Genomic DNA, 72089 nt, shown 5'->3' on the forward strand with positions numbered 1-72089 from the left:
ACCTGAGGACAAAAAAAAAAAAAAAAAAAATCGCTTGTTTTTTCCTTTTTTTTCCTTTTTTTTTTTCTCTTTCTTTCTGTTCCCTCTCTCATTGTTGCTGTTGTTGTTTTGGTTTGGAGAGTGCTTTTTGGAAATCTTAAAGGGGCAGGACAGGTCACTTAGACCAGAAGCAGGGAATCTGGGGATCTCCGGGCACTCTAACCCCCTGGGCAGCAGGGAGCACAGAGGCCCCTTACGGAGATAAATAGTCTCCTGGCTGCTCCCCCTCCAACGGGGCTCCACCATTTTGGAGGAACAGCCCCAGCCAGGCCAAGCCCACAGCAACAGCGGAGATAAACCCCAAAGCAACTGGGCAGGAAGCAGAAGCCCTGTCTGCGCACAGCTGCCCAGCACAAGCCACTAGAGGTCGCTATTCTCCCAGGAAAAGGCTACAAACCAACAAGAAGGGAAGCTCTCCCAGCTGTCACTTGTACCAGCTCTGCAAACTATCTCTATCACCATGAAAAGGCAAAACTACAGGCAGACAAAGATCACAGAGACAACACCTGAGAAGGAGACAGACCTAACTAGTTCTCCTGAAAAAGAATTCAAAATAAAAATCATGAACATGCTGACAGAGATGCAGAAAAAAATGCAAGAGCAATGGGATGAGATGCAGAGAAAAATGCAAGAGCAGTGGGATGAAGTCCGGAAGGAGATCACAGATGTCAGGAAAGAGATCACAGAAGTGAAACAATCCCTGGAAGGATTTATAAGCAGAATGGATAAGATGCAAGAGGCCATTGAAGGAATAGAAGCCAGAGAACAGGAACGTATAGAAGCTGACATAGAGAGAGATAAAAGGATCTCCAGGAATGAAACAACACTAAGAGAAATATGTGACCAATACAAAAGGAAAAACATTCGTATTATAGGGATACCAGAAGAGGAAGAAAGAGGAAAAGGGATAGAAAGTGTCTTTGAAGAAATAATTGCTGAAAACTTCCCCAAACTGGGGGAGGAAATAATCGAACAGACCATGGAATTATACAGAACCCCCAACAGAAAGGATCCAAGGAGGACAACACCAAGACACATAATAATTAAAATGGCAAGGATCAAGGACAAGGAAAGAGTTTTAAAGGCAGCTAGAGAGAAAAAGGTCACCTATAAAGGAAAACCAACCAGGCTAACATCAGACTTCTCAACAGAAACCCTACAGGCCAGAAGAGAATGGCATGATATTCTTAATGCAATGAAACAGAAGGGCCTTGAACCAAGGATACTGTATCCAGCACGACTATCATTTAAATATGATGGTGGGATCAAACAATTCCCAGACAAGCAAAAGCTGAGGGAATTTGCTTCCCACAAACCACCTCTACAGGGCATCCTACGGGGACTGCTCTAGATGGGAGCACCCTTAAAAAGAGCACAGAACAAAACACACAACATATGAAGAATGGAGGAGGAGGAATAAGAAGGGAGAGAAGAAAAGACTCTCCAGACAGTGTATATAACAGCTCAATAAGCGAGCTAAGTTAGGCAGTAAGATACTAAAGAAGCTAACCTTGAACCTTTGGTAACCACGAATCTAAAGCCTGCAATGGCAATAAGTACATATCTTTCAATAGTCACCCTAAATGTAAATGGACTTAATGCACCAATCAAAAGACATAGAGTAATAGAATGGATAAAAAAGCAAGACCCATCTATATGCTGCTTACAAGAAACTCACCTTAAACCCAAAGATAAGCATAGACTAAAAGTCAAGGGATGGAAAAACATATTTCAGGCAAACAACAGTGAGAAGAAAGCAGGGGTTGCAGTACTAATATCAGACAAAATAGACTTCAAAACAAAGAAAGTAACAAGAGATAAAGAAGGCCACTACATAATGATAAAGGGCTTAGTCCAACAAGAGGATATAACCATTCTAAATATATATGCACCCAATACAGGAGCACCAGCATATGTGAAGCAAATACTAACAGAACTAAAGAGGGAAATAGACTGCAATGCATTCATTGTAGGAGACTTCAACACACCACTCACCCCAAAGGATAGATCCACCGGGCAGAAAATAAGTAAAGACACACAGGCACTGAACAACACACTAGAACAGATGGACCTAATAGACATCTATAGAACTTTACATCCAAAAGCAACAGGATATACATTCTTCTCAAGTGCACATGGAACATTCTCCAGAATAGACCACATACTAGCTCACAAAAAGAGCCTCAGTAAATTCCACAATATTGAAATTCTACCAACCAATTTTTCAGACCACAAAGGTATGAAAATAGAAATAAATTCTACAAAGAAAACAAAAAGGCTCACAAACACATGGAGGCTTAACAACATGCTACTAAATAATCAATGGATCAATGAACAAATCAAAATAGAGATCAAGGAATATATAGAAACAAATGACAACAACAACACTAAGCCCCAACTTCTGTGGGATGCAGCGAAAGCAGTCTTAAGAGGAAAGTATATAGCAATCCAGGCACACTTGAAGAAGGAAGAACAATCCCAAATGAATAGTCTAACATCACAATTATTAAAACTGGAAAAAGAAGAACAAATGAGGCCTAAAGTCAGCAGAAGGAGGGACATAATAAAGATCAGAGAAGAAATAAACAAAATTGAGAAGAATAAAACAATAGCAAAAATCAACGAAACCAAGAGCTGGTTCTTTGAGAAAATAAACAAAATAGATAAGCCTCTAGCCCAACTTATTAAGAGAAAAAGAGAGTCAACACAAATCAACATAATCAGAAATGAGAATGGAAAAATCACGACAGACTCCACAGAAATACAAAGAATTATTAAAGACTACTATGAAAACCTATATGCCAACAAGCTGGAAAACCTAGAAGAAATGGACAACTTCCTAGAAAAATACAACCTCCCAAGACTGACCAAGGAAGAAACACAAAAGTTAAACAAACCAATTACAAGCAAAGAAATTGAAACGGTAATCAAAAAACTACCCAAGAACAAAACCCCGGGGCCGGACGGATTTACCTCGGAATTTTATCAGACACACAGAGAAGACATAATACCCATTCTCCTTAAAGTGTTCCACAAAATAGAAGAAGAGGGAATACTCCCAAACTCATTCTATGAAGCCAACATCACCCTAATACCAAAACCAGGAAAAGACCCCACCAAAAAAGAAAATTACAGACCAATATCCCTGATGAATGTAGATGCAAAAATACTCAATAAAATATTAGCAAACAGAATTCAACAGTATATCAAAAGGATCATACACCATGACCAAGTGGGGTTCATCCCAGGGATGCAAGGATGGTACAACATTCGAAAATCCATCAACATCATCCACCACATCAACAAAAAGAAAGACAAAAACCACATGATCATCTCCATAGATGCTGAAAAAGCATTTGACAAAATTCAACATCCATTCATGATAAAAACTCTCAGCAAAATGGGAATAGAGGGCAAGTACCTCAACATAATAAAGGCCATATATGATAAACCCACAGCCAGCATTATACTGAACAGCGAGAAGCTGAAAGCATTTCCACTGAGATCGGGAACCAGACAGGGATGCCCACTCTCCCCACTGTTATTTAACATAGTACTGGAGGTCCTAGCCACGGCAATCAGACAAAACAAAGAAATACAAGGAATCCAGATTGGTAAAGAAGAAGTTAAACTGTCACTATTTGCAGATGATATGATACTGTACATAAAAAACCCTAAAGACTCCACTCCAAAACTACTAGAACTGATATCGGAATACAGCAAAGTTGCAGGATACAAAATCAACACACAGAAATCTGTAGCTTTCCTATACACTAACAACGAATCAATAGAAAGAGAAATCAGGAAAACAATTCCATTCACCATTGCATCAAAAAGAATAAAATACCTAGGAATAAACCTAACCAAGGAAGTGAAAGACTTATACTCTGAAAACTACAAGTCACTCTTAAGAGAAATTAAAGGGGACACTAATAAATGGAAACTCATCCCATGCTCATGGCTAGGAAGAATTAATATCGTCAAAATGGCCATCCTGCCAAAAGCAATATACAAATTTGATGCAATCCCTATCAAATTACCAGCAACATTCTTCAATGAATTCGAACAAATAATTCAAAAATTCATATGGAAACACCAAAGACCCCGAATAGCCAAAGCAATCCTGAAAAAGAAGAGTAAAGTAGGGGGGATCTCACTCCCCAACTTCAAGCTCTACTACAAAGCCATAGTAATCAAGACAATTTGGTACTGGCACAAGAACAGAGCCACAGACCAGTGGAACAGATTAGAGACCCCAGAAATTAACCCAAACATATATAGTCAATTAATATTTGATAAAGGAGCCATGGACATACAATGGCAAAATGACAGTCTCTTCAACAGATGGTGCTGGCAAAACTGGACAGCTACATGTAGGAGAATGAAACTGGACCATTGTCTAACCCCATATACAAAGGTAAACTCAAAATGGATCAAAGACCTGAATGTAAGTCACGAAACCATTAAACTCTTGGAAAAAAACATAGGCAAAAACCTCTTAGACATAAACATGAGTGATCTCTTCTTGAACATATCTCCCCGGGCAAGGAAAACAACAGCAAAAATGAGCAAGTGGGACTACATTAAGCTGAAAAGCTTCTGTACAGCGAAAGACACCATCAATAGAACAAAAAGGAACCCTACAGTATGGGAGAATATATTTGAAAATGACAGATCTGATAAAGGCTTGACGTCCAGAATATATAAAGAGCTCACACGCCTCAACAAACAAAAAACAAATAACCCAATTAAAAAATGGGCAGAGGAACTGAACAGACAGTTCTCCAAAAAAGAAATACAGATGGCCAAGAGACACATGAAAAGATGCTCCACATCGCTAATTATCAGAGAAATGCAAATTAAAACTACAATGAGGTATCACCTCATACCAGTAAGGATAGCTGCCATCCAAAAGACAAACAACAACAAATGTTGGCGAGGCTGTGGAGAAAGGGGAACCCTCCTACACTGCTGGTGGGAATGTAAATTAGTTCAACCATTGTGGAAAGCAGTATGGAGGTGCATCAAAATGCTCAAAACAGACCTACCATTTGACCCAGGAATTCCACTCCTAGGAATTTACCCTAAGAACGCAGCAATCAAGTTTGAGAAAGACAGATGCACTCCTATGTTTATCGCAGCACTATTTACAATAGCCAAGAATTGGAAGCAACCTAAATGTCCATCTGTAGATGAATGGATAAAGAAGATGTGGTACATATACACAATGGAATACTACTCAGCCATAAGAAGTGGAAAAATCCAACCATTTGCAGCAACATGGATGGAGCTGGAGAGTATTATGCTCAGTGAAATAAGCCAAGCGGAGAAAGAGAAATACCAAATGATTTCACTCATCTGAGGAGTATAGGAACAAAGGAAAAACTGAAGGAACAAAACAGCAGCAGAATTACAGAACCCAAAAAGGGACTAACAGGTACCAAAGGGAAAGGAACTGGGGAGGATGGGTGGGCAGGGAGGGATAAGGAGGGGGAAGAAGAAGGGGGATATTAAGATTAGCATGCATGGGGGGGAGGGAGAAAGGGGAGGGTGGGCTGCACAACACAGAGAGGACAAGTAGTGACTCTACCACATTTTGCTAAGCTGATGGACAGTAACCGTAATGTGGTTGTTAGGGGGGACCTGATATAGGGGAGAGCATAGTAAACATAGTATTCTTCATGTAAGTGTAGATTAAAAATTTAAAAAAAAAAAGAAAGAAAGAAAGAAAAGGGGGATTACTCCTTAACAGGATAAAACTATTGGTAAATCAAAGATCAACGCATGCTTTAAATATCCTTAATGTTGATCATTTAAAGGGTGTCAGATGATCAGCTATGGAGGTACTCTTTTCTGATAATATTCCTTTCTCTTAATTAAAAAAAAAAAAAAAAAGCAGTTACTGTGTGCTGACCTCCAATGAGTTCTGCACAGTGGTATAGAGGGCATGTCAAAGTGTGGGCAAAGGGTCTGTTTGTTTCTACGCAGAAGATCAAGGCCTAGCTTGGATACCCAGAAAATGAACTAAGATACGATATGAGGAGGAGCTTCCGGCATCAGCACTCTCTGGAGGACTCGTGCCGGGGGATGATCATCAAAAAGCCTCCACAGGGATCCGGACGATGCTGCGGTTGTGGCTGCATCCAGCCCACCATCTCCTGGACTTGCCATAAGAAGGAGGAGGAAGATGTCTAGGCTGGCATGTGCATACAGTGAGACAACGAATTTGACTGGATCTGTACTGTTGGAACTCAACCAGGAGTTGGGAGGGGTGCAAGTTGTAGCACCCCAAAATCTCATGACTATAGACTATCTATGGTTAAAAGAACATATGGGATGTGAACAGATCCCAGAAATGGGCTGCTTTAATTTGTCTGATGGTTCAAGTACAGTTGGAAAATATCCATCATATCATAGATAAATTTTCACAAATGCCTAGGGTGCCTAAATGGTTTTCTTGGCTTCACTGGAGATGGCTGGTAATTATAGATTTGCTTTGTTTATGTCACTGTATTCCTATTATGTTAATATGTGTGTGCAAATTAGTTAGTAGTTTAAAACCTATACATACTTAAGGTACTATACAAGAAGATATGTCAAAGAAATAATCAATCCTCCCAAGTTTCCTTCATATGTACATCTATAGCTTTTCTTCTTCCTTCCTAATTACAAACCTTAAATAGAATTCGTGCCTCATATCGAATTTACCGAGTATCATAATTCCTCCAGGTGGTAAAGATACCTCGAGACAAGTGCTGGGCATAGAAGCCACAGGGCATAAATCTGCAAAGAAGTAAAAAGCTAACCTTTTCAAACAATATGGCTTCTCTCTCACTTACCAACTTTACATTTCCCTGTATGGCCCCGGAAGATGACTGGTTAGCCAGAGACGGGTAAGATTCCTCAAGGGAGGAACAACCTAAGACAGGCACAGTCGCAGGGGGGCCATCAGGTGAGAATTTGGGGATCAACAGAGGTGAGGCTCAGAACCTCATCCCCCCTGCTTTGAGAGAAATCTTCTGCATCCGTGGATGTCTTGCTGCCCTTGTCTAGCCTGGATTAATACTTAGTCCATAGGCACACACCTGATCATCTGATCATCTACATTTGCCTTCTTACAGCACTAAACTATGTTTTCTACCTTTATCTTGCATCTACCTACCACTTCAGCATTTTATTAAAAATAAAAATAATAATAATAATAGGAGAAATGTGGGATCAACATATAAATCAAGTACAAAAATCAAATGAATATTCATATTTGACCTGATGGTTTATAGGTCATATTGCATGATCAAAACCGAAAGTTTCTGTGATGAATGCCCTTGTACTGTTCACCATGTAAGAATTTATTCACTCTGTAAGAATTCGTTCACCATTTAAGAACTTGTTCGTTATGCTTCAGAAGATTGGAGACTGACGAGAATTAGGCTTGAGATGGATTAATGATTGTACATTGAGCATTGACCCCCCTATACTGAATTTTATTGTTGTTTACAACCATTTGATCAATAAATATGAGAGATGCCCTCTCAAAAAAAAAAAAAAAAAAGAAGTATCAGGAAACAGTCTACCAAGAAATTCATGAAATATTGACTGTGCTGTGCCCAGCAAGACCCAGTCTATCAAGGGGCCACCCCTACGGACATTTTGCCTTACAATATACTCTTCCTGCTTCTTCCAAACTTGTCCCTGGGCAAGAAAACTGGAGCATTGTAACCAGACTAAAGACATAACAATAGCAACAGCAATAAAATCATGACAATCCTCAAGCCAGAGGATTTAGCTAGGTTCAAAGTCTTATGCAGATTAAGTCCATAGCTCATCCATTCCAAAGGCAGGCAGTAACTGAAGGTTCACAGAAATCATCATGTGGCAGCTGCGCCCAGGGGGTGCATCAGGCCACAAGGACTATATGAGAAAATAACCTTAAGGGTGATAAGATACATGTTTTAGTCACACTAGCACAGGCAAATCTTGGATACATGCAAAGAGAGTGGTCTTGTGATAAAAAAAATAGCAGGAATGTGATCTTGTTCTGGTCTGGTATACCAGACTTTCACCTCCCTCCCTGTGGGCAATGGGAGGTACATGCACTTGCCATTAAGATAAAACAAAACTTCCCTGCAAGATGCCCTTATCTCTTGGACGTTTTGAGTACACTACCATGACCTTTGGGGGCCATTCAGCTGTATTTCCAGGAATACACAGGAGGCCAGCTTCCAGGCCTTTCTCCCAAAGTGCCAGAAGGGCCAGCCATTGCTTGTCCATGTGTTAAAATGTCCAGGTCCAGGTCCATTAACAGTGTCTCCAGGGCTTGATGCAGTAGGGGCTGGCAGCAGGATGTTGGTCTGCTGTCCATATCCTGGCTTCAATAGGTTTTCTTTGGTTTGGAGGTACAATTGTATAGGAGAGGAAGCAAGGTGTGTGAGCATATACACAGAGCTCAAAGATCCATTATATGGCTTCTCATTCACAAGCCACAGCACAATTCATATGCAAACTGACCAACTCCGTAGACTACTGGTGTCCAACTTCAGGCCAGATTTCAACAAACCATTGTACCCCTCTATCATTTCTTCCCCGATAAGATTATATGCTACATGAATTTTCCACTTTATTCCTAATTGCTACTCCCATTCTTGTAAAGCATGTTCAGTAAAATGGGTGCCTTGATCACTCTCAATCACCTGTGGCTGGCCATAGGCTGCAAAGAGACACTCCAGGTACTCCTTGGTGGTTTTCTGATCTGCACGATGTGCAGGAAAGCAACCAACAGTCCAGTAGCTGTGTCCACACAAGCCATGGCATACCGATAACTTTCTGTTATGGGCAGAGGCCCAATATAGTCTATCTGCCACCTGACAAGGGGTGTCGGCCCCCTTACTATTGTCCCAAGCTGCTGTGGGACTCGGTGTAAGTCCCTCTTAGAGCACAAAAGGCACTCCTTCCAGGCTCTGCTGACTTCTTCAAAGATAAATGGCAAACCCCACCGACGGGCTACAGCCCACATAGTCTTTTGCTCCACGTGCAACAAATGCTGGCAACTCTGTGGCCTTTGGGTTCAGTCTCGCATCCACCCTGTGATGGGATAGGTGGTTATTATCTCGGTCAGAGCTGATCCAGTGATGGGCTCCATAGTCAGCAAGGTGTGGTACACAACAGCCAGTTGCTTGTCTATCAAGGTGTACTGGACTTCTGCTCCTTTCCATAGTTCTGACCAGAATCCAATATGTTGGCATGTCCTTTCAAGCCAATGCCAAAGACCTCTATCCATAACCATCTTCGGTTACATGAACATCTAGTTCACAGGGCCTTGATGAGTCCATTGCATTCAAGGCCTATATGGCATTGACTGTCCACTTGGCAGCAGTAAAAGCAGCTGCACTTGTCTTATCCCAGTCCCACCTTATGCCCTTTCATACAAACCAATATAAGGGCTTCAGAATTTGTGCCAAGTGTGAGATAAACACTCTCCAGTAGCCCAAAGACCCAAAAACTATGGAAATACTGTAACAGTGGTAGGGGTGGGAAAGCCTGGACCTTGTCTATAACTGCTTCAGGAGCAACTTTAGTTTTACCCAACCAGACATCCCTCAAGAATTTCACAGACAAACCAGGTCCCTGAACTTTGGTGCCACTCATGGCCCATCCTTTTCCTATAGATGTTGCAACAGTCTAGAAAATGCCTCTTCTAAATCTGAAAGAGAATCAGATGTGAGCATAATATCATCAATGTAGTGATATGACCGCACTGTTTGTGGTTTCCTCCATGGGGCCAAGTCCTGTGCTGCAAGTCCATGACAGATGGTGGGACTGTGGAGATATCCCTGGGAACATACAGTGAATGTCCACTGTTGGCCTTCCCACAAGAAGGCAAGCTGATCCTGGCTTTCCTGTACTATGTCAGTAGGGAAGAAAGCACTAGCAAGGTCAACTACATAATGATATGTTCCCAGTTAATGGCTGAGGGTGCCCAGAATGTCTGCTATAGAGGGGACAGCAGCACACAAAAGGGGTATGACTCTATTCAATTCTCTTTAGTCTATAGTAATAGGCCAGGAGCCATCTGGCTTTCTCACTGGCCACACTGAGGAATTGAAATGACTATGAGTGGGCTTTATGATACCACACTGTCCAACTTCTGTAGAATTTCTTCAATTTCCTTGTGCCCCCCAGGCAATTTATAGTGTTTAATATTTGTCACCCGCTGAGGTACAGGCAGAGCTACAGGTGGGTGCTTAGCATGTCCCCTCAGGACTGCCTTTACCACATGTACCTTCAGTCTGAACTCACCTGCAGTGGTCTGTAACCACAGGCCCTGCAGGATATCTTCCCCCAAAATGTATTCAGGGATGGGAGAATATATACACTATACTCCTTTGGGGGGGGGGAAACACCCTATCCCCAATGAGATTTGGGCTTTCTTCACTCTAATTGCTTTACCCCGCTAGCCATCTATCACAACAGGGGTCCTGGGAAAATGCTCAGGGTTGCCATGAATGAGAACACTCAGCTCCTGTGTCAACCAGCACCAGGGCATGTTGTACATTCACAGGGGACTAATGAATTGCTAATTGTACATGTGGCCTCTGGTCCCCACCATGTTTGCCAAGGTGGGGACTTTGACCACCTGGGGGGGTGAGGGCTCAGACAAACTCCTGAGTACTGTCTCCCATGAAGTTTTGCAGGTACACAGGCCGGGCATGAGGCCTTGACTCTGGTTTCCGTGTCCTGGACCTCAGTGGCTGGAACTCCTGCTCTAGCTTTAATTTGTGCCACAGTTCTAATAATGTTCTATTGGGCCCATCGAGTTTTTCTGTCACTAACTCAGCCTTTATCAAATCAACCCACATTTGGGTCCTCAAGACCTTCACAGGGCCTTTTCTACTTCTCCTTTCAGTGGTAGCCCATACTTCCTTCCATGCTCTTATTGTTTCAAGCTCCCCCAGATCTGCTAAAGTACAAATAGCCTCACTTATGGGTTGCTCTAGGGCAAGAGTATTCACTAGGGTCCCAAAGAGGGATGTGGGAGCTGTATGCCGCACGAGGTTTCTCATTCCTACAGTGAACATCTCCTCATCAGGACCCTGGGGATCCATATTATAGATGAAATTTTTCATACTCTATTCGCACAGAACCTGTTGGAGCTGTGCATACATTTTCCAACTACTGGGAAAATATGGTAAATCACCCTGATTAGGCCAAACTACTCTGATGCAGCTGCCAGCCATTCCAGGAATGTTTGATTCCCTGAGGCATGACAGGTGTTTTGCAACCACTGCCAGAAGGAAGGGTGAGTCATCAGGGAGGCCATTCTACTCATCACAGTACCCGACACAACAATGCGTTGCACCCCCATATCCCAGAACGTAAAAGCCATGTAGGCAGAGATTCCGACGGCCTCTGCCTATACTGGACGCTCATGTCCACCAGCTCGTACTGGGTATAGGGGTGGAGCATACAGTGCTCCACAAACTAGGGAGGGGGCTGCTCCTCCCCCTGAGGGGCCTGTGGTTGTTTCATTTTATTTTCTTAATTGCAGCTGGGCGTGGCTTTAAAACAGAAGAAAATAGTCCCTCTGGCGGTGGCCTGGGTAGCAGATCCACCAATGGCCCCACTTCCTTCTCTTCTTGCTTGGGTTGAAAACACCACTCTTTCCTCCCCCTCCTTGTTGGATTGACCCTTTTATCATTACGCAATGTCCTTCATTGTCTCTTGTGACTCTCTTTGTTTTGAACTCTATTTTGTCTGATACAAGTACTGGAACACATGGTTTTTTCTCCCTATTAGTTGCATGAAATATCTTTTTCCATCCCTTCACTTTTATTCTCTGTATGTCTTTGGGTTTAAAGTGAGTCTCTTGTAAGCAGCATATAGATGGGTCTTGTTTTTTTATCCATTCAGTGACTCTATATCTTTTGATTGGTGCATTCAGTCCATTTACATTTAAGGTGATTATCAGTAGGTATGTACTTATTGCCATTGCAGGCTTTAGATTCATGGTTACCAAAGGTTCAAGGGTAACTTTCTTACTATCTAAGAGTCTAACTTAACTCACTTAATATGCTATTACAAACACAGTCTAAAGGTTCTTCTTTCCCCTTCTTTTTTCCCTCCTCCATTCCTTATATATTAGGTATCATATTCTGTACTCTTTGTCTATTCCCTTTTATTACTTCTGGTGACAGCTATTTGACCTCAGGAACACTTCCATATATAGCAGTCCCCACAAAATAGACTGTAGAGATGGTTTATGGGAGATAAATTCTCTCAGCTTTTGCTTATTTGGAAACTGTTTAATTCCTCCTTCAAATTTAATTGATAATCTTGCCGGATAAAACAATCTTGGTTCCAGGCCTTTCTGCTGCATTGCATTAAATACATTATGCCACTCCCTTCTGGCCTATAGGTTTCTGCCAAGAAGTCTGATGATAGCCTGATGGGTTTTCCTTTGTATGTGATCTTATTTCTGTCTCTGACTACTTTTAGCAGTCTCTCCTTATCCTTGATCTTTGTCATTTTAATTATTATATGTCTTGATGTTGTCCTCCTTGCGTTCCTTGTGTTGGGAATCTGTGCACCTCCATGGCCTGAGAGACTATCTTCTTCCCCAAACAGGGGAAGTTTTCAGAAATTACTTCCTCAAAGACATTTTCTATCTATTTTTCTCTCTCTTCTTCTTCTGGTACCTCTATAGTACAAATGTTGTTCTGTTTTGATTGGTCACACAGTTCTCTCAGTGTTATTTCATTCCTGGAGATACTTTTTACTCTCTCTGCCTCAGCTTCATTGTATTCCTCTTCCCTAGTTTCTATTTCATTTATCACCTCCTCCACTGTATTTAATCTGCTTTTAATACCCTCCATTGTGCTCTTCAGTGATTGGTTCTACATCCTAAATTCGTTCCTGATTTCTTGAATATTTTTCTGTACCTCCATGAGCATGTTAATGATTTTTATTTTGAAATATCTTTCATGAAGATTTATTAATTCAGTCTCCATTGTTCCTTTCTCTGGTGTAGAAATTTTGCTTTGAAACATGTTCATTTGATGTTTCATATTTACATGTGGCACCCTCTAGTGCCCAGTAGCTATGCTCTTTGGAGCTGCTCAGCCCATGGAGTGATGTTGGGGGATGCAGGGGAGTAGTGCTGGTGCCTGGTGGGAGGAAAGATCTGTTTCCTGATTCCTGGCTGCTATGCCTGTCTCTGCTGCAAGAACCAGTGGGTTGAACACACAGGTGTAAGCCTCTATGCTTTGTGTTTGTAGGTTTTGTAAGCGGGCTTCCCTCTGGCTGGCCTGACACCAGGGTAGGGGCATCTGGTTTGTGAGCCAGGTGCAGGTTAGCCAGGAGGAAGACACAGCAGGCTGCTTATCATGGTGGGGGTTCTTGAAGGTGCATAGCCAGCCAGGGGGATGGAGTGCCTGAAGATCATTTAAGTTTGCAACCTGCTGGGAAGAGTGCACCCATACAATTTTGTCTACCTGTCCTTTCTCCTTTTCAGTAATCTCTGTGCAATCATTGCCCCTTTAGGCAGCCCTCTTGCTGTTAGGAAGTCTCTCAGACTGCCTGCCCAGATCAGCCGAATATGAATTCCTGTTTTCCACAAGCAGCTGAAATCTCTGTATCTCCAGGTATTCCACTTGTCTTAGGTTTCCAACCCCACTTATCACCAGAGCACCATGCAATGTAGGTTCCTGTTCCCAGAGCAGATCTCCAGGGCTGATGTTCAGTATCCCAGGCCTCCACTTCCTCCCCATTCTGTTTCTCTTCCCCCTGCCATTGAGCTGGGGTGGGGGAAGGACTTAGGTCTCACCAGGTCACAGCTTTGGTATGTTACCCTGTTTCATGAGGTCTGCTCTTTTCTCCAGGTGTATGCAGTCTGGTGCAGCCTTCTTTCTTGTTGCTCTTTCAGGATTAGTTGTGTTAATTATATTTTCATATTATATGTGGTTTTAGTAGGAGGTCTCTGTTTCACCTCTCATGCCACCATCTTTAATCCAATCCTCACCAGTATTTCTTGTTGTTGTCTTTTACAGCTGGCCATCCTAACTGGTGCAAGGTGATATCTCACAGTTTTAATTCACACTTCTCTGATGATGGGTGATGTGGACCATCCTTCCATGTGCCTGTTGGTGATCTGAATTTCTTCTTTGGAGAACTGTCTGTTCAGCTCCTCTGCCCATATTTTAATAGGTTTATTTGATTTTTGGTTGTTGAGGTGCACGAGCACTTTATATATTTTTTATGTCAACCCCTTATCAGATATGTCATTTATGAATATATTCTCTCATACTATCCAATGCATTTTTGTTCTACTGATGGTGTCCTTTGATGTACAGAAGTTTTTAGTTTGATACAGTCCCATTTGTTCATTTTGTCTTTTGCTTCCCTTGCCTGGGGAGATATGCTCAGGAAAAAGTTGCTTGTGTTATATTCAAGAGATTTTTGCTTGTGTTTTTTTCTAAGAGTTTTATGGTTTCATGACTTACATTCAGGTCTTTGATCCATTTTAAGTTTACTTTTCTGTATGGAGTTAGGCAGTAATCCAGTTTCATTCTCTTACATGTAGCTATCCAGTTATGCCAACACAAGTTGTTGAAGAGGCTGTCATTTCTCCATTGTATATCCATGGCTCCTTTATCATATATTAATTGACCACATATTCTTGGTTTATTATCTGGACTCTCTAATATGCTCTATTTGTCTATGGGTCTGTTCTTGTGTCAGCACCAAATTGTTTTGATTACCGTGGCTTTGTAGTAGAGCTTGAAATTAGGGAGCATTATCCCCCTGTTTTATTCTTTCTTTTCATGATTGCTTTGGCTATTTGAGGTCTTTTGTCTTTCCATATGAATTTTAGAACTATTTGTTGCAGCTTGTTGAAGAATGCTGTTGGTATTTTGATAGGGATTGCATGGAATCTGTAGATTGCTTTAGGCAAGATGACTATTTTGACAATATTAGTTCTTCCTACCCAGGAGCATAGGGTGAATTTCCATTTATTAGTGTCCTCTTTAATTTCTCACAAGAGTGTCTTGCAGTTTTCAGGGTATAAATCTTTCACTTCCTTGGTTAGGCTTATTCCTAGGTGTTTTATTCTTTTTGATGCAATTGTGAATGGAATTGTTTTCCTGATTTCTCTTTCTGCTAGTTCATCATTAGTGTATAGGAATGCAACAGATTTCTGTGTACCCACAACCAATTTTAATCAATATTTTTAACATAAAATACTTGACCTTGCTCTTACTGTATACATTTGGGCAGTTAATTATGTTTATGCATGTAACACTTCATCCTTCATTCCTAATTGTAGTGGGTTAAATAGTGTGCCCCCCCACCAAAAAAATTGTTTCTGACCAGAACCTCCAAATGTGACCTTATTTGGAAAAAGGATTTTGCAGATGTAATTCATTAAAGTACAGTGAGATCACATTGGGTTAGGGTGGGGCCTGAAATCCAGTGATTAGCATCCCTGTAAGAGACGACACACAAAAGACAGACAAATGGAAGAAGCTCATGCAACAGTAGAGGAAGAGATTGAAATAATACAGTTAAAAGCCAAGGTGTGCTAAGGATTGCCAGGAGCCACCAGGAGCTAGGAAGAGGCAAGCAAGTCTTTCTTAGAGCCTTCACAGAGAGCACAGCCCTGCTGACATCTTGATATCAGACTCCTATTCTTCAGAATTGAGATAATAAATGTCTGTTGTTTTAAGCCAACCCAGACTGTAGCAATGTTTTGGCAGTCCTAGTAAAGTTACTGCTTTTCTCTCATCACAAACATTCATTTTAGTAATGGACATCTAGGTTGTCTTCAATTCTGCTACCTTGAATTGCTATAATTACTATCCTCGATAATGCCACCTATGAAACTGAGCCAGAATTTCAATGAGGAATGTTCCTAGTTGTGGAATTTATACTACTAAAAGGATATACAAAAACAAACAAACAAACAAACCCACTAATTTTCTGCCAACACTGCAAAATCTAAGCTCTAGCTTTCTTTATTCCATTTAGAAATTTATGTATGTTTTCTTAATGACAAATGAAAACAGAGAAAGGACACCTAACTCACATTTGTTTGAGAAAAATTCCAGGGTAAAGGGACCCTTGAGGTAAATAAAAAATAGATTCCTTGCTATTAATGAACATTTCTTTGCTGTTAGTGATAAAACTACTTACAGAAATGCCATAATCTTTCCTGGGGCTGTCGTTTTTAGGTTTTCAAAATGACATGGGAAATCCGGTTTATAAAATCTTATAACAAATTGTTCTTGCAAAAATCAGTACATTTCGCAGACATCTTCTGCCCAGAAAAAAAGTTCAGGACTCGAGGTATGAAGCCATCTTCAATTAAGACTATTTTTTAGAATACTACCAATCTTCCTTGTTGGTATAGTCGTGAGTGTCGCACCCTGTCTGTCACCCGGGAGATCAGGGTTCAATTAACTGTACGTTTTGTTTTGTTTTTCTATTTCAGGTCTTAACTGTAGCAATCTTTCTGGAGGACATCTCTCTGCTGTTTGTATCTCTTTTTGTTGTTATTGTTTTAAGTCGAAAGCCACGTGGTGTTATATCAATAAGTTTGCAAACCACCGCTGTCTGATGGAAAATCACTGCCACTGCCTCTCTGGTAGGAGAAGTCACCGACCGCGCCATGATTCAAAGTGTGGCCATTTGGACCTGGAACTGCTTTAGGATTATGAACTGTGCATTTTCATTTGTCGACTGAGGTGCGGGACATTTGTCTTTCATTGCTGTAGTGTGTTCAGGCCGTCCAGGTCAGGTCAGGGTGAGAGTTGATTGGGACCGTGTTTCAGGAGCAGGTGTCTTGGGGACAAAAAGGAAGAACTGCCAGCAGGGGTAGATCACGTGACAGAGGGTGATGCTCTACTGCCAAGATGTTGCGATGTGGCAATGCAGGGCGAGCAGCTATGGATGCAAGAGCCATAGGAGATCTTAAGGGGTAAAAGTGAGAAGAAACCTTAGGTGGAAAAGATGAGCTTCAGTGGATCTGGCAAAAAAGAAATTGAACGAAATAACCCAAGGTATTATTTTTAAGCCATTGTAGGGTAGCAGAAAACATAAGCAACTTGAATCAAGTACATATGTGTCTGAATTCATATATATTTGGTGATGTCTTACTTTGCCCACTCCTTCCCCTCCCTTCACCTGGATATTTATCATAACAATTCCTACCTTGTGATTCTAGAGGACATTAATGACTGAGAGATTAGTGGGAAACTGGCTAATAATCTATAGGGCAAAAAAATGTAATATTTGAGACTTTCTTTTCTGTTGGACAAAATTTATTTGAATTGTTATGGGCAAATATCATTTGCATTACCATCAATTAGCTACAAGTTAACTTTTCCCATACGAAGCTCTAGAATAATTTAGTAAATAGAAATTTAATTAAATTGCACACTCAGAATCAAATAATTTCCAGAAGTCCATTAGACGATGCCCATTACTCCTCTCTCAATGTGCCTCAGAGTTTGGTAGCCACTGGTCATTTCTCTGTCATTAGTTACTCTCATTATGTTATAGCTTAAAACAAAAACCCAAGCCCAGTAGTTATCTAGCATGCATCATATTCTTACTATCAATCATACTGTTTTAACAAGAACAGAATTAACTTTGTGTTTCTCCTCCAAATCGTGCAGTCACTATTGAATCCCAAGGTGTGCAGGTGGGGATAGTACATCTTAATTCATGTAAAAATATGGACATTCACAATAACACCTTCCACAGTTTGATTTGTTAAAGTATTTTAATTTTTCTATGTAAAAATGAAAACCTATGGTGTTGGTAAAAAAAAATGCCTAATAATTATTAGGTACTAGCTAACATACCTTATAGTGTACATCTAAATATACACAATGAGCTGGGTTTTTTTATACTTGGAGTTTTTGAAATTTGAACAAATATAAACCTATAAAAATTGTCCTGTTGAACTTCTGAGTAAATTTGTCAAAATCGATGATTCTTGATGTTTATGCAGTTACATTTATTAACATACTTAATTGACTTTTAAACTTTTTATTTGGAAATAATTTCAATCTTCAAAAAATTGCAAAAATAAAAACAGAGAACACACTTTAACCAGACACACCCTTTCTTTTTTATAAATTCATTTTACTATCATTAATCTACAATTACATGAAGAACATTATGGTTACTAGACTCCCCCCTTCACCAAGTCCCCCCACACAAACCCCATTACAGTCACTGTCCATCAGCATAGTAAGATGCTGTAGACTCACTACTTGTCTTCTCTGTGTTGCACATCCCGTCCTGTGCCCCCCAAAATTATACATGCTAATCGTAAGGCCCCCTTTCCTTTTCCCCCACCCTTATCCCTCCTTTCCCACCCCTCCTGCCCAGTCCCTTTCCCTTTGGTAACCATTAGTCCATTCTTGGGTTCTGTGATTCTGCTGCTGTTTTGTTCCTTCAGTTTTTCTTTGTTCTTATACTCCACATGTGAGTGAAATCATTTGGTACTTGTCTTTCTCCACCTGGCTTATTTCACTGAGCATAATATCCTCTAGCTCCAACCATGTTGTTGCAAATGGTATGATTTGTTTTATTTTTATGGCTGAATGATATTCCATTGTGTATATGCACCACATCTTCTTTATCCATTCATCTATTGATGGACACTTAGGCTGCTTCCATTTCTTGGCTATTGTAAATAGTGCTGCAATAAACATAGGGGTGCATATGTCTTTTTCAAACTGGGCTGCTGGATTCTTAGGGTAAATTCCTAGAAGTGGAATTCCTGGGTCAAATGGTATTTCTATTTTGAGCTTTTTGAGGAACCTCCATACTGCTTTCCACAATGGTTGAACTAATTTGCACTCCCAGCAGCAGTGTAGGAGGGTTCCCCTTTCTCCACAACCTCGCCAACATTTGTTGTTGTTTGTATTTTGGATGGTGGTGACCTTACTGGTGTGAAGTGATATCTCATTGTGGTTTTAATTTGTATTTCTCTGATGACAAGCGATGTGGAGCATCTTTTCTTGTGCCTGTAGGCCATCTGAATTTCTTCCTTGGAGAACTGTTTGTTCATCTCCTCTGCCAATTTTTTAATTGGATTATTTGCTTTTTGTTTGTTGTGGTGCATGAACTCTTTATATATTTTGGATGTCAACCCTTTATCGGATCTGTCATTTATGAATATATTTGCCCATACTGTAGGGTACCTTTCTGTTCTATTGATGGTGTCCTTTGCTGTACAGAAACTTTTTAGCTTGATATAGTCCCACTTGTTCATTTTGCTTTTGTTTCCCTTGCCCGGGGAGATATGCTCATGAAGAAGTTGCTTATGTTTATGTCCAAGAGATTTTTGCCTATGTTTTTTCTAAGAGTTTTATGGTTTCATGACTTACATTCAGGTTTTTGATCCATTTAGAATTTACTTTTGTGTATGGGGTTAGACAGTGATCCAGTTTCATTCTCTTACATGTAGCTGTCCAGTTTTGCCAACACCATCTGTTGAAGAGACTGTCATTTCCCCACTCTATGCCCATAGCTCCTTTATCATATATTAATTAACCATATATGTTTGGATTAATATCTGGGGTCTCTATTCTGTTCCACTGGTCTGTTGCTCTGTTCTTGTGCGAGTACCAAACTGTCTTGATTACTGTGGGTTTGTAGTAGAGCTTGAAGTTAGGGAGCGAGACCCCCCCCCTCTTTATTCTTCCTTCTCAGGATTGCTTTGGCTATTCGAGGACTTTGGTGTTTTCATATGAATTTTTGAACTATTTGTTCTAGTTCATTAAAGAATGTTGTTGGTAATTTGATAGGGATTGCATCAAATCTGCATATTTCTTTGGGCAGGATGGCCATTTTGATGATATTAATTCTTCCTAGCCAAGAGAATGGGATGAGTTTCCATTTGTTAGTGTCATCCTTAATTTCTCTTAAGAGTGTCTTATAGTTTTCAGAGTATAGGTCTTTCACTTCCTAGGTTAGGTTTATTCCTAAGTATTTTATTCTCTTTGATGCAATTGTGAATGGAATTGCTTTCCTGATTTCTCTTTCTATTAGTTCATTGTTAGTGTATAGGAAAACCACAGATTTCTGTGTTTTAATTTTGTATCCTGCAACTTTGGTGTATTCCAATATCAGTTTTAGTAGTTTTGGAGTGGAGTCTTTAGGGTTTTTTATGTACAATATCATGTCACCTGCAAATAGTGACAGTTTAACTTCTTTACAGTTTGGATTCCTTGTATTTCTTTGTTTTGTCTAATTGCTGTGGCTAGGACCACCAGTACTATGTTGAATAACAGTGGGGAGAGTGGGCATCCCTGTCTTGTTCCCAACCTCAGAGGAAAAGCTTTCAGCTTTTCACTGTTCAGTATGATGTTGGCTGTGCGTTTATCATATATGGCCTTTATTATGTTGAGGTACCTGTGCTCCATACCCATTTTATTGAGAGTTTTTATCATGAATGGATGTGGAATTTTATTGAATGCTTTTTTGCATCTATGGAGGTTTTTGTCCTTCTTTTTGTTGATGTGGTGGATGATGATGGATTTTCGGATGTTGCACCATCCTTGTATCCCTGGGATGAATCCCATTTGGTCATGGTGTATGATCCTTTTCATGTATTTTTGAATTCAGTTTGCTAATATTTTGTTGAGTATTTTTGCATCTATGTTCATCAGGGAAATTAGTCTGTAATTTTCTTTTTTGGTGGGGTTTTTGCCTGGTTTTGTAATTAGGGTGATGTTGGCTTCATATAATGAGTTTGGGGGTATTCCCTCCTCTTCTATTTTTTGGAAAACTTTAAAGAGAATGGGTATTATATCTTCTCTGTATGTCTGATAAAATTCTGAGGTAAACCCATTTTGGCCCGGGTTTTTTTTTTCTTGGGTAGTTTTATGATTACCACTTCAATTTCTTTGATGGTAATTGGTTTGTTTAGATTTTGTGTTTCTTCCTTGGTCAGTCTTGGAAGGTTGTATTTTTCTAGGAAGTTTTCCATTTCTTCTAGGTTTTCTAGCTTCTTAGCATATAGGTTTTCTTAATAGTCTCTAATAATTCTTTGTATTTCTGTTGGGTCCACTGTGATGTTTCCTTTCTTGTTTCTGATTCTGTTGATGTGTGCTGATTCTCTTTTTCTCTTTACAAGTCTGGCTAGAGGCTTATCTATTTTGTTTATTTTCTCAAAGAACCAACTCTTGGTTTCATTGATATTTTTCTATTGTTTCATTCTTCTCAATTTTGTTTATTTCTTCTCTGATCTTTATTATGTCCCTCCTTCTGCTGACTGTAGGCCTCATTTGTTCTTCTTTTTCCAATTTTGATAATTGTGACATTAGACTATTCATTTGGGTTTGTTCTTCCTTCTTTAAATATGCCTGGATTGCTATATACTTTCCTCTTAAGATTGCTTTCGCTGTGTCCCACAGAAGTTGGGGCTGTGTGTTGTTGTCATTTATTTCCATATATTGCTGGATCTCCATTTTAATTTGGTCATTGATCCATTGACTATTTAGGAGCGTGTTGTTAAGCCTCCATGTGTTTGTGAGCCTTTTTGCTTTCTTTGTGCAATTTATTTCTAGTTTTATACCTTTGTGGTCTGCAAGGTTGGCTGGTACAACTTCAATCTTTTGGAATTTCTGAGGCTCTTTTTGTGGCCTTGTATGTGGTTTATTCTGGAGAATGTTCCATGTGCACTTGAGAAGAATGTGTGTCCTGTTGCTTTTGTTTGTAGAGTTCTATAGGTGTCTATTAGGTCCATCTGTTCTAGTGTGTTGTTCAGTGCTTCTGTGTCCTTACTTATTTTCTGTCTGGTGGATCTGTCCTTTGGAGTGAATGGTGTGTTGAAGTCTCCTAAAATGAATGCATTGCATTCTATTTCCTCCTTTAGTTCTGTTAGTATTTGTTTCACATATGCTGGTACTCCTGTGTTGGGTGCATATATATTTAGAATGGTTATATCCTCTTGTTGGACTGAGCCCTTTATCATTATGTAGTGTCCTTCTTTATCTCTTGTTACTTTCTTTGTTTTGAAGTCTATTTTTTCTGATACTAGTACTGCAACACCTGCTTTTTTCTCCCTATTATTTGCATGAAATATCTTTTTCCATCCCTTGATTTTTAGTCTGTGCATGTCTTTGGGTTTGAGGTGAGTCTCTTGTAAGCAGCATATAGATGGGTCTTGTTTTTTTATCCATTCAGTAACTCTATGGATAATGATTGGTTCATTCAGTCCATTTACATTTAGGGTGATTATCGATAGGTACGTACTTATTGCCATTTCAGGCTTTAGATTCGTGGTTACCAAAGGTTCCAGGTTACTTTCCTTACTATCTAAGAGTCTAACTTAACTCACTTAGTATGCTGTTACAAACACAATCTAAAGATTCTTTTCTATTTCTCCTCCTTTTTCTTCCTCCTTCATTCTTTATATATTAGGTGTCAAATTCTGTACTTTTTGTCTATCCCTTGATTGACTTTGGGGATAGTTGATTTAATTTTGCATTTGTTTCATAATTAGCTGTTCTACTTTCTTTATTGTGGTTTTATTACCTCTGGTGACAACTATTCAACCTTAGGAACACTTACATCTAAAGCAGTCCCTCCAAAATAGACTGTAGAGATGGTTTGTGGTAGGTAAATTCTCTCAGCTTTTGCTTATCTGGAAATTTTTCAATCCCTCCTTCAAATTTAAATGATAATTTTGCTGGATAAAGTAATCTTTGTTCCAGGCCCTTCTGCTTCATGGCATTAAATACATAATGCCACTCCCTTCTAGCCTGTAAGGTTTCTGCTGAGAAGTTTGATGTTAGCCTGATGGGCTTTCCTTTGTATGTGATCTTATTTCTCTCTCTGGCTGCTTTTAACAGTCTGTCCTTTTTCTTGATATTTCCCATTTTAATTACTGTGTGTCTTGGTGTTGTCTTCCTTGGGTCCCTTGTGTTGGGAGATCTGTGGATCTCCATGGCCTGAGAGACTATCTCTTTCCCCAGATTGGGGAAGTTTTCAGCGACTACCTCCTCACAATAAGCAGTCACCTAATGCACCTGTACATTGCACAGGGTATCAGTGTTCTCTGATTGTAGCCAGTGTCTGGGTGAGACACACAATGAAGAGTTGTTCCCTTGAGTCTAATGTTTGTAGCAGTTTATGCTGGAATCAAGACCTATAATTCAATGGAAACACATAGAGGGGTCCAGGCCAAGACCTATGATACCAGAAGGGCTACATTAAAAAGGCCTCCATACATTACTGCTGTCCCTAAACACCAATTATCAAAATTATAGATCTGTTAAATGTATAACTGCTAGAATTCTTCAAGGGCTGCCAAGCAGCAATGCTTGCCAGCAGGCAGCAACACACCTCAAAAATATGTTAGCCATTTTGCTGCTTCTCTTGCTCCTTCTGTCTTTGCTACTACTGTGGCTATTGCCCTGAAGAGGTCTTGACTGACAAAAGGGGGGCTGCTGGAGGGGAAGCTGAGCCAAGTGGGGCTGGTACACTAAGCCAGTAGGAAAGAAAAACTGATGTTCCTGGTTCTCCAGACCCCTTGAGACTCTCTTCTATAACCTCCCTTTTTGCTGCAGAACAAAAGAAAAAGGTTCAGGAAGCACATGGAGTCAAAAGGCCAAAATAACAGCTGCTGGAGGTAGTAGGATAGAAGCTCTTGTGGTACATGACTTTTGACCTCTTTTCTACCAACTCTTAAGACTGATAAAGTGATTTCCACAATGTTCACTTTTACAAGGCAATTGCCCACATACGTAGAAAAAAACCTGAGAATGCAAAATCTGGTTAAGGTGGATTAACCTGCACCTAAGTTTCCCAGGCTACAAAAAAACTCATTAACGTTCAAAGTTAACTTGGGTTCCATTTCTCTTTATGTAGCTTCCCCCTTATATGCACATCCATGCCCACCCTCACCCTCATATCTATCCTATTCTTTGGCCAGAGTTTGCTTATAGACAATATTCTGATAAGAAGGAAATTCAGGAGAGACTTGGAATTAAAGAAGGGATAAAGGAGATAAAGGAGATGGGTGAAACAGAAGAATAAATCAAGAAAGAATGAAACTACTGAATGAACTTGTGTGAATGAATAAGACTGTTTTCTTGGCAACTTATGTAAGTCTCTGGTTTCTGCCTCACTGCTTCTTTCCTTCTTCTGCCCTGCTAAAAAATATCTCACCAATGACTGAAGACTGAACTTGACCATAGCTGTGAATATTACAATTTTAACAGCCAGTTCATTCTGTCTTTGAATGGAATGGAGCTCAGGATATGATGTAGTGAAACATATTAAAGGACGATGTGGAGTAATGTGGAATCCCCAGGTATCAATGCAGTACCAAGCTGTTCTACTGTGCCTTTATAGACAGAAAAGAAGGCCTAATGAGGGGTAACAGAGAAGGAAGAAGAGAAGGGAAAAGAGAAAGAAAATGGGGAAGGAGGCTGGAGGGGGTGGAACAAAGGAAGGAAGAAAACAGTAGGGCAGGTGGTAGTAAGTGAGAAGCATGAGAAAAGTGGGTTCTGAGGAAGATGGTCTTCTCCAACTGAAAAAACCCTCGGAAGTGGATGTCATTCCCCTTCCCCACTTTTTTTTTCTGATTCTAAAGAACCTGAGAAATCCCAATTATGAAAGTGCAGAAAAATCTCCAAAGGGGACAGCAGACTTAAATCCCCTCTTGTAATTAAAAGAGATCAAAAGTCTGCTGTTCTCCAGATTGAATCTCTTACCTGATCTTCATTCCTAATTCTCTCAGTGAAAGGATGAGATCTCTGAAAGAGCTAGAGAAATCCATAGCTTTGGGGACTCTCAGGATCTCCCAAAAGTCTGGCTCAATATGACCCCAGACTGGCACTGGAGCCTTTTACTACTGAGCAGATCATTTAACCTCCACACTGTACATTCACTAGACAGCCAGTTAATGTGCACAATTGTAGGGGAGATGAAGATGTAAAGTTGAGCTAAAAAAAAAAGAATCCACTTGGGAGTGTTTTCACTGGAGTCTATCAGTGATTGCAGAAACAGGGTAGTTGGGCAGACAAAGAGAGGCCCTGGGGGATGGTATCGACTTACAGGAGACAGATCTTCAAAAAATGTGACTCAATCTTTTGGGTAATTTAATCACTAAGCCAACCGTTTAGTCTCCATATTACATTCATTAAACAGCCGAATAATGAGCACGCTTTTAAGGAGAATGAAGATCATTTCTAGAGTCAATTATTGCCCAAGGAGATTAGCCAGTCTGAGCAGAAGGACCCTCGAAGACCCTATTTGCTCTTCAGCTGTGCTGTTTGAAGAGCAGAAAAGCAGACTCTCACACCAACCAGTGGCGGAACCAGGAGTACCACATTAAGAATCGATTAGAGTAACTGAGAAGAATCTTCGAGAGAATAAAAAGATGGGGAAAGAAGATGATTCTTCTAACTTTGACACAATGAGGGAGAATTAAGTCCGTTTGTCCCCTTCGACATTTTCCCTGTATATTCAGAAATGGAATGTCTGAGCTCTTCAGGGCTAGTGGAGAAAAATCCAGCGCCTCCTCTGATTTCTTCCTCCATATTTTATATTGAGCCCCAAATCATTCAAAGACAGAAATGTCCTGGCAATTGAGGAAATGGTGCTCGTGGTTCCTTCGGTATTTATTGGTTCGTGAGATTATATAATGCTATAGAATTATTACTTGTCTTTTCTGTACATACTGCTTTTCCCATGTTCCCCCCCTGCTACATTATGTGTGCTAATCCTAATGCCCCATTTACCCTTTATCCCTCCCTTCCCACCCATCCTCTCCAGTTCCTTTCCCTTTGGTAACTGTTAGTCCATTCTTGGGTTCTGTGAGTCTTCTGCTGTTTTGTTCCTTCAGTTTTTGCTTTGTTCTTATACTCCACAGATGAGGGACATCATTTGATACTTGTCTTATGCTGCCTGGCTTATTTCACTAAGCATAATACCCTCTAGCTCCATCCATGTTGTTGCAAATGGTAGGATTTGTTTTCTTCTTGTGGCTGAGTAATATTCCATATGTACCACATCTTCTTTATCCATTCATCTACTGATGGACACTTAAGTTGCTTCCATTTCTTGGTTATTGTAAATAGTGTGGTGATAAACATAGTGGGGCATATGTCATTTAATCTTTGTTATTTTAATTATTTTATGTCTTGATGTTGTCTTCCTGTGGTTCATTTTGTTAGGGTTCTCTGAGCTTTTATGACCTGAGTGTCTATTTCCTTCCCCAGATTGGGGAGGTTTTCAACAATTATTTCCTCACAGAGGCTTTATATCCCTTTGTCTCTTTCTTCTTTCTGGTACTCCTATTATGTGAATATTGTTTTGTTTGGAGTTGTCTCACAGCTCTCTTACCATTCTTTAATTCATAGAGATTATTTTTTCTCTCTGTTCCTCAGCTTTTTTGTGCTCCCATTCTCTAATTTCCATCCATTGATTGTCTCCTCTACTGGCAACTATCTATTATTCATTCCCTCCATTTCATTTCAGTTACTGTATTCTTCAGTTCTGAGTGGCTCTTTTTCAACTCTTGTATGTCTTTGGTCAAGTTCTCCCTGAGATCTTTAATAATTTTCTGCATGTAAGTTGAGCATATTTATGATTGCTACTTTGAAATCTTTATTAAGGAGATGATTGATTTCCATTTCACTTAGCCTTCTTTCTGATATCTTATCCTATAGCTTTGTTTGGAAGAAATTCCTCTGCCTCTTCATTTGGTCAGGGTTTCTGTGTTTGTTCCTTTGTATTAGATGGGTCTACTACATTTCTTGTTCTAGAGAGTAATGGCTTTATGAAGAAGACATCCTGTGGTACCCAGAAGCTCAAGACTCTTTATTTTCCACTACCTAGTTCTTTGCAGTGGATCTCCAGTTGCTTTTGATGGGCAATAGGTAGGGAAACTTTCCATCTGGCTGCAGGCAGTGGTTTTAGTCCACTGTGGCAGGCAGTTTGCCTCAGCCAGCCCTTTGTTAGAAGAGCAGTGACTTCTGCTGGGATTGCTGTGGGTGGGCTGCCCTGAAGTGTTGGTGGGGTTTGGGTTAATGAGGTGGGCCAGGTGGTTACACAGCTTTGAGGCAGGCATATGGATTATTGAGTCATGCAAGTGCCCCCTTGCAACAGAAAGGCATGGGGTACTGGGTTTGACAGCCCTGAGGAAACAAGGTGCACTCCAAGCTGCATTCCCCAGTTTGGCCTAGACAGGGTGAGAAATATAGCAAAGTCTCCCTTTGCCTGCCAGGTAACAAAGTCTGATGCTGCTGGGCTGAATAGGCTGGCACACTAGCAGAACCTCAGGGCTGAGCTGCCAGTGAGGGTCATGGAGTGTCTGGGGCTCCCAAGAGGGCCTAAACTGTCAGACTGTGGGAGGGCTGAGAAGTGTTGTTTACCTGCCATTTCTTCTGCACAGAGTGCTCCATCTAACCCTCTCCTCTCTGGAAACCCTCCAAGTTCTGGTAAATCTTTCAAACTGCAGCTTCTGTGTTGGGTCTCAGCTGGGGTGGAGGAGTGGAGCTTGCCTGTCCTCCACAAGCTGCTGGAGTCTCAATCTCCCAGTGTGTTCCAACTGTCCTTGGTGTCCAACCCCACTAATCACTAGTACCCAATGTAATATGGATTCATGCTCCCAGAGCAGATCTATAGAGCCAGGTGTGCAGAATTCCTGAGTGCCTGTCCCCTCCCAACTCTGTTCCTCTTCCTCTTGCCTGTGGGCTGGGATGGTGGAAAGGCTTTTGTCCTGCTCAATCATGGCTCTTCCACTTTACCGTTCTCTGTGTGGTCTTCTCTTCTTCACCAGGTATAGGTCGTCTGTTTTGCAGTCCTCTGGTTGTGATATCTCTGACACAAATGACATGGTGTATTTCTTCCCTAAGTATATGTATAACAATGACAATATTAGACACAGCAGTAATAGTAGTATAACTTCATTCAGGTACCTGGACCTGATTCTAATGTGTGGAAATATGTGAGAGGGGGTCTTCCCACACATATTTATACCAAGCAATTCTTGAACACCAGCAAGGTGTTGGAGAACTCAATTCTGATGCTATCTGCCCAGAGACAGCACCAGATTCCCAGGTTAAGGGCTGTTTCCAACAAGGCTGCCCTCCACTCCACACTCCAGATGCTGGTCACAAGCCGCAGGCAGTTCCTTGTGCTTTTGACCTACCAGCTGCAGATTGGAGGTTCCCATGACCTCTCCCTTAGGTTTGATTAATTTACAGGAGTCACTCACAGAACTCAGGAAAACACTTATACCTACCAGTTTAATAAAGGATACCATAAAGGATACAAGTTAACAGCCAGCTGAAGAGAGACATAGGGCAAAGTCCCAAATAGAGTTTCTATCATTGTGGAGCTTGGGACCTAGTCCAGTGGCACATGGAGGTGTTCTGGTTCCCCAAGCATAGAAGCTCTCTCCAACCGAGAAGCAGGATCCAACCATGCAGAGCAAGTGAAGAGGTCCAGGTGAACCAAAGTGAGGGAGAGAGCAGAGCAGAGAGCTCTTCTCCGGGGATTTTCTGAAGGCTTCATTGCATAGTCATGATTGACTATATTATTGGCCATTGGCTGTTACAACCTCCAGCCCCCACCCTTGGGTGGGATCCAAAAGTCTCATTAACATGACATAACACCAGTTTCACCTTTAAGACTGCAGTGTTTTCAGAGCAGCGGATGAAGACCAAATATACCTGGGAATATTTGAATGACTAAATATGTATTTCTTATAACTCATATTACAGGTTGTTTTCAGGTTTAGCTGTATCTGCTGTAGTTGTTTCTTTGGTGTTTGTGTGGTAGGTTTCTACCTTGCATTCTTACTCTGCCATCATTTTTTCCCTTCCCAGCTATTGTCTTATCAAATGTTTCAGCCACTTTATCTTACAAAGAGGAAAATTAAAATGTGAAAGGCATGTAATTTTAGAGAGAATCTAAGTAAATAAATTCTTGACTTTGACAATAGAAGTTTATTGAAACAAAGACACACACTTTGCCAAGTGTTAGAGGAATAATGTCCTGTCGAACCCACGATGGTCATTCTATGGATGTTCACTTTACTCATCTGATAAAATCTATGTGGAGGACTTACAGCCTACAGTAATGGTAAAGACAACTAACAAAAATGTTAAATTTTTCTTTTTATCAAAAGACACCATAAAAAGTTGTAAAGATGGAGAAGATATCTATAGCACATATAACTGGCAAAGGATCATGATACTTAGGTTTTAAACTATTAAAAACTACTGATAATAGGCAAACAACCAAATACACAAAAATACACAAAAATCTTGCACAACTAAAAGAAAATGAAATAAAATGTAAAAATAAATAGCTGAATAGGTGCTTAAGCTCATTAGTATTTAGTAAAATTAAAACTAAAAATCACATAACATACCATTGTATACTCTCTATATATAAGAAAAATAAATATTGTTAAAACCGTTTTGCCACAAATTAAAAATACAACAACTCACATATATTGTAGTGAAAATGTAAAGTGGTACAATTACTTCGGAAACAATGGTGTTATTTAATTCACTTGAAAATGCAAATAGCAGAATGGGTCGTGCTCACCAGTATCCACATGGGCCTTTATATTTCCCAGCTTCCTTTGGGTAAGCTATTAATTCTAGCCAACAGAATATACATGGAAGTAGTGTGAGTAACCTGAAGGCCAAGACACATCTGTATATAGTGTGATGATTCCCCCCAAGATTTTGAACCATTGTGGGTATAAGTGAAGCACTATAAGATAAAGGATATAGAAATTGGATAATTATTACATGGAGAATAACTATCCAACAGAGCCATACTATCTGAATTGATTTTTGCATGAGCAAAGAATAAATCATATTCTGCTCTGCATTGTGCTTAGCTACTGAGATCCTGGATGTTTGTTTCAGCAACCAGACTTCATAATTATCATTAATACACCTCTCCTATATCCCCTACGTTATACTTAAGAGAGTAAACTGTTAGAATAAATAAATAATGTAATACTATATAATAATTAAAATAAATGAAGTAAATAATGCAATAGCATAAAAAATCATATAAATATAATGTTGACCAAAAAGAAGAGTATTTTAAACAAATACATACAGTATGACAAATTAAGAACAGGCAAGATGATTCTTTACTATCTGGGATGCATATTGTTAGTAAAATCATAGAGATAATAAGGTTGGGATTACAATGGGAATCAGAGTAGTTATGTCTGTGGGAGAGGACATTATTATTGGAAAAAGACAGAGGATATTTTGAGGGTGTAATAATGTCCTGTCTTACCCATGATTGTTGTTCTTTGGATGTTCACTTTAGTCATCTGATAAAATCTACGTGGAGGACTTAAAGCCTCCAATAATGATTGTCACTTATATTGGACTAACCCTCTTACTGATAATAATTATAACTCTGAAGAAAATCTAAAATATTTAAAAACCACTGGAGGCTGACCAAAAGCTAGAAGAAAATGGAGATTTGACTCAATAAAAGGGACTATAGTGGGTTGTGTCTATATTTATACAACTCCTTCCTTGCTGATTCATTCAGTGCACAGTGGATTGAACTCATGGAGAACATGCAAAATTACTGGACTGAAGAAATTGGATATCAAAGAAGCTAGATTGGCTAGAAATTTAGAGATTTAACCCAAAAAGAAGACAGGAAAGTAAGGAAAAGGGGACAAACAACAAAAGTGGCAAGAAGAAAACAAAAAGCAAAATGGTACACTTAACACCCAACACTATTATCATATTAGTTGTAAAAGAAACAAACATCAAATTCTAATTAAAAGAGGAATTGTCGGCCCCCGCGCGCTCCGCGATCCCTGGCAACGGCGGGTCCGCGGTTCCGCGGCCTCCTCCTATCCCCGCCTACCCCCGCCGCAGCCCGCCGGTCTCCTCCCTCCGCAGCCCCGGCGGCCGTCTCGCCGGCTCCCTGGTCCCAGGGGGCAGCGGACCTGCGGGGCCACGCAGCTCATGACGCCCCGGCCAGGGGCGAGCTGAAGAGCGGGCGAGAGCAGGCCCAGCCCCGGGCCGCCGCCGGACCCCGGGCGTCTGCCCCGCGTCGGAGTCGCTCGCTGCCTCGGGCCGGCAGGGCCGTCCGGTCCCTGGTCGGGGGTCCGCCGGGGGTCGCGGGCGGGAGCGCGCCTGCGGCTGCGGCAGACGGACCGCGGGTGTCGGTTCCGAGAGCGGCCGCCCGGGCTCGAGCCTCCCGGACACCGGCCGTTCGCGGTCCGCCCCCCACGCGCGGGGACAGGTGCGCGGCCGGGGTCTGTCGGGAAGACGGCGACCCCAAGCATGAGCTGGCAGCCGCACTGCTACGGCGGCTCTGACAGCGGGGCGGCCAAAGTCGCGCCCTCGCCGGCCACCGCGCAGCAGGCGGGGCACAGCATGGATTACAGCCACGATCTGCACCTGAAGATGAGCAAGAAAATCGCCCAGCTTACTAAGAAAACTGGCATTGAAGTTATTTAACAGAAGAAGAGCTATGTGCCAAATAAAGCCTCTGGAATTAACATCTCTGAGGTAATATATGCTTTGAACACTAAAAATGATGAGCATGATTCTGTAATTCAAGCCCTCAGAGATACTCATGAAGAAGAAATCCAACACATTCTTGCAGAAACAAGAGAAAAAATACTGCAATATAAAAGCAAAGTAACAGAGGAATTAGATCTTAAGAGAAAGATTCAAGTTTTAGAAGCTTCATTAGAAGATCACATAAAAATGAAGCAGCAGGCCTTGACAGAATTTGAAGCTTATAAGCATAGAGTTGAGGACATGCAACTTTGCGCAGAAGCCCAGCATGTCCAGTGCATAGTGACCATGTCTAGAGAGGTTGAAGAGATCAGAAGGAAATTTGAGGAAAGATTATGGAGTTTTGGACAGCTCCAAGTACAGTTTGAAAAAGACAAGCGTGTGGCATTGGAAGATTTGTGAACTGCTCACAGACAGGAAATCCAAGAGCTGCTGAGGTCACAGCAAGATCACAGTGCCTTCATCAAAAAAGGGCAGGAGAAGGTAGAGGAGCTGCACAGAATGGAGGTGGAGACCTTAAACAGAACACTGGAAGAGCTAAGACTTGAACGGAAAAAGTTAATTGTGGATTATGAAGGCAAGTTGAATAAAGCTCAGTCCTTTTATGAACATGAGCTTGATACTTTGAAAGGTCACAGCTTTTTACAGAAGAAAGTCTGCAGGTCACCAGAGAAAAGGAAGCTGATCTTAGAAAAGAATTTCAGGGACAAGAAGCAATTTTACGAAAAACCATAGGAAAATTAAAGACAGAGTTACAGATGGGACAGGATGAAGCTGGAAGTCTTCGTGACAGATGCCAAAAGCTTCAAATCGCACTTGTTACGGCAGAGAGCAGCATTCAGGTTCTTCAAAAACAGCTTGATGATGCCAAGGAGGGAGAGATGGCCTTATTAAGCAAGCACAGGGAAGTGGAAAGTGAGCTGGCAGCAGCCAGAGAACGTTTACAACAGCAAGCTTCAGATCTTGTCCTCAAAGCCAGTCATATTGGAATGCTTCAAGCAACTCAAATGACCCAGGAGGTTACAATTAAAGATCTAGAATCAGAAAAATCAAGGGCCAATGAGAGATTATCTCAGCTTGAAGAAGAAAGAGCTTTTTTGCAAAGCAAAACTCTAAGTTTGGATGAAGAGCAGAAACAGCAGATTCTGGAACTGGAGAAGAAAGTAAATGAGGCAAAGAATACTCAACAAGAATATTATGAGATGGAGCTAAAAAACCTGCAAAGTATTTTGGAAGGAGAGGTGGCTCAATTAAATGAGGCCCATTCTAAGACTTTGGAAGAATTAGCTTGGAAGCACCATATGGCAATTGAGGCTATCCACAGTAATGCAATTAGGGATAAGAAAAAATTGCAAATGGAATTGGATGAACAATATAAAAAGGAGATGCTAAGCCTGGAAGGGGATAAAAATCAGCTTCAGCAAGAGCTAGAACACCTGAAGGAAGAACTGGAAGACAAACTGAATACAGCCAATCAGGAAATTGACCACCTCCAAGATCTGGTAAGGAAAAGTGAACAGGGTCTGGGCTCTGCAGAAGGACTCATTGCTAGTCTTCAAGACTCACAGGAAAGACTTCAAAATGAGCTTGACTTGGCTAAAGGCAGGCTAAAGGACACCAAGGATGCCCTATTAAATGTCGAGGGTGAGCTACAGCAAGAAAGGCAGCAACACGAAGAAACACTTGCTGCCATGAAAGAAGAAGAAAAGCTCAGAGTGTACAAAATGGCCCACGACTTAGAAATAAAATGGACTGAAAATCTTAGACAAGAGTGTTCTAAACTTTGTGAAGAGTTAAGGCTTCAACATGAAGAGGATAAGAAGTCAGCAATGTCTCAACTTTTGCAGTTAAAAGAGCGAGAGAAAAATGCAGCGAGGGATTCATGGCAGAGAAAGAAGATCTCCTAAACCAGATTTCCTTGCTGAAACAGAACCTGGAGATGCAGCTTTCCCAGTCTCAGACTTCTTTGCAGCAACTGCAAGCCCAATTCACACAAGAACAACAAAGACTTACACAGGAGCTTGAAGAATTAGAGGAACAACATCAGCAAAGACATAAATCTTTAAAAGAAGCACATGCCCTTGCATTTCAAACTATGGAAGAAGAAAAGGAAAAGGAACAAAGAGCTCTTGAAAATCGTTTACAACAAAAACATTCTGCAGAACTTCAGTCATTAAAAGATGCACACAGAGAGTCAATGGAGGGCTTCCAGATAGAAATGGAATAGGAACTTCAGACACTTCGGTTTGAATTAGAAGATGAAGGAAAGGCTATGCTTGCTTCCTTACGCTCAGAACTAAACCACCAACATGCAGCTGCAATTGATTTGTTACGGCATAGTCATCATCAAGAATTGGCGGCTGCTAAAATGGAATTAGAGAGAAGTATAGACATCAACAGAAGACAGAGTAAGGAGCACGTGTGTAGAAAAACAGATTTACAAGAGGAATTAAGGCACAGAGAACATCGCATCTCAGACTTGGATAACGAGGTGCAGCACCTTCATGAAAATATAAGTGCCCTAACCAAAGAACTGGAATTTAAGGGGAAAGAAATTCTCAGAATACGAACTGAATCTAACCAGCAGATGAGACTAGAAGACATGGAAGAAAAATATCTAATGAGAGAATCGAAACCAGAAGATATACAGATGATTATGGATTTAAAAGCCATGCTTACAGAAAGGGACCAGGTCATAAAGAAACTAATTGTAAGATTCTTTTTTTGGTGTAACCATGTTAGTAATCAATAGACTATTGACTGGGAAAATATTTTTAAGTAATGCTAAAGAACAAAACAAAGTACAAAATATGTGTACTGTGATTAAAAATTTATTAAAATGTTCATCAATGAGGATAAAAAAAGAGAGGAATTGTCAGGTTGGATAAAGGAGAAGATGCAATCATTTAATGTTTATAAAATATGCATTTTAATAGGAAGACACTGAGAAGTTAGGAGACAGTATCAATTATGTGTGGGAGGAAATGTATCAAATGATTTGTTTCACCAAGTCCCATGTGCAATAAATTTTTATTTTATTGTTTGTCATTTTTTTTATAGCTTTGGTATTGTTTCTTTATTAATGAAGAGAGGATCTACCTTGAATATTTACTTTCTTCCCACCCTACAATCACACCACTACATCATCAAAGCCAATCCAGTTTCTACCTGCTTCCTGTCAGTTGGACTCCAATCTAGATTTTTTACTATAATTGTATATGAAATCTATTATTATTTTTCCAAGCACAAAAATGATAAAACTGAAAGGGAAGTCAGCATTGGAAGCAGGGTCCATATTTTTTTCACTTATTACTATATATCTAAAATGTAAATGACATTTGGGGACTGACATATAGGGAGTACTCATCAAAATTTTTTTAAGTTGATATATTTATATATTGTAATATGATTGCCATTGTAGCAATAGTTAGCCCCTCTATCATGTTACATAATTATCATCACTTTTTAGTGGTTGGAATAATTAAGTTATAGTCTCTTAGTAAGTTTGATCATTGTGATACAATATTGTTGTCTATATATTTTTAAAAATTTTTTGTTAAGGTATGATTAATATATACTTTTATGAAGGTTTCACATGAAAAAACAATGTGGTTACTACACTTACGCATATTAGCAAGTCCCCACCCATACCTCAATGCAGTCACTGTCCATCAGTGCAATAAGATGCCACAGATACACTATGTGCCTTCTCTGTGCTACACTGTTCTCCCTATGATCCCCCACACCATGTGTACTAAACCCCTTCTCCCTCCCTCCCTACATCCCTTCCAACCCCCTCCCCTTTGGTAACCACTAGTTCATTCTTGGAGCCTATGAGTCTGCTGCTATTTCGTTCCTTCAGTTTTGCTTCATTGTTATACTCCACAAATGAGGGAAATCATTTGTCTTTCTCTGCCTGGCTTATTTCACTGAGCATAATGTCCTCCAGCTCCATCCATGTTGTTGCAAATGATAGGATTTGTTTCTTTCTTATAGCCGAATAGTATTCCACTGTGTATATGTACCACATCTTCTTTATCCATTCATCTACTGATGGGCACTTAGGTTGCTTCCATATCTTGGCTATTGTAAAAAGTGCTGTGATAAAAATAGTAGTGCATATGTCCTTTTGAATCTGAGAAGTTGTATTCTTTAGGTAAATTTCAAGGAGCGGGATTCATGGGTCAAATGATATTTCTATTTTTAGTTTTTTGAGGAACCTCCATATTGCTTATCACAATGGTTGAACTAATTTAAATTCCCACCAGCAGTGTAGGAGGGCTCCCCTTTCTCCACATCCTCACCAGTATTTGTTGTTCTTAGTCTTTTCGATGCTGGCCATCCTTACTGGTGTGAGGTGATATCTCATTGTGGTTTCAATTTGCATTTCCCTGATGATTAGTAATGTGGAGAATCTTTTCATGTGTCTGTCAACCATCTGAATTTTTTCTTTGGAGAACTGTCTCTTCATATTCTCTGCCCAATTGTTAATCAGGTTATTTGCTTTTTGGGTGTTGAGACATTTAAGTTCTTTATATATTTTAGATGTTAACCCCTTGTTGGATATGTCATTTATGAATATGTTCTCCCATACTGTAGGATGCCTTTTTATTCTGTTGATGGTGTCCTTTGCCGTACAGAAACTTTTTAGTTTGATGTAGTCCATTGAGTTCATTTTTGCTTTTGTTCCCCTTGCTCAAGGAGACATGTTCAGGAAGAAGTTGCTCATGCTTATATTCAGGAGATGTTTGCCTATGTTGTCTTCTAACAGTTTTATAGTTTCATGACTTACATTCAAGTCTTTAACCCATTTTGCATTTACTTTTGTGTATGGGGTTAAACAATAATCCAGTTCATTCTCTTGCGTGTAGCTGTCCAGTTTTGTCAACACCTGTTTGTCAACAGCTGTTGAAGAGGCTTTCATCTCCCCAGTGTATGTCCATGGCTCCTTTATCATATATTAATTGACCATATATGGTTAGGTTTACATCAGGGCTCTCTAGTCTGTTCCATTGGTCTATGGGTCTGTTCTTGTACGAATACTAAATTGTCTCAATTGCTCTGGCTTTGTAATAGAACTAAGTTGAGGAGGGTAATCCCCTCTGTTTATTCTTCCTTCTCAGGATTGTTTTGGCTATTCGAGGTCTTTTGTGGTTCCATATGAATTTTAGGATGATTTGCTCTAGTTCGTTGAAGAATGAGGTTGGTATTTTGATAGTAATTGCATTGAATCTATAGATTGCTTTAGGGAGGATGGCCATTTTGAGTATATTAATTCTTCCTATCCATGAGAATATAATGTGTTTCCATTTATTGGTATCTTCTTTAATTTCTGTCATGAGTGTCTTATAGTTTTCAGGGCATAAAGGTCTTTCACTTCCTTGGTTAGGTTTATTCCTAGGTATTTTATTCTTTTTGATGCAATTGTGAATAGAATTGTTTTCCTGATTTGTCTCTCTGCTAGTTCATTGTTAGTGTATAGGAATGCAATAGATTTCTGTGTATTAATTTTGTATCCTGCAACTTTGCTGAACTCAGATATTAGTTCTAGTGGTTTTGGAGTGGATTCTTTAGGGTTTTTTATGTACAATATCATGTCATATGCTAACAGGGACATTTAACTTCTTCCTTGCCCATCTGGATGCCTTTTCTTTCTTTGTGTTGTCTGATTGCCATGGCTAGGACCTCCAGTCCAATGTTGAATAGAAGTGGGGAAAGTGGGCATCCTTGTCTTCTTTTCAGTCTTAAGGGAAAAGCTTTCAGCTTCTTGCTGTTAAGTATGATGTTGGTTGTGAGGTTTTTTTAATTATAATTCATTTTGTTATCATTAATCTATAATTACATGAAGAACATTATGTTTACTAGACTCCCACGTTCACCAAGTCCCCCAAACAAACTCCATTATAGTCACTGTCCATCAGCATAGTAAGATGCTGTAGAATCACTACTTGTCTTCACTGTGTTGCACATCCCTCCCTATGCCCCCACCCCACATTATACATGCTAATAGTAAGGTCCCCTTTCTTTTTCCCTGCCCTTATACCTCCCTTCCCACCCATCCTCCCCAGTCCCTTTCCCTTTGATAACTGTTAGTCCATTCTTGTGTTCTGTGATTCTGCTGCTGTTTTGTTGCTTCTGTTTTGTTTTGTTCTTATACTCCACATATGAGTGAAATCATTTGCTACTTATCTTTCTCTGCCTGGCTTATTTCACTGAGCATAATACCCTCTAGTTCCATCCATGTTGTTGCAAATGGTAGGATTTGTTCCTTCTTATGGCTGAATAATATTCCATTGGGTATATGTACCACATCCTCTTTATCCATTCATCTACTGATGGACACTTAGGTTGCTTCCATTTTTTGGCTATTGTAAATAGTGCTGCCTTAAACATAGGGGTGCATATGTCTTTTTCAAACTGGGCTGCTGGATTCTTAGGGTAAATCCCTACAAGTGGAATTCCTGGGTCAAATGGTATTTCTATTTTGAGCATTTTGAGGAACCTCCATACTGCTTTCCACAATGGTTGAACTAACTTACATTCCCACCAGCAGTGTAGGAGAGTTCCCCTTTCTCCACAACCTCACCAACATTTGTTGTTGTTTGTCTTTTGGATGGTGGCAATCGTTACTGGTGTGAAGTGATATCTCATTGTGGTTTTAATTTTCATTTCTCTGATGACTAGCGATGTGGAGCATCTTTTCATGTGTCTGTTAGCCACCTGAATTTCTTCTTTGGAGAAGTGTCTGTTCAGCTCCTCTGCCCCTTTTTTAATTGGATTATTTGGTTTTTCTTTGTTGAGGTGCATGAGCTCTTTATATATTTTGGATGTCAACCCTTTATCAGATCTGTCATTTATGAATATATTCTACCCTACTGTAGGGAATCTTTTTGTTGTATTGATGGTGTCCTTTGCTGTACAGAAGTTTTTCAGCTTGGTATAGTCCCACTCATTCATTTTTGCTTTTGTTTCCCTTGCCCAGGGAGATATGTTCATGAAGAAGTCACTCATGTTTGTGTACAAGAGATTTTTGCCTGTGTTTTTTTTCTAGGAGTTTTATGGTTTCATGACTTACATTCAGGTCTTTGATCCATTTCGAATTTACTTTTGTGTATGGGTTATCCAGTTTCATTCTCTTTTATGTAGCTGTCCAGTTTTGCCAGCACCATCTGTTGAAGAGACTGTTATTTCCCCATTGTATATCCATGGCTCCTTTATCATATATTAATAGACCATATATGTTTGGGTTAATGTTTGGAGTATCCTGTTCCACTGGTCTGTGGCTCTGTTCTTGTGCCAATACCAAACTCTCTTGATTACTGTTGCTTTGTAGTAGAGCCTGAATTTGGGGAGTGAGATCCCCCCACTTTATTCTTCCTTCTCAAGATTGCTTTGGCTATTTGGGGTCTTTGGTGTTTCCATACGAATTTTTTGAACTCTTTGTTCCAGTTCGTTGAAGAATGCTGTTAGTAATTTGATAGGGATTGCATCAAATCTGTGTATTGCTTTGGGCAGGATGGCCATTTTGATGATATTCTTCCTAGCCAAGAACATGGGGTGAGTTTCCATTTGTTAGTGTCCTCTTTAATTTCTCTTAAGAGTGTCTTATAGTTTTCAGTGTATAGATCTTTCACTTCCTTGGTTAGGTTTATTCCTAAGTATTTTATTCTTTTTGATGCAATTGTGAATGGAATTGTTTTCCTGATTTCTCTTTCTATTAGTTCATTGTTAGTGTATAGGAAAGCCACAGATTTCTGTGTGTTAATTTTGTATCCTGCAACTTTGTTGTATTCCGATATCAGTTCTAGTAGTTTTGGAGTGGAGTCTTTAAGGGTTTTTTTTTTTATGTACAATATCATGTCATCTTCAAATAGTGACAGTTTAACTTCTTCTTTACCATTTTGGATTCCTTGTATTTCTTTGTTTTGTCTAATTGCCGTGGCTAGGACCACCAGTACTATGGTGAATAACAGTGGGGAGAGTGGGCATCCCTGTCTTGTTTCCAGTCTCAGAGGAAAAGCTTTCAGCTTCTTGCTGTTAAGTATAATGTTGGCTGTGTGTTTGTCATGTTTGGCCTTTATTATGTTGAGGTACTTGCCCTCTATACCCATTTTGTTGAACGTTTTTTTCATGAATGGATGTTGAATATTGTTAAATGTTTTTTCAGCATCTATGGAGATGATCATGTGGTTTTTGTCCTTCTTTTTGTTGATGTGATGGAAGATAATGATGGATTTTTGAATGTTGTATTGTCCTGGCATCCCTGGAATAAATCCTAGCTGATCATGATGATGATCTTTTTGATGTATTTTTGGAATTCGGTTTGCTAATATTTTGTTGAGTATTTTTGCATCTATGTTCATCAGGGATGTTGGTCTTTTTTTGTGGTGCCTTGCCTGGTTTTGGTATTAAAGTGATGCTGGCCTGATAGAATGAGTTTGGAAGTATTCCCTCTTCTTCTACTCTTTGGAGGTCTTCACTAAATGTTTGATAAAATTCAGCGGTGAAGCCATCTGGTTCAGGGATTTTGTTCTTAGGTAGGTTTTTGATTACCAATTCAATTTCCTTGCTGGTAATTGCTCTGTTCAGATTTTCTGTTTCTTCTCTGGGGTCAGCCTTGGAAGGTTTGTGTTTTTCTAGAAAATTGTCCATTTCTTCTAGGTTATCCAGTTTGTTGCCATGTAACTTTTCATAGTATTCTCACATTATTCTTTTCTATTTCTGGGTTGACTGTAGTGATTTTTCCTTTTACCCTTCTGGTTCTGTTTGTGTGTGTAGACTCTCTTTTTTTCTTGACAAGTCTAGCTAGGGGTTTATCTATTTTGTTTATTTTATTGAAGAACCAGCTCTTACTTTCATTGATTCTATTGTTTTACTCATCTTGATTTTATTTATTTCTGCTCTAATCTTTGTTATGTCCCTACTTCTACTGACTTTTGGCTTGTTTTTCTAGTTTCTTTTTTCTAGTTTCTTCTTCTTTTCCTAGTTTCATTAATTGTGAGCTTGGAGTGTTCATATGGGATTGTTCTTCTTTCCTGAGTTAAGCCTGTATTGCAATATACTTTCCTCTTGGCATGGTCTTTGCTATATTTCCACAGATTTTGCGGTGTTGAATTATTGTTGTCATTTCTCTCAATATATTGTTTGATATTTATTTGGTCATTGATCCATTGGTTATTTAGGAGCATATTGTGAAGCCTCCATGTGTTTGTGGGATTTTTCATTTTCTTTGCATAATTTATTTCTAGTTTCATGCTTTTGTGGTCTGAGAAACTGGTTGGTATGATTTATATCTTTTTGAATTTACCAAGACTCTTTTTGTTGCCTAATATATGATCTTTTCTTAAAAATGTTCCATGTGCACTTGAGAAGAATGTGTATTCTGCTGCTTTTTGGTATAGAGTTATGTAGATATCTGTTAAGTCCATCTGTTCTAATGTGTTTTTCGGTGCCTCTGTCTCTTTACTTATTTTCTGCCTGGTTGATCTGTCCTTTGGAGTGAGTGGAGTGTTGAAGTTTCCCAGAATGAATGCATTGCATTCTATTTCCCCTTTTAATTCTGTTAGTATCTGTTTCACATACATAGGTCCTCCTGTGTTGGTTTATAGATATTTATAATTGTTGTATCTTCTTGTTGGATTGACCCCTTAATCATTATATAATGTCCTTCTTTGTTTCTTGTGACTTTCTTTATTTTGAAGTATTTTGTCTGATACAAGTACTAGAACTCCTGCTTTTTTTCTCCCTATTATTTGTATGAAATATCTTTTTTCCATTCCTTCACTTTTAGTCTGTGTATATCTTTTGGTTTAAAATAAGTCTCTTGTAGGCAGCATATAGATGGGCCCTGTTTTTTTATCCACTCAGTGACTCTATGTCTTTTGATTGGTACATTCAGTCCATTTACATTTAGGGTGATTATCAACACGTATGTACTTATTGCCATTGCAGGCTTTAGATTCGTGGTTACCAAAGGTTCAAGGTTAACTTCCTTACTATCTAAGAGTCTAACTTAACTCACTTAATATGCTATTACAAACACAAACTAAAGGTTCTATATTTCTCCTCCTTTTTCTTCCTCCTCCATTCTTTGTATATTAGGTATCATATTCTGTACTCTTTGTCTATCCCTTGATTGACTTTGGGGATAGTTGATTTAATTTTGCATTTGCTTAGTAATTAACTATTGTACTTTCTTTACTGTGGTTTTATTACCTATGGTAACAGCTATTAAACCTTAGGTACACCTCTATCTGTATCAGTCCATCCAAAATAGACTGTAGAGATGGTTTTTGGGAGGTAAATTCTCTCAGCTGTGGCTTATCTGGAAATTGTTTAATCCCTCCTTCAAATTTAAATGATAATCTTGCCAGATAAAGTATTCTTGATTCGAGGCCCTTATGCTTCATTGTATTAAGTACATCATGCCATTCCCTTCTGGCCTGTAGGGTTTCTGCTGAGAAGTCTGATAATAGCCTGATGGGCTTTCCTTTGTATGTGATCTTATTTCTCTCTTTGCCTGCTTTTAACAGTCAGTTCTTATCCTTGATCTTTGTCATTTTAATTATTATATGTCTTAGTGTTGTCTTCCTTGGGTCCCTTGTGTTGGGAGATCTGTGGATCTCCATGGCCTGAGAGACTATCTCCTTTCCAAGACTGGGGAATTTTTCAGCAATTACCTCCCTGAAGACACTTCCTATTCCTTTTTCTCTCTCTCCTTCTTCTGGTACACCTATAATATGAATATTTTTCCATTTGGATTGGTCACAGAGTTCTCTCAATATTCTTTCATTCTTAGAGATCCTTTTTTCTCTCTGTGCCTCAGCTTCTTTGTATTCCTCTTCTCTAATTTCTATTTCATTTATTGTCTCCTCCATCATATTTAATCTGCTTTTAATACCTCCATTGTGCCCTTCAATGATTGGATCTCTGATAAGTATTCATTCCTGAGTTCTTGAATATTTTTCTGTACCTCTATGAGCATGTTAATGATTTATATTTTGAAATCCCTTTCAGGAAGATTCATGAGGTCAATTTCATTTGAATCTTTCTCAGGTGTTGTATCCATAATTTTGCTTTGAACCAGGTGTCTTTAGCATTTCATATTTGTATATGGCACCCTCTTGTGCCCAGAAGCTCTACTCTCTGGAGCAGTTCAGCCCCTGAAGCAATGTCTGGGGTGGCAGGGGAGTGATATTGGTGCCTGGGGAGAGGAAAGAGCTGTTTCCTGCTTCTTGGCTGCTGTGCCTGCCTCCACAGCTGGCGGATATGGATCCCTGCTTTCCGCAAGTGGCTTAATCTCAGTCTCTCCAGGCATTCTGCCTCTCTTAGCTTTCCAACCCCCCTAATCATGAGAGTTCTGTGAAAGCGCCATGAAATGTAGGTTTGTGCTCTCAGAGAAGATCTCTGGAGTTAGGTATTCAGCAGGCTCAGGCCTCTACTCCTCCCACCCCACCCTCTCCTTGTTTCTCTTCCTCCAGCCAGTGATCTGGGATGGGGGATGGGCTTGTGTCCCAGTGGGCCATGGTTTTGCATGTTACCCTGTTCCATGAGATTTATTCTTTTCTCCAGGTGTATGCAGTTTGGCACAGACCTCTTTCCTGTTGCTCTCTCAGGATCATTCATATTATATTTTTGTGTTATATGCAGTTTTAGGAGGAAGCCTCTGTCTCACCTCTCACACCACCATCTTTAATCCCTTCCTATTTTTTTATTTTTGAAAATGCTACTTCCATCCCTGAAGGCAACAGCTAGAGGAGTTCCCCTCTGGCTATACAAAAATTAGAAAACTTGGAAAAATGCAAAATAACCATTAGAAAACATACTTTTGGAAATAGGCAGTCCAGAATGGTGATCCATGAGGGACTGGAGAAAGAAAATGTGGTGTGATTGTGTTAGTCAAGAGACTTTCAAAGAAGAAAAAGCATTTATAGTATTTACCATACTAGGTACCAAGACTTATTAGAAACTCGTCTAGTTAATAACAAATATTATTGGTGCAGAGATAAACAAAATGGAATAGAGAATTCAGAAATGGCCCACACATGTGTAAGTTTAATATATGAAAAAAATGGCATTGCTGCTAGAGTAAGACATTGTACTTTTATACATGAATAAATAGGGTTCAGAGGCTGTGGAACCATTATACCCATTTCTTTGCCTGACCTGCTAGACATGTGATTTGTTTCATAATATGAGATATGTGTGGTGGACAATACTTTATATAAGGTTGATCCTGACACTAGGTGATTATAGTGAAAGGATACACCTTTGCCAAATTATTGTGCAGACTTAAGAGGGGAAAACCCACCACATCACAGACATGGTTTAAGAAAAAGACTTTATTGGGGGATTTATGATCCCAGGCTCAGCAAGAAAATGCAGAGATGAAGCAATTCTCCCTCTGTATCATGCCAGGCACAGACACTGATGGAAATTAAGTGGGTCTGTAGTCCAGAAAAAGGAATCTTCCTCTGTTTCTTTCCCTTATCACAAGCAGAAGATCCTTTCAGGGGTCTTCAGTGAGGGTGGGCCAGACTACTTGATACCAAGCAATCTGGATTTAAGATATGGGGTGTTTATAATACAATGTTACAACTCATGCAATGGAATAATACACAATTTATATAAAGAATGCAACACTACATATGTTAAATGATACTACTACACACAAAAGATGAGTGGAGATATATACATGATACCTGAAACTAGACACCAGTGAGGGAATAAAGGCAGTAGTGTTCTAGAATGTAAAGGAAACTTGCTGTTTGGCTCTATCTCCATTTGTACAGTTAAAAGAGAATGGGAGATAACGTTTCCTATCTTTGTGTTGGATCAAAATTAGTACTAGGCAACCTCATCCATCATTTTTTAAATGAATTAAATTTTAATTAAGTGATTAGAGCTGAAATTTCCCTGCTGCAGGTGAGTGCTTATTGGGGTCGAGAGTCAGAAGGGTAGGCTTGGAGCTTGACTTTCACTACCTGGAAACCTGGGACATTTTCAAGTAGACTGCAAGATTCTTATACGAAGTTTAGCACACCTGCCTGCAATCCTCAAGCAAATACCAGGAAAGCAGCAGGCTGGAAATTGCTTTTCATAGCCAAGATGTTCAACAGTTACATTCATTTTAATATCAAACTTGAACTATGTGGGTCCATTTTCTTTCACTTTATTTGGTCATTGAGCCACTGTAGAGCCACTGTAGACACTCATGGGAATGTTTATGGAGAAGATCCTCAGACTGAAGCCCCAGAAAGTAGACATCAAACCTCAGCGAGAAATGACGTGGAATTGACTGTGGAGGAAACACACAATTCGTTTAGGAATAGAGAAATTACTGGTGACGGATATCCACTTAATGACTCCTGTGAGTCTGGCAGGACTCAAACCCACAACCTTTGAATCTCTTTATGTTAATACTAGCTAGAAGCCCAATGCAGTATACATTGCACCACAGAGTCTGACAAGATATGCTTTTGGCTGGAGCCCTAAGATTGTTGATCACTTATTTCATTATCACTATAATACATTCGTGGAAATCTATTCAGCCCCTATAAAGACTTAAGTACACCAAAATAAAACAATGCAAAGGACATGGATCACCAACATGGAAAAGCTATTATCATTCACTTCCATGAGATAAGGAAGAGTTTGATCAAGAATCAAAAGCCACATTTTATTTCATCTGGTCTCTCCAATCAATGCTTGGGAGAGGTGGCTTTACGAAAAGGATTTGAGGTACTTCCAGCAAAAGGCTTTGGGAGATATTTTTACTATGTTCCACCACTCTCACCTTCTTCTAGTTCAACTCTGGGGTTGTCATTCTAAAAAGGGAGGACTATCTTGTGAACATCTGTGCTCTTTTTCAAAATGGGTTCTGTGTGTGGTTTTGTCAATAGTGTCAAAGAGAAAACGATGAGCTTGTTGCCCTCTTTTTAAGTGAGTCCAGGTAGATTTGGAAATAGCCCAGGTTTTCTAACTGTAAGTCCGGAAGAGGAAATCCTGGGGTAAAATACCTCTAAAAACTGAAATCAGTCACAGGGAGAAATAAAATTTAAAACCCGTTTATTGCTTACAAACTGCAATCCAGCGTCGTCTCTCTCCTCTCCTGCTCCAGAAGAAAGCAAGCAAGCAAGCGAGCAAGCCCCTCCCCTTAAACTCTCAGGTTTAGACACTCCCTCGGTTGCCCAGGTAATTACCCATTGACGTGGAGATGAACTTCTCTCCACCCCTGAGGATATGCAAATGCCCCAAAGCCAGGCGAGATACTCTGGAAATGTTACAATTTTACCCACACTAACCCAGGAATTCTCTGCTGGTGACTCTTGGACTGAGATGCAAAAGACACTTTTTTTTTGCTGCCCTCTTCTGTGAGGCCGTGTGGTCCAGCCGTTGGTCAAGAGGGCTGATGTCTTTGAGGAGAGAAGGGATGGATTATAGATGAAGTCACTGAAAGTGAAACTCAAATGCAGGAGGGTCCAAGCTTTGTCAACGTGGAACACTTGAGCGGTTGTGATCTGAGCAACCAGAGCAGAGTCGTGGAAGGAAGAGAAGAAATTTCAGGCTATCCTGACTAAATGACAACTTAGTGCATGCAGTATGACATGGACAAATATGACCTTGACAGAGGTGAATTCCAAGCCCACTCCTCGACGTGTAGTCCAGAAAGTACCTAGTCCGGAGCCTCAGACCATTGAATCACAACCAGCCTCACACACCAGCCATTAATAACGACGGCGGGAAAGGAAATTGTCCCAGCCTTCTTCCTCTCCACTCCACGTAGCATCCAGAAAAGAAAATAACCAATACAGAAAATCACAGGACAACACACTAGCTCTGAACTTTTGCGTTCTGTCTGCAAAAACGCAAAGCAGAAGGGAAGCGTGTTAGACCGAAGTGGAAGGATAAACTGAATGAAAAACCTCTTGCGCCCCTGAGCTGGGAGCCAAGGGTTGAGAGCGGGTTTCCGTTCACACCCTCCCCGCCCTCCCCCTCCTGGTCCCCCCCAGAGCTCGTCTTCCAAGCATCACGCGCCCGTCACTTCCTTATTTCCTGGGCGGAAAACCTAAGAGGTGAGAACGTAGTAGGTAGAGCTGTGGGTTTCTGATTGCGGAGAGGAGATCTTTCCCAGCCAGCTAGTTGCAGCGCTCACGGCCTTTCCCGCTACAAGTTATTTAAGAATGAAGGTCGGTGGAGAGGGCGCACGTGAGAAAGACTTAAGGTCCTTAGCATTTTAACGAGCCCCTAAGGCTGTTGTACTGAACACTATTCCACACTTCTATGTTTTTTTATTCCTCCCTTCAGTTTTCTTAAATTTCTGTAATTCCTCTTCCCTCCATCTTATACTTAATCCCCTTCATATTTCCTGGTGTTCGAGGGAAAGGATAGGAGATAAATGATAGGAAGTAAATATCACAATTCATATGATACATACTATAAACTTTCCCAAATACAATGTGGTTAATATTTTAGGTGTAAACCTAGGAGGCTAGGGACGCCGAGTGAGGGGATTCAGAGGAGGTTTTCAACATCTTTTTTCTCTATTTGCACATTACACGCAAATCACCGGGAGCATTTCCTTCCCTGAAACCCATTAAACACATAATCATTCAACGAGGAGGCCTCCTGGGATGTTATAGTAAGGGTTGGTGCCATCCAGGCCTAAAATTAGGGTTGCCCTGACTCCTTCTCCGAGCTGAGTAAATTTGGTTCCAGTTTCGGAGACTCCAGAGCAAATGATCCGCAAAGAAGTCAGGAGCTAGTTGATGCAGGGACCTGAACTTTGAAGGAAATTTGTGTGGTGAGTACTCTCATCTTAGTGCTCCTAACTGTGGGGGATGCTGGAGGGAGGTGACCTACTTTCCCAAGGCTTCATTCATCTGAAATTTTTACCCAACTCGAAAACACGTACTTTTGGCTACTCAAGAATCTTAAACTTTACATAGTTCGGGAAGAGCAGGATCGCACGGGTGGTTATAGCTGAGTGGTTAAGGCAATGGACTAGAAATCTACTGGGGTCTCCCTGAACAGATTCGAGTCCTGCTGATTACGTATGGTGTTTTGCCCCACGCTAAACCTGTATGCGCTTCTCTTGTCTCACCGCAGAAGGCGTTTGTTTCAAAGGTCCCGCAAAATCCCACTGCCACCATTCTCGCACCTGCTCCCCAGAGAAGAAAGTGACTATAGTTGTTTCTTCTATACCCTACAAGTCCTTTCCCCCGGAGATGTGCAGGGCTCAAGGATGGCTCCAAGTTTCTCTCTTCATAATCCTGCTCGAGTAAGCTGTTTTCGAAGAGACAATTTGGTGAAATTCCTCAAATAAAGTGCAGGGAACAATTTATGACACAAAAGAGGAACTTTTATTTAAAAATAAAATGTATCATTGAGTAAAATTGACTTTTTGAACTCATATGCATATATTCGTGTAACCCCTACCATAACCAGGATACAGAACAGTTACATCCATATAAACCTCATTTGTGTTATTCCTCTATAGTCACTTCTTAACCCCCCCCACTTAACAGCTGACAAACCGATACCTTTTCTATCCCTAGTTTGGTCTTTTTGAGAATGTTATAGAAATTGAACCAGAGAGTATGTAACCTTTTGAGATTAGCTTCATCCCCTTGCAACAGAACATGCCTTCAGATTTATGCAAGTTACTGCATATATCAAAATTTCTTATGTTTTTGCCACTAAACAGAATTCCATTGTGTGGATGAACCAGTTTATTCATCCAACCATCGAAGGACACATGGGTTGTTTCCAGTTTTGGGCAACTGTGGAAAAAAAGGCTGTAAATATTCGTGTACGTAAATTTTCATTTTCCTTAGATTCCTAGATGTGGGATTGGTGGGTCACATGGCAAATGTATGTTTAACTTTATAAGCAACTGTCAATTTTCCAGAGTGGCCATTATTATTTTTCATTCTCATCAGCAGTGAATAAGATTTCTAGTTGCTCCTCATCCTCACCCACCACTGATTTTGTCAGTATCTTTAATGCTAACTATATTACTAGGTGTGTAGTGACATTTCATTACTATATTACTTTGCATTTCCTAATGGCTAATAACATTGAACATATTTTTGTATGCTTATTTACCATCTTTATGCTCTAAAGTGAAGTTTCTGTACATTTTTTGCCAATTTTTTATTGGATTGTTTGTTTTCTTACTGTTGAGTTTTGAGGATTCTTTACATATTCTAGATACAAATTCTCTATCACATATATGATTTGAAAATATTTTCTGCCAAGCTTTAGCTTCTCTTTTCATTCTCTTAACTGTGTCTTTTACAAAGCAAATATTTTAAATTTTGATGAAGTCCATTTTTTACTATTTTTACTCCTATGGAAAGTTACATCTAAGAACTCATCCCCAAACCCAAAGTCATGTTGATTTCCTCCTATGCTTTCCTCTAAAAGATTTATGTTTACATTTACGTCTATGATCAATTTTGAGTTCTTTTGGTGAAATTTAGATTTACATTAAGATTTCTCTCTTTCTTCCTTTCTTTGCATATGAATATCCCATTGCTACACTATCATTTGTTAAAAGACTATCATTTCTTCATTGATTTTCTTTTCACCTTTGCCAAAAATCACCTGACCGTATTTGTGTAAGTTTATTTCTGGACCCCTTCTTCTGTTTTATCTACATGCCTAACCGTTTGCCAATATCTTGCTATCCTGATTACTGAAATTTATAGTAAGTCTTAATATCTGATAATGTGATCTCTCTCATTTAATTTTATTTCAAAATCGCTTTAGCTATTTTAGTTCTTTTGCCTATTCATATAAGTTTTAGAATAAGCTCTTCTCTATCTATAGAAAAGTCCTGCTGGGATTTTGATAACAATTGGATTTAATCTACAGATCAATTAGGAGAATAGAGAGGGTAATGCTGGTGTTCTTTTCTCATATGTTTGCTGATATTTTATTTTAATCATCTTCTAACAGTTGCTTCATCAATTCTTTCCATGATATATTTGTATTCAGTGGGAGAGAAAGAGTAAAGTGTGCTTACTCAATCTCATATGGGAATAGGAACTTAAGATACTTTTTAAAAAATGATAATGAAGATGTCAAAATTTACTGGAAATAAAGAATATGAGAGCAGAGAAAAGGACTAATGGATTTGGAAGATAGTTTAGAACAACTCTAAAGAAAACAGTAGAAAAACATCAAAGTTAGAAAACAGTAATGAAAGAAAATTGAACAACACTTCAGGAGATTCAGTATCATCTGATTTCTGGCAGTTCCAGAAAGAGACAATAAAAAAGGTGGAGAGGAATTCTATAAAGAAATGAAAGAAAAATTCTCATGACTGAAGAATTTGATAATCTAGATGGAAAGGATTGCCCTTTATGGCTAGTACTTTTAAAGTCAAGCTTAAAAAATATTTCCCTAGTTCAGAGTCATGAAAATAACCCCCTATGTTGTATTCTAGAATCTTCTTTGCCTTATTTATCTATCAATTTATTTAAATTTTATATTCAGATATACTTGGAATTGGTTTGGTGTATAATATGAAAGGAATAGATTTAAATTTTCTTCCTTGTGGATAGTCATTTGATCATTTCTTCCTTACAGATATTCACAATTTATGCAAAGACTATTCTTTCTATTTCTGTAATATTTCCTTGCTCATAAAATAGAGTATCAAATGTGGAAGTGTAAGTCTGAATTCTATTTAATACCATTGTCTCTCCTGGGACAGTGTTATGTTTTCCTAATTATTCTGTCCTTATGTCTTTAGTATTTGGCAAATTTGTCTAATTTTGCTTGCCTTTTAAAATATAACTTAGGCTAATGTGGTCCTTTTCACCTTAATATTATATTTTAGTCATATCACCAATCTCCAAAACAAGCTGATGGTATAATTACTAAAAATGCATGGATCAATTTGATGTAGAATTAACATTTTTACAATGTAGACTTCTTTCTAGGAATTTGACATTTAATATGACACTTAATAGCATATTTATTTGAATTTTCTTATTGTGTGTTGTTGCTTTATAGAAAATCATACAATCAATTTTTATGTTAATGAGAATGTAAAATTGCACAGTCACTCTGGAAATAGTTTGGCAGTTTCTTATTAGTCAGCAACTGTACTCTTCAGCATTTATCCCAGAGAAATGAAAACTTATGTTTACACAAAAGATGATATATGAATAATCATAGCAGCTTTATTTGTAATAACAAAGAAATTGGACACAACCAAATGTCCTTCAGTACATATGTAATAAAATCTCATAGTTTATATAAAAATCTATACATGTCAAAAGACTTTTAGTACACTGTACTAATGTTAATTTCCAGCTTTTGGTATTGTACTTTGGTGGTATAAAGAAGTAACCTATAGGAGAAATTGGACAAAAGATACATGGTCTCTGTACCACTTTTGCAATTTGCCATATATCTGTAATTATTAAAAACAAATAATTTTCAAAAGTTAAAAATATCATGAGTAGAAACTATTCTACAGGAAATTTCTACACATGTATTGAGATTATCATATAATTACTCTGTTACTTATTAATATTATAAATTGAAGGATTTATTTTTTTGGATTTTTTTATATTAAATCACATTGCATTTCTGAGATAAACCCAAATACACTAAAGCCTATTATCTCTTTTATGCATTACTGGATTTGTTTTGCTAGTACTTTTAAAGGTGTTGCATGTAAGTTCATGAAATATCCTTATTTTATATTCATATCATGGTTAGTTTGGCCTCATAAAATAATTTTCTGAGCCCTTTTCTACTTCTTTAATAATAGTGATTATCATCCTTAAACATTTGATAGAATTATACTGGTTTAGGCTTAAATTTTTATTGTGAATATTTATTTAAATTAAAGGTTCAGTTTTGTATATTACAGGATCATTAAGACTTTATATCAATCTATTTTAATTTGGGAAATTTTATTTTTAATATAGTTTACATTATTTTAATTTTGAAAATTTATGACAGTTTTACTTTTTTTCACTTTTGATATATGCTGGAGTTGTAAAAGTGTTTTTTCTACGATTGATATTACTTGTGACATTTATTTTTGTTGTTTTCCATGATATTGTCAATTTTATTACTCTATTATCAGTTTTATTAAGAGATTAACATTTTTTGCAGAAAGTAAGTGTTGGAGAGGATGAATAGAAATTGGGAGTTTTATGCATTGATGGTAGAAGGGTAAAATGGTGTAGCAGCTATAGAAAGTAGTATAGCAATTCCTCAAAAATTAAACATGTCGGGGTTGGGGGAAATGAGTGAAGATGGTCAAAGTGTATAAACTTACAGTTAGAAGATGAATAAATCTACAGTATGTAATGTACAGCATCGTGACTATAGTTAACATTACTGTATTGTATATTTGAAAGTTTCTAATAAAGTAGATCTTAAATATTCTCTTACATATAAGAATATTGCATCTATGTGAAGTGATGAATGTGTTAACCAACCTTATTGTGGTAATCATTTTGCAGTATATACACATGTCAAATTATTGCATAATATACCTTAAACTTAAACATTAAATGTTATCTCAAAAAGCTGGAAAAAATAAAAAGTAAGATTACTATATGATCCAGCAATTCCATTTCTGGGTATACCCAAAATAATTGAAAGCAGATATTTGAACAGATATTTGTACACCCACGTTCAAAGCAGATTACTTACAATAGCCAAAATGTAGAAGTAACGCATGTTTCCATCAATGGATGATGGATAAGCAAAATGTGATAATATACATAGAATGAAATATTATTCAGCCTTAAAAAGGCTGATGCATACTACAACATGGATAAACCTTGAAGACATGCTAAGTGAAATATACCAGTCACAAAATGACAAAATTGTATTATTCTGCTTATTTAAGATACCTAGAAGTAACTTCATAGAGACAGAAAGTAGAATGGTTTCCAGGGTCTGCGTAGATGGGGGAATTGGGAGTTATTGATTAATGGATACAGAGTTTCAGTTGGAGAAGATGAAAAAGATTCTGTAGGTTGGTGGTGTTGATGATTGCTTAACAATGGTGAATGTACTTAATGCCACTGAACTGTGCACTTATAATGGTTAAAAAGATCAAATTTATGTTATATATATTTGTATTAATATTTAATTGTATTAATTATTTGCTCTTTGCTTTGTTATTTCCTTCCCTAAAATTTCTTCAGAAATTAATTAGTGGTTGATTCTGAATTTCATGGAATGAATGCTTAGATTATTACTCTTTTTTTTTTTGCTTTTTGTTTTGGCCAAACTTTTATTTAGTATTCTGTAGTTGCTTAACATACATTTAAATGGTCTTATTGGGGGAGGGAGAAAAGGGGAGGTTCTTGGAGATTCCCAAGGAAATGTCTGGAAGGCAAAATACTGCTAGTGTTATCCATTAGCTTTTTTGGATTTAATGGGTGAATGGCACTTTCCTTATGTAAGCCTCTGATCTCATATTTTTCATACTGAGAACACTCTGAAGACACTCTGAAGAACAGTTTGAAGACACTCTGAAATCCTAAGAGTAGCATACTCCCACAAAATAGCTTGTTTGTATAGGCAGAAGGATTCACCTCTTCATTTTAGCTGGATAGATGTTTGTGGAAGATCTTAGAATTGTTTGCCTTTTTTACTGGGGAAAATCAGAAAAGGAGGTGACCTTTAGGGACACTTGGAGAATCAGAACACTAGTACACAAGTCATGTCTTAACACATTTAACATTTCCTTGTTGAAAGGAATGTCATAAAATCATAAAAATCAAATAAGATTAAACTTTTTTTGTTCTCAAAATAACATAAAAATTGTGGAGGGGGAACTTTAACAGGAAATTTTTAAAAGGTAACACAGTTTTTCCTTCTAGTAATCCTTGGGCAGTTATGACAGAATAGCTTCCACTTTTTGTTTCTTTGAACAGGGATTTTGGTCCAAACTTGTTTGTTTTTAACATCTGCTTCTGTTTCCTCCTCTATCAAATCAGCTTCCTCCATGGCCACCACTTCTTGGTGCTCCACAGCTTGAACTGCTGTAGGAATCACAGGGAGAAGAGTACCCTCTTTCCATAGAAGGGAGAAGCCCTCTTTCTTGTCTGCCAACCCAATCACGACCACTTGAGTAGAGATCACTTTGGCTGCTTGAGTAACTCTCGACTTCCACCACGTCCAACATGTGAGCTGCTATACTCATCAGAGTGACTGCTTCCACCACAGGATGATGGGGGCCCTCGTGTAGGTAGGGCAGTATGTGAGTTACCATAACACTTGCATGAATCTCTATAGGAACCTCCACTTGGATGATCTGAATAGTCACGATCACGACCACAGCTATCTTATCACTGTAGCCTCTTGATGGGTGGCTATCAGGTGAGCTGGAATGACCATAATCGTGTTGAATATAATCTCTTGGTGGTGATGCATTATGTCTTGTATCACAAGAATCTGGTAATCTCAGCTTGAATTTGGGTAATCTCAGCTTGAATAGCTAGCTTGTTTGTATAGGCAGAAGGATTCACCTCTTCATTCACCTTTAGTGGAATATCCACTATCTCTTGGGGACAGATAAACATCTCTATAAGAGGGCAGGGGTTTCCTTTGAGATAGGCCTCCGTAATGTCTCTCCCACATGATACAAGAGCTCTTCCTCCCATTCCACTGCTGCTTCAAACTGCTCCTATATGGGCAGAACTTTTAGGAAGAGGACTCCCACTTCATGGTGGTCGTGCTCTTTTTACTGAAAGTGGTCTCCTGGAAGAACTCATGTTAAAATTAGTAGAATACCCATCATCATCCATGAGCCCTCCACAAGAGGTGGGGGTTCCTGGTTCCTCCACTTCCTCCTTTTCCACCTCTAAGACCTCTTGGTGGGCCTCTGCTTCTTGGAGGTGGAGGTAGCCCTTGTCTACGACTTTCAAAAGATGGTTCAGTGGCCTATTCTATGTTATGGCTTTTTCCATCAAAAGACTTTCCATTCATGTCTCTGGCTGCATCTTTGGGATCTGCTGGGTTTTCAAAGGTGACAAAAGCAAATCCTCTTGATTTCTTGGTTTCACTATCTTTCATCAAGACTGCTTCTACTATTCCATATTTGCCATACTGCTTCAAGGGCTTTCTTGTTTGTTTCTGTATTAAGGCCACCAATCATTAACTCTCTGGTGATAGTCAGAGGACTGGTGGCTGGTTCAAGCTCCTGTGAGCTCTCCAAGAGGAGCGTCTTAGCAGCTCAGCATGAGGGAGGGCTGCCCATTCCGAGGACGGAAGGAGGAAGCCGTCAGCACTACAGTGCAACCAGCATTTATTTGTATATGTATTTAAGGGGAGCCCCCTAAGTACACATCCCACTGAACAATACCTCTTTATATGTACAATTTTTATTGTCATTTATTTAAAAAGTTTCCAATTTCAATTGTGATTTGTTCTTTGAACCATAACTGAAGCATATTTATTATTTTTAAAACAAATACAACTTAACTTTCATATATATATTTCTAGCATAATTTTATTGTGTGAAGTTATAGTATGTATTTAACCTATTATATTTTTAGAGCATTGCTTTGTGGTCTAGTAAAACGTCAAGTTTGAGACAATTCCATGTATACTTGAAAAAAGTTTGAATCCTAAAGTTGATATGTGCATTGTTCTCTCTATGTATATCACCTTGTTTTGTGATTTTTTTTCTATTTGCGTTTTTTATTAGGTTTTCAGACAGGCATATTGTGCAAAAATATCTCACTACTATTGTGGTTTTATCTGTTTCTCTTTTTACTTCCATCAATTCCTCGATTTTTTTTCTCCATTTCTTAATCTTCTAGAAGCAAGAATTTAGGGGTAGCATAGCACTTTTATAATTTCTGGGTAAAGCATAGCACCAGGGGGGGAAATGTGATTGAAACAGATTGCCCAGGAAAGCTCTTTATTGGTGGCCTTAGTATAGAAACAAAGGAGAAAGTCCTTGAAGCAGTATTTGGCAAGTATGGAATAGTGGAAGTACTCTTAAATGAAGATAGTGAAACCAAGAAATCGAGATTTGGATATACCAGATGTTCCCTCCAATTGAATAACTGCATCAAGAAAAGCCTAGAAAAAAAGTTTAATTTGAATAAGCTTTAAAATACACATTGAGTTTTAAGAGAAGTACTATTACGTGGAAATACTTTTACGTTTCCTTTCTCAATGGAAACAAAGAAAATATAATTCAAATATAATTTCTCTCATGGGGAACTTCAAATAAAGGTTGAGGAGAAGTTGCAGTGGAGACTCCTATTGCCGTGTGCTTAAAAATGAGCCTGCTTTCATCCACTGGGTCTGACCTAACTCTGGGCTCCCGAAACTGCATCATTAGGAATTCAATCCCATAACCACTTCATGAGAGAAACGCTCATAACTGGTTTGACTAGAATCTCAGCTTCAGGTGTGGTTGCACCTTTGCCTCCTAATTTACAGTATTAAGGCTAATGAATTATGCAGCCTGAATTTGAAGAGAATGTTTCTTTATGCTAATTTTACTTGAGTGATTTCATTTCTTAGTAGCTACAATTAGGCTACACGATATAAAGTGGAAACCCAAATACGGAAAATTTTTACTCTGGGTCACAGAATCTTCAAAGATTTTGTGAATTTGCCAGAATGGTTTGCTTGGTGACATGTTTTGTATCTAGGCTCATCTTTGTGTGAGAGGGTGCATAAGTTTCCATTCCATATGCCATGGGGTGCTAAATCGACAGAAGTTTTAGAAACCTCTAATTACTTCATAACTAATTAAAGGGAGAGAGAAGAAATTGTCAGCTCTATTTTCGTGTTTTGAGAAATCCATAAAATGACTTTCAGTGGCCATGAGGTCCCAAGCAAATTCTTTTTAACTCATACAAACAGGTTCTGTACATGGGCTCAACACCTCTATCCTGCATGACAACCAATGATCACCAACGTATCAAAGATCAAAGCCCCCTTGGAAGCTCCCATGCTCACTGGCAATGAATGTCCTTGTTGGTTTTTCATGTTCGTACACCATTGTTGGCACATCCCCCTAAAAGTAAACAAATGGAGGCTTGTCTGAGCCATAATCCTAAGTCCATTATGGAACTTAACTTTTTATCTTACTATTTATACTTTAATCTCTTACTGCTGGCCAAGATAAACCACTCCCTCTTTTATATTTGGAGACTGTATACTGCACTCTTACTGTGCACTTTGTATGTGGATAACCATGGACCAGCTTGTTCTGCAGAGTAGCATTATCAATTCTTGTGCAAACTAAAAATTTCCATTGCTATTTGTATTTTAGCTTTCCATATCATCTGTGGCATTAGACTCCCAGTTATAAGCACTTCCTCCAACCTGTCTCTGGGTGGGCTTTGTTTTATGTTTATGTTTATAGAGCTTCCTTCCTTGTAGATAGTCATTTCCACAAGGACAGGGCTTGTGCCTTTGTCTCCAGCACCTTGCACAGCACCCGGCTCTCCATAGAGTTCCATAAAACTAATTAAACAAATTACGTTGAAAGAGGTACTAATATAAATGTTTTTCATACAATAAGTACATTAAAATATATTTATCTGTTTGAATCCTTTTATTGCTTCAATTCTAATTTCTTATATTCGCAATTCTTTCTTCCTGCTTTTTGGGTTTATATATATATATTTTTAGAATAGCCCTAAACCAAGAATTGACTACCCAGAGGGACATGGGTTATCACTCAACCTGCAAGAACGGCTAATTCATTAAAGGATGGGAGGTCTCATCTCTATTTCACAAGTGCTGGTTTTACATTCCCTTAAAAATTATTTCCTTTGGCTATGTTTTTGCTCTTGTGCATAACAGGATAACATTTCTTCAGGAGCTGGAGATTATATGCAGTTGTACTGCGTGCACACAACCTGAGTCTTGTGATAGTTTTGTGTGGAATTGTTTTGCCGGTTTCTTCTGCTTTTGTTTGCCTATTTGGTTTTAATAGCTGAAGCTATTGGAAGGAGCGGTGGCCCCTTTTGAAATTTTGTTCCTTCGAATTAGTAGCGGAGTTCCATTCTGCTTTCTTCCTGCGCTTGGACGCGTGCACCTGCGCGCCGGGAGCAGCTTGCTGAACTCGCAGAACACAGTCTTGAGGGCGGTTAGTTGTTTCACTCGGGTAGTCACTGAGCCGCCGCATTTTGGAGGCGGGATCCCTTTCCACTGTAAGACAAGACCTTAGGCAGTCGTAGGAGAATGTCTGCGCATGCATTGGGACAAGTGCTAGGAAGGCAGCCCGCATGTTCGGAATTCCGCCAACACAAATTCCAAGGTGCAGCTCCTCTAAAGCACTGTGGAAATCTTGACAGAAATTTGCAGCTGAGCGTCCTTGGTGAGTGCAACCAATGGAGTTGACAGACGGTCAAGGTGAAGGAAAGACAGGCTCCGTTGAACCGGTGTGGGATCCTTGCCTGTGAACCAACCTACTGCCCTGGAACCCTATTCTTTAACCAAGGAAAGCGCGCTGGGCCTAAGAAAAACGTCTCTGCCGAATAGTTCTATTTGTCAGTTTTCACTGGCACTTTCCTCTTGATGAAGGAGGGTATGATGGGTCTATGGTCTTGAAATACTGCATCTCTGATGCGCTCTTTACGGATCACTACACGTGACAAAATTCGGACATTTTCTTCAAGCATACCTTTTCCATTTTCTCTCAAACACAACTTCTGCAAGTTTTCTTCTGCGAATAACCCAGGAATTGACACATTATTTTTTTTAAATTTTATTTTGGTATCATTAATATAGAATTACATGAGCAACATTGTGGTTACTAGATTACCCCCATTATCAAGTCCCCACCACATACCCAATACAGTCACTGTCCATCAGCATAGTAAGATGTTACAGAGTCACTACTTGTCTTCTCTGTGTTATACTGCCTTCCCTGTGCCCCCCATCCTACATAATGTGTGCTAATCCTAATGCCCTTATCCCTCCCTTCCCATGCATCTCTCCCTAGTCCCTTTCCCTTTGGTAACTGTTAGTCCATTCTTGGGTTCTGTTAGCCTGCCACTGTTTTGTTTCTTAAGTTTTTACTTTGTTCTTATACTCCACAGATGAGTGAAATAATTTGGTACTTGTCTTTCTCCGCCTGGCTTATTTCACTGAGCATAATACCCTCTAGCTCCACCCATGTTGTTGCAAATGGTAAGATTTGTTTTCTTCTTATGGTTGAAAAATATTCCATTGTGTATATGTACCACATCTTCATTATCCATTCATCTACTGATGGACACTTAGATTGCTTCCATTTCTTGGCTATTATAAATAGTGCTGTGATAAACATAGGGGTGAATATGTCTTTTTCAAACTGGGTTGCCGCATTCTAGGGTAAATTACTAGGAGTGGAATTCCTGGGTCAAATGGTTTTTCTATTTTGAGTTTTTTGAGGAACCTCCATACTACTTTCCACAATGGTTGAACTAATTTACATTCCCACCAGCAGTGTAGGAGGGTTCTCCTTTCTCCACAACCTCGCCAACATTTGTTGTTGTTTGTCTTTTGGATGGTGGCCATAATAACTGATGTGAGGTGATTTTTCAATGTTGTTTTAATTTACATTTCTCTGATGATTAGTGATGTGGAGCATCTTTTCATGTGCCTGTTGGCCATTTGAATTTCTTCTTTGGAGAAGTGTCTGTTCAGCTCCTCTGCCCATTTTTAATTGGATTATTTGCTTTTTGTTTGTTGAGGTGCATGACATCTTTATATAATTTGGATGTCAACACCTTATCAGATATGTCATTTATGAATATATTCTCCCATACTGTAGGATGTACTTTTGTTCTAATGATGGTGTCCTTTGCTGTACAGAGCTTCTTAGTTTGATACAGTCACACTTGTTCATTTTTGCTTTTGTTTTCTTTGCCCGGGGAGATATGTTCATGAAGAAGTTGCTCGTGTTTATGTCCAAGAAATTTTTGCCTATGTTTTTTTCTAAGAGTTTTATGGTTTCATGACTTACATTCAGGTCTTTGATCCATTTCAAATTTACTTTTGTCTATGGGGTTAGACAATGATCCAGTTTCATTCTCTTACATATAGCTGTGCAGTTTTGCCAACACCAGCTGTTGAAGAGACTGTCATTTCCCCATTGTATATCCATGGCTCCTTTATCATATATTAATGGACCATATAAGCTTGGATTAGTTTCTGGAATCTCTATTCTGTTCCACTGGTCTATCGGTCTGTTCTTGTGCCAGTACCAAATTGTCTTGATTACTGTGGCTTTGAAATAGAGCTTGAAGTTGGGAAGTGAGATCTCCCCTGCTTTATGCTTCCTTCTCAGTATTGCTATGTCTATTCAGGGTCTTTTGTGGTTCCATATGAATTTTAGAACTATTTGTTCCAGTTCATTGAAGAATGCTGCTGGTATTTTGATAGGGATTGCATTGAATCTGCTGATTGCTTTAGGCAGGATGGCCATTTTGACAATATTAATTCTTACTACCTAAGAGATGGGATGAATTTCCATTTATTAGTGTCCTCTTTAATTTATCTTACGAACATCTTGTAGTTTTTGGGTATAGGTCTTTCACTTCCTTGATTAGGCTTATTCCTAGGTATTTTATTCTTTTTGATGCAATTGTAAATGGAATTGTTTTCCTGATTTCTCTTTCTGCTAGTTCATTGTTAGTGTATAGGAATGCAACAGTTTCTGTGTATTAATTTTGCATCCTGCAACTTTGCTGAATTCAGATATTAGATCTAGTAGTTTTGGAGTGGATTATTTAGGTTTTTTTATGTACACTATCATGTCTTCTGCAAACAGGGACAGTTTAACTTCTTCCTTGCCAATCTGGGTGCCTTTTATTTCTTTGTGTTATCTGACTGCCGTGGCTAGAACCTCCAGTACTATGTTGAATTAAAGTGGGGAGAGTGGGCATCCTTGTCTTGTTCCCAATCTTAAAGAAAAAGCGTTCAGCTTCTCCCTGTTAAGTGTGATGTTGGCTGTGGGTTTGTCATATATGGCCTTTATTATGTTGAGGTACTTGCCCTCTATCCCCATTTTGTTGAGTTTTTATCATGAATCAATGTTGAATTTTTTCAAATGCTTTTTCAGCATCTTTGGAGATGGTCATGTGGTTTTTGTCCTTCTTTTTGTTGATGTGGTGGATGATGTTGATGTATTTTCAAATGTTGTACCATCCTTGCATCCCTGGAATAAATCGTACTTGATCCTGATGGGTGATGTTGTTGATGTATTTTTGAATTTGGTTTGCTAATATTTTGTTGAGCATTTTTACATCTTTATTCATCAGGGATATTGGTCTATAATTTTCTTTTCTTTCTAGTGTCTTTACCTGATTTTGGTATTAAAGTGATGCTGGCCTCATAGAATGAGTTTGGAAGTACTCCCTCCTCTCCTAACTTTTGGAAATTCTTTAAGGAGAATGGATATTAGATATTCACTAAATGTTTGACAAAATTCAGCGGTGAAGCCATCTGGTCAAAGCGTTTTGTTCTTAGGTAGTTTTTTGATTACCAGTTCAATTTTGTTGCTCGTAATTGGTCTGTTCAGATTTTCTGTTTCTTCCTTGGACAGTCTTGGAAGGTTGTATTTTTCTAGAAAGTTGTCCATTTCTTCTAGGTTATTCAGCTTGTTCGCATATAATTTTTAATAGTATTCTCACATAATTCTTTGTATTTCTATGGTGTTCATAGTGATTTTTTCCATTCTCATTTCTATTTATGTGTGTACATTGTCTTTTTTTCTTGATAAGTCTGGCTAGGGGGTTATCTATTTTGTTGATTTTCTTGAAGAACCTGCTCCTGCTTTCATTGATTCTTTCTATTGTTTTATTCTTCTTGAATTTATTTATTTCTGCTCTAATCTTTATTATTTCCCTCCTTCTACTGACTATGGGTCTCATTTGTTCTTCCTTTTCTAGTTTTGTTAATTGTGAATTTAGACTTTTCATATGGAATTGTTCTTTCCTGAGGCAGGCCTGTATTGCAATATACTCCCCTCTTAGCTCATGTTTCCCAAGCATTGAGAGGCTTAATACTTCTCTATTACTATTTTTTATTATCATTCCACCATAGTCTTAATGGTTCCCCAAAGAAAAGCCCAAGCTTTGGCAATACCTTCTTGTTTCCTGCAATCAAAACCCTAGTTTTTGAAGACAACTTTCCCTAAAGAAAAAGTTGGCAGGAGTGTTTACATCTCCAAGGAACTGCACCCTCATCAGGGTTCTTCTCCAATTATCTAAATACTCACTCATGTAGAAAAGGAAATTCCAGGAAATCTTGGATCAGATATAAGTTAAAGCCTCGACCCATAGCTACGGTTGCCAAGTCGCGAATCATTCTGAGCACAGATGCTTAGATGCAGAATTGCATTGTATGGTATAGATGGAAAGAATGTTAGCCACAGTTGAGTATCTTCTTAGGAATTAACAGGAGAATTGAGTCTATCACTGTCTTGGCAGCTTAGTGGAAATAAGTCCTCACCTCTCTTGCCATTCTTCCACTTCTTTTTTTATTTTTGAAGTTTGCTAGACATGCCATTCTCTCTTTTCCATTTCTGATAGCACTTACTTAGGCCTTCTTTCTATATTAATTGATTAACTTATCCAAGAGTTTAGCAGTCTTACTGAATTTTTCAGATAAATTTTTGGCTTTGTAGGTAATCTCTATTTTCTGTTTCTAATCTAATGTATTAAATCAGCCATTTTCTTCATTACTTCCTTCCCTAAAATTACTTAGGGTAATATTTGTTGATTGCTTCCTGATTTTACTCAGTGTATTATTAGATCACTGCTGTTCAGGTTTTATTTTATTTTTAAATATGTAATTATATATGTGGAAGAAAAATGCATTCTAAAATAAAATACTATTTATGAGAAAGCTATACTTTGTAAGACAGCAACTGTCATCATTAAGTGATACAATAAACAAGAAGACATCCACTGGAAAAAAAATCAGGCTTAAATTACACAGAATTCAGAATACTCATAGGGATTTAAGAGGAGTGCTGCTTTGTTTCTGCCTCCCTTTTTCATACTTCCTCACACAAGATGATATCACAAATCAAGGGCTTCTTTTCAGTGGATAGCTCAGAGTACATTTGAAAAGGAGCTGAAGATAGGTTTCAATCAACCTCTGATCAGCTGAGTTCCACTTCATTCGTCTGGAATATCTATGTCTCATTCTAGTGTCCCAAAAGTGTTTTGTGAGGAACCTGCACACTGTGAGCCTGCTGAAGAAAGAGAGAAATTCAGAGAAATGGTTTGACAGGATCTCAGCTTCAGGCCATGGATGCACTTAGGGCCTCCTAATTTATAAGATCGAGGTTAATGAATTATATGACAGCCAAAGGTGATATTTCAAAACAGTGTCATGCCTAAAATCAAAATTTGGTGATTTTATGTCTTATTATTTAAGTTAGAGATAGATTTTGGAGAGAATTCAAAATGCATGAGATTTCTTGATTGGCATGTGTGGTCTTCCACAGGTTTTGTGAGCTCTGTGGCATGGTTTCCACGATTTGATGTTTTGTGTAAGGGGGCATCCTTCTGTGAGACAGTTCATATGTTTAATTCTCTATACTTTGGGATTCTGAGTATAGGTAAAAGAAGGTAAGGATCTATTTCCTACTAACTTCATGACCATGAAATGGAAGTGAGAAGAACTTGCTATCTGCTTTTTTGTTATTTGGAAAAACACATAAAATACCAATGAGAGAAGAGATGAACTTCAGATTCGTATCTTCTGTTGCAAGCAGTTTCTCTGACATAGGCATCTGTTTCCCTACTGACAAAGCTACACTTACTACTGTACCATGGAGGAAAGCTTTACTAGAAATCACCTTGTTCACTTCCATGGTCCATGTATACTTCCAGTGTTCACAGATCAAAGCAGGCATATGTGTACTAAAAGCAAATGACTTTCAAGGTCTTGCCTAAGCCATGCTGCTAATTGTATTGCCAACCTTGTTTGTTATTTTTTCTTTCAAATTGTTGCTCCCCAGAATAAATCACCTTTTCTAATGATCAGGGCCCACAAACTGCCCCCTTACTGTGTTCTCATACTGTGTGTGGAAAATGGTAAATCCACACTTTCTTTCAAACAGCGTGTCCAATGCTCATCCACCTAGAAATGGCAGTTTTCATTTTTATTTGTGCATCTCACCTTCTTTATGCCAGTATGCTGCTGGCCACAAGTAGTTCCCCAAATTCTCCCTTCATGAGCTGTATTTTGTTGATGTTTGTAGACTATCCCTCCTAATATGCAATCATCTCCACAAGGACAAGGACTGTGCTTTTGTCGTGTTTACCTTTGTGTCTGAAAACCAAGGCAGCCCTTGGCCCATCACAATTTAATACTACTTGTAGAAAATGATTTTCATGGAGCTTCTAATTTAATGTTTAGCTGGCAGTAAGATCAGTATATTTCTTTACTTAAATCTTATGATTGTTTCAGTTCAAGTTCCTTCTCATCTGAATCCTTCCTTTTTCTTTCTAAATCTATTTTCTCACTTAGAACATCTCTTAGATAATCAGGAAGTGGCTGCCCACAGGGCCACTAGTTATTATTGGGTCTGAAGTGGCAGTTTATTTACTGAGGGAGGGGAAATCATATTTCTTACATTGCAAGCTCTAGTTTTTAAATTTCCACTGGAAAAATTCCCCCCGTGTTTTTCTTTGTCTGTACTCATGCGAGATATAGAATGTTTACTTGATTTACTAGATCATACATGTTTATATATTGGTTACAGAGAGCTCAGAGCCTGGTACAAAGGCCTGTCTTAAAGAAGGTGCTCACTATAAGTGTGTTGAATTGAATTAAGTTTAGAATTCACTATAAGCTGAAGGTAATGTTAAAAGTGATCCTTATATATTTTCTCCTTGAGGCTGCGGGGAGGAGTGGTTCAAATTCTTTGTTTGACATCAGCTTTTTAAAAATCCTACTAATCAGGCTGTCTTTCTACTGTCTCCCTCCAAATGGGCAACTGGACCATAGTGCCCTAAGGAGCTGTTAGGGAGAGGGGACAATGACAATTGCTTGTTAATCCAGTGGACTCTTTTCATTAAGTCACAGAGCACACAGTTCTCCATGCAGCACAGGATTTTACTGAATATTAACAGCAGGTTCAATACTTGGGAATATCTGCTTCCATAGTGTTAGAAATCTTCAATGCAATAAAATCAACTTTGTACCATGACTACGGAAGCTATCTTGATAAGTTCAAATTCTAATACCTGTGATTATTTTTTTTCAAAAGCCATTCGTCTCTCCCCACAGCCCTTCAAGTTGACAATCTAGAATTGATCCTTTCTCCAGCCTTCACCTTGTCATTGATATAGCAATAATGAAATCAGTCCTTGATGTATCTTCTACTGTTTCTTGTACCAAGGAAACTTTCTTACAACAGAGCTTTGAATAAGCAATAGGAGGCAAGAACATTGTTCTGAAGAAAGAACTATGTTCCAAATTATGTGAGAAAAGAACCCTTGATAAAGCCTGAAATGGAAGTATAGTATTTCAAGCTTTTATGCTCCCCATGGGGTGGAAGCATTTCTAGGAGTCTGGTGGCAAGCACTTTTTTCTTTCTGTAAGTTTAGAAAGACTCAGGTCTTGTTAACATTCCCTGCCACATGAAGATATGGCTGATTTGGGCATCACCTCTCCTGTCACAGTGATTATCTACATTCTTCTGCTTCCAACACAGGTTCTCCAACTCTACTTGTCTGTTCTGGTCTCTATGATATCTCCAGGTCCAAGAACAGATTCCAGATTATAGTAAACACTCAGTTACAAATATCTGCAAAGGGTTTTTTGTTTGTGGTTTTTGTTGTCTATTTATTTTGTTTTTGCTTTTGTTTTTCAGTCATGTAATGGAGCTCTGGGAATTCTCTTGTTGGAATTAGTGGGTTTAAAAAAATCATATTCCATATTTAAACTTGTCTGCAATCAATGAACTTAAACTTTGGATGCTTTTCATTAAACGTTTTGATTTTCAACAAACAGCGATACTGCACAATGTTTTCCTAGTCATCTTATAGAAGCATAGAATTTTTAGGATGAGCTAACTGAGACCATGACAGCAGGGAATAGTAACATCATTCCAAAGTATTGCTTTGTAAGTAACTGCCTTATTTGCTTGTTTTTCTAGTCTCTGCAGTCTTAGAGATTCAATATGGGACATGAAGGAAAGGGAAGGAAGGAAGGAAGGAAGGAAGGAAGGAAGGAAGGAAGGAAGGAAGGAAGGAAGGAAAGGAAAATGGAGGGAAGGGGAGGGGAGCCATTGCATGATTGTTCTTCACAAACAATCTAGGGTGGGTTAATTTGTTGGCATTCTCTCCAGGGAATATTAAATGAAAATCAGCTAAACTCCAAAACAGTGTGACTGATGTAACTGTAAGTAGATCTGCAAGTTGTACTTCTTATTTTTCTTCACTTAATGGATCCCCAGAAATTCTCTAATGGGGCAGCGATCCTCCAGGGTGGTGGATCATATCTGGTAAGCTTGAAATCAAAAGGAGAAACACAGGAAATTGAATCCTAGACCCACAGATTAAAAGTTTGCTGCTCCATGAAGTGAGCGGTCCATGAAGTGAGGCACTATAGGGATCTCTCCTAAGTCTTGGTGATTCCTTATTCTACCCAGAGCCTTTGGGCTCGGGGAGTCAGTGGCAGCTGAGCTCTTCTGTCTGAGTCGATCATGTTAATTTCTGCATTTTTGAGGACAAATAAGCAAAAGTGCAGGGTCAACATAGATCAAAGTCGGGATGGGCAAGTAGGGTGAGATTGATTTAGAGGGTTTATTACTGGAATTAAGTGCTTGAAGAGGGTCGTTTTACCTTCCCCGGAGTCAGGAGAAACACACCAGACCCGAATCATACGAAAATTTGTTGTGGGGCGAAATTTGGCCGTTTGAGGAAGGAGTAGTGTCAAGCTGACTATGAGAACTGAAGGTAAAGAATTTGCGTGAGGCCCTTAGGCATGTGATTGCAAGTCACGAAGTCCTTGATTCAAGTCTCACGTGTCCCCTCGTCCTCCCCTCACCAGAAAAACCGAGGTTGAAGTTACTTTTGTGGGTTGCTTCAGTCGGCGAGGACCATATCCCTCAATCCCCACTTCGCTCAAATATTGTGCTTTTTCCTTCTTTTTCCTGCTTTTCCACTCACGTACTCCTCCTTTCCTGCTCTCTCCTATGTCTTCTCTTTGTCCACCAGCTGTCCATCTCCTTTCTCGCCTCTCCTTTTTTTCCTTCTCTCTGATCCTTGTTTCTTCCCCTTCTCCCGCTGTTACGTAAAATTTCCCAATTGGACACTTTCTCCTCCATCTCCTTTCTAGGATAAGGTGTAAATAGCAGCAATCCACCGTCTGCCTCCACCCAACACGCAGAGATTTTCCCCATTATTCCAGGTCTTTCTCTAATACTCTTTTTCCACAGCTTGACTCCATCCCATTCAAAGACCGGAACGACCCGGCAGTCGAAGAAATACCGAGTGTGGCCATGGTTCCGCTAGGGCTTTGAATCATCATACGTGTTTGAGCACCTCTAAATGAGAGTTAAGCAAGCAGGGAGAAAGTAGGCAGTTGACGGGGAGTAGAAGTGAGGTTGAGGGCTGTTTTCCATTATTCTGTGAGCTTTGAACGTAGCTGGAGAAGCGAAAATGCGGAGAACGAGAGGTTAAGCAAGTATGGTTCCTAGGTTTTGTTTTCGTGGGGGGGTGGGGGTGGTCCGTTATTTATTCATGCATTAACTAAGATTGCGGCTTTGTGGGCGCGTTTGGATTGATGAATGAAGCAGAGAAGTCTCTCTTATGCCGGAGACCGTTAAACGTAATCCTAGCAGGAGATGGTTTCGATTCATCAACCTCTGGGTTATGGGGACCCGGCACGCTTCCACTGTGCAAGAGTCTATCATCCTTGAATCTTACTCACCGTGTTTCCCACCCTACAATCCACGTCATTTCCTGAATGTTACTGCTACACAACCTTTAGTTTGCTGCGTTCACAGATCTTCAATCCTTTCTTCACGAGGCTGCCGGTCATCCCCTTTGACTAGGGAGTAAAGATGGCTAAATGTCAGCTTTCCAGACCCAAATCGGATCAAGCCTTTTAAAGCTTTTCGTGCCTCGCGTTCTTCCTCAGCCAAAGCTCCTTTCCTAAGCATTCCTTCTTGGTTCTCGAACCCCACTACCTTTCTTCCCCCTTCTTCTAAGCATGCCCTACGATTTATCAGGCAAAAGTGGTCAATGTTGTCCTTTGTCAGATATGTCGTTGGCAAATATTTTCTCCCAATTTGAAGCTCTTTTTTTCAATCTCTTACTAGCGTTTTTTTTTTTTTTTTGCAGAGTAAGAGTTTTTTATTTTCATGAGGTTCAATTTATCAATTTTCTTGTTAAAATTGGGCTTTTGGTATCAAGTCAAATGACTTTGCCTGACCTTGGATTCTGAAGATCTTCTAAGTTATTTTCTAAAAGTTTACAGTTTTACATTTTACTTTTCAGTCTGCAATTCATTATAAGTTAATTTCTGTATACGGAATAAGGCTTGGGTCAATGTGGATTTTTGTTCTTGTTTTTGTTGTTGTACTTGCCTATGGATGCCCTAATTGCTCCACCTCCATTGGTTGAAAAGGCTATCCCTCCTCCTTTGAATTTTTTTTTCACTTTTGTCAAAAATGGGCATATTTACATGGGTCAATATATATTTTTTAAGAGAAAAAAATAATCAGAAAAACACTGTATATGTTACCATTCAGTTAAGAGTAAAGAGTGGACTGGGTATCATACATACAATTGTATTATATGTTATACAAAAACTCATTTCACTGTGGGCAGAAACTGAGAAACTAAAGCACATGGATAGAATAGAGATTTTATTCATTACATATACCTCAATATCACTTGAGCTTCATATCATTATTTTTATTTTTTAAATATTTTAAAAATTAAAATGCTTAATATAAAAGAAAATAAACGTTGTATCAGTTGATTACTGCTTTGTATTAGACTTGGATTTCCAGTCGTGTGGAAGCAAAAGGATGTTGCTGTGTTTGGATAGCATTTACTTCTGGCACTTACCCGGTAAACGGAGTTGCTCGAAGCAAGCATGGAATAACACATCGACCTCACACGGGCTGATGAAAATGAGTGTGTGAGAGATATAAGGGATGCAGTTGGTATGTGAGAAAGGAAATCCCTGAAAAGGTAACAATTCCATGGAGAAGCAAGCACTCCGATCAACTTTTATTCTTTTTGAAAGTGTTGCCTTCATGCAGGATTTTAACACCAAGATATCTCTGAAGCTTGGGCTCTTCTTGGTGGAAAAGAAAACATTCGTCAAACCTACTTGAAAATATGGTGATTCTGATTTTCCTGGCCAGCGTGAGGTAGCTCCATCGCAAGTGAGTTGATTTCATTACCATAAACACGGAAAACTTTGCCAGATGCACAGCATCATCAGGTGTCTTTTGGGCCTTGAAATTGTAGGATTTCAAATGTAGCCAAAAAGGTTTCCTTTTTCGCTAACTTCGGAGGAAATAATCACAACTGAAATACCGTAGTCGGCAGGATTCGAACCTGCGCGGGGGAAACCCCAATGGATTTCTAGTCCATCGCCTTAACCACTCGGCCACGACTACTTAGCAAAACCGCTGTGTAAAAGTAAATAATGTGCTGACATTTAGCTCTCTTTACGTGATCCTATTATGTATCAGAGTGTATTTGTAGTCAGTGTTTCCTATTCTTTTGTGTTATTTGGATAGCTATCACACTGTTGCACCATATCGGCAAATAACCCTATCCTCAAAACTGGGAAGACTCCTTATTCTGATAGGTAGTATTCCTGCTCTGTAAGCCTCTGATAAAGATCCATGATACATACCTACAACTGGGAACACGCTAAAACATTCACTGTAGAATTACATGTAATAGCAACTAAGAAAAAAAAACACAGTTAAAGATTATGTACATGAATAGATTTTAACTCTGCAAAGTTATACCAGACCTGGCTTCAATTTGCTGCTGTAGATAGAAATTGAATAGCTGAACACAAGGACTGAAGAGAGATTTTAGTTTTCACATATATACTTCAAAATAATTCAATTTTTTGCTATAATTATTTATCTATGTTTTCCTTTATCTTGTTTATATACCTAGAAGTGGAATAGTGGAATTGCTGGGTTATATGACAACTCTATGTTTAATTGTTTGAGCCATTGACAGACTCTTACAACATGGGTGCACCATTTTCATCCCCACCAGCAGTGTATGATGATTCTTATTTCACTGTATCCTTGTGAACATTTGTTGTTATGCAACATTATCATTAAAGCCATCCTGGTGGTCATGAAGTGGTATCTTATTGTGGTTTTGATTTGCATCTTCCAGAAGACTTAATGATATCAAGCATCTTTTCATGCATTTATTGGCCTCTTGTATATGTGTCTTGAAGAAATGTCTATGCATGTCCTTTGCACATTTTTAATGGGTTATTTGTCTTTTTCTTCAGTTGTAAGAGTTCTTTATATATATTCTAGATGCAAGTCCCTTATCAGATATATGCTTAGCAAAAGTTTTTTCAATTTTTAGGTATTTTTTTCACTTTCTTGATAGTGTCTTTTGAAGCACAACATTTTTTTATTTTGATTAAGTCTAACTTATCTTTTCTTTGTTGTTGCTTGTGCTTTGGTATCATATCTAAAAATTCATTTCCAAATCTGTAATGAAGATTTACCTCTGTTTCTTTCTAAGAATTTTATAATATTAGCTCTTTTATCATGTCTTTGATCCATTTTGAGTTAATTTATGTAAATTGTCTAAGGTAAGGGTCCAACATCATTCTTTTGCATGTGGGTATCTAGTTTTCCTCAGACCATTTGTTCCCCACTGAATGGTCTTATCACCCTTGTAAAAAATCAGTTCCCATAGACATATGGTTTTATTTTTGGACTCTCAGTTCTACCCCATTGATCTCTATGCTTATCCTTGTATTAGCACCACACAGTCTTGATTATCATTACCCCGTAGTTAGTTTTGAAATTGGAAGGTGTGAGTACTCTTACTTTTTTTCTTCCTTTTCAAATTATTCTGATTATCTTGGGTCTCTTTAAATTCCATGTAAATTTCAGAATCAACTCACCAATTTCTACAAATACGTTAGTTGGTATTGTAAGAGAGATTGCACCGAATCTATAGATTAGTTTGGGGTAGAATTGCCATCTTAATGATGTTAAGATGAAATCCACAAACATGTGATACCTTTCCAATTATTTAGATCTTCATTCATTTCCACAATGTTTTGCAGTTTTCAGGGTAATTTCATACTTATTTTGTTAAATGTATTCCTGAGTATTTTATTATTTTTGATGCTATTTTAAGTGGAAGTATTTACTGTTGACCCTTTTTTCCCTCCCTATGTAACATGATGAGGTTGTCTGAAGCCTCCCAGATGCAGATAGTAAGTGCTGAGAGATATCAGGGATAAAATTGCTTAATACAGCTTATGTAGACAAAAAACACAGAAAACCCAACAAGCACATACCAACTGCATCCCTTATATCTCTCACACACTCAAACAAAGCTGTGAAACACACAAGTTCTTTGAACTCCAGATGGCTGAGTTCAGAGACCAGGGTGTTAACCATTACAACATGGAACCACTTTGGTTAAAGAGCATCTTTGAAATGATTCATGATATGATAAAACCCCATTTATGAATAGATTTAATTTTATTGACTGGATATAGTAACACAAAGGTAACAAAACAAAGAGCATGGTTCCTGTCCTTGTGGTGATTAGTATCCATTAGGGAGGATACCTACAAACATGCAAATAAGTATAGCCCACACAGGGAGAGTTTGAAGAAACTGCTTAAAAATTACACCATATGGATATACAATTGGGAAATGACAGCCTCTTCAAGAGCTAGTGTTGGCAAAACTGGACAGATACTTGTAATAAAATGAAACTAGATTATTGTCTAACCCCATACACAAAAGTAGACTCAAAATGGATCAAAGACCTGAATGTAAATCATGAAACCATAAAACTCTTAGAAAAAAACATATGCAAAAATCTCTTGGACATAAACATAAACATAAACAACTTCTTTATGAACATATCTCCCTGGGTAAGGGAAACAAAAGCAAAAATGAACAAGTGGGACTATATCAAACTAATAAGCTTCTGTATAGCAAAGGACACCATCAGTAGAACAAAAAGGCATCCTACAGTATGGGAGAATATATTCATAAATGACATATTTGATAAAGTGTTGACATCCAAATTATATAAAGAGCTCCTGCATCTCAACAAACAAAGAACAAATAAGTCAATTACAAAATGGGCAGAGGAGCTGAAAAGACAGTTCTCCAAAAAAGAAATTCAGATGGTCAACAGGCACATGAAAAGATGCTCCACATCGCTAATCATCAGAGAAATGCAAATTAAAACCACAATGAGATATCATCTCACACCAGTAAGGATGGCCACCATCCAAAAGACAAACAACAACAAATGTTGGTGAGGATGTGGAGAAAGG

General features: G+C 38.9%; 1 protein-coding gene, 1 non-coding gene and 1 pseudogene across 2 annotated transcripts; 1 reads left to right on the top strand and 2 right to left on the bottom strand.

The window, feature by feature from the left end:
* The first annotated feature begins 31340 nt into the window (after positions 1 to 31340).
* Positions 31341 to 34338, top strand: LOC118968675 (protein FAM184A-like). Its single transcript, XM_037000207.2, is given in 4 exon segments — positions 31341 to 31514; positions 31575 to 32211; positions 32214 to 33476; positions 33479 to 34338. Coding segments are annotated over 4 exon segments (2928 nt in total). The 5' UTR covers positions 31341 to 31346.
* Positions 34339 to 53565: 19227 nt separating this feature from the next.
* LOC140846730 (uncharacterized) lies at positions 53566 to 56582 on the bottom strand (annotated as a pseudogene).
* A 12524-nt stretch (positions 56583 to 69106) lies between these two features.
* TRNAS-AGA (transfer RNA serine (anticodon AGA)) lies at positions 69107 to 69189 on the bottom strand. Its single transcript has one exon. It is a non-coding gene; the product is annotated as a tRNA-Ser (tRNA).
* Positions 69190 to 72089: the final 2900 nt, after the last annotated feature.

This window comes from Manis javanica, chromosome 16 (genome assembly GCF_040802235.1).
Source record: "Manis javanica isolate MJ-LG chromosome 16, MJ_LKY, whole genome shotgun sequence".
Lineage (NCBI taxonomy): Eukaryota > Metazoa > Chordata > Mammalia > Pholidota > Manidae > Manis > Manis javanica.